At 35.9% G+C, this 72089-nt stretch overlaps 6 protein-coding genes across 7 annotated transcripts in view; 2 read left to right on the top strand and 4 right to left on the bottom strand.

Annotated features, from left to right (window-relative positions):
• LOC118282283 (netrin receptor unc-5) overlaps positions 1-2228 on the top strand; it is a 16596-nt gene extending 14368 nt beyond the window's left edge. For both annotated transcript variants that reach the window (XM_035603278.2, XM_035603277.2), the window contains exon 10: positions 396-2228. In XM_035603278.2, the coding sequence (XP_035459171.1) occupies positions 396-559 (164 nt within the window). In that variant the 3' untranslated portion in view covers positions 560-2228. The remainder of the gene's footprint in view (positions 1-395) is intronic.
• A 17372-nt stretch (positions 2229-19600) lies between these two features.
• Positions 19601-26059, bottom strand: LOC118280587 (peroxidase-like). Its single transcript, XM_050701188.1, has 12 exons — positions 25736-26059; positions 25126-25265; positions 24521-24685; positions 24006-24193; positions 23680-23878; positions 23105-23293; positions 22882-23026; positions 22386-22542; positions 22126-22293; positions 21552-21750; positions 21135-21240; positions 19601-21045 (listed from the first exon to the last, which is right to left on the bottom strand). The coding sequence occupies exons 1-12, from the start codon at positions 25864-25866 to the stop codon at positions 20973-20975; spliced, it is 1860 nt and encodes a 619-aa protein (XP_050557145.1). The 5' UTR covers positions 25867-26059; the 3' UTR covers positions 19601-20972.
• A 507-nt stretch (positions 26060-26566) lies between these two features.
• Positions 26567-28600, bottom strand: LOC118280608 (peroxidase-like). The gene is made up of 5 exons (XM_050701177.1): positions 28442-28600; positions 27910-28077; positions 27515-27713; positions 27178-27283; positions 26567-26915 (listed from the first exon to the last, which is right to left on the bottom strand). Exons 1-5 carry the CDS (start codon positions 28508-28510, stop codon positions 26837-26839), a joined length of 621 nt encoding a protein of 206 aa, XP_050557134.1. The 5' UTR covers positions 28511-28600; the 3' UTR covers positions 26567-26836.
• Positions 28601-28998: 398 nt separating this feature from the next.
• On the bottom strand, positions 28999-33773 carry LOC118280603 (peroxidase-like). The gene is made up of 11 exons (XM_050701150.1): positions 33545-33773; positions 33029-33168; positions 32367-32531; positions 31807-31994; positions 31349-31547; positions 30896-31084; positions 30668-30809; positions 30415-30571; positions 29959-30126; positions 29678-29876; positions 28999-29330 (listed from the first exon to the last, which is right to left on the bottom strand). Exons 1-11 carry the CDS (start codon positions 33673-33675, stop codon positions 29221-29223), a joined length of 1788 nt encoding a protein of 595 aa, XP_050557107.1. The 5' UTR covers positions 33676-33773; the 3' UTR covers positions 28999-29220.
• Positions 33774-36877: 3104 nt separating this feature from the next.
• On the bottom strand, positions 36878-43418 carry LOC118262077 (peroxidase-like). The gene is made up of 12 exons (XM_050701157.1): positions 43250-43418; positions 42722-42873; positions 42308-42472; positions 41743-41930; positions 41272-41404; positions 40583-40777; positions 40318-40462; positions 39834-39993; positions 39133-39300; positions 38458-38656; positions 37879-37984; positions 36878-37401 (listed from the first exon to the last, which is right to left on the bottom strand). The coding sequence occupies exons 1-12, from the start codon at positions 43384-43386 to the stop codon at positions 37320-37322; spliced, it is 1830 nt and encodes a 609-aa protein (XP_050557114.1). The 5' UTR covers positions 43387-43418; the 3' UTR covers positions 36878-37319.
• An 8979-nt stretch (positions 43419-52397) lies between these two features.
• On the top strand, positions 52398-57169 carry LOC118261814 (C-type mannose receptor 2-like). Its single transcript, XM_035572780.2, has 6 exons — positions 52398-52529; positions 54467-54577; positions 54857-54994; positions 55319-55507; positions 55791-56042; positions 56223-57169. Exons 1-6 carry the CDS (start codon positions 52490-52492, stop codon positions 56420-56422), a joined length of 930 nt encoding a protein of 309 aa, XP_035428673.2. The 5' UTR covers positions 52398-52489; the 3' UTR covers positions 56423-57169.
• The last annotated feature ends 14920 nt before the right edge of the window (positions 57170-72089 follow it).

Genomic DNA, 72089 nt, shown 5'->3' with positions numbered 1-72089 from the left:
TTTTATCTCCACATCCACTTTAAACGGTTTTTAAAAACCCTTTTTTTGTAAGAAGCAATATTTACCTGCGTTTCTAAAAGGTGGTAATTTGATACTTCTTAATGCAGCTGCTTATTTGACGTCTCGAATATTAAAGATGTTTTTTTAATGCATTTGGGTTTTTGTTTGCTACTAGATTCGTTTTTAAAGTATTTTAGCCTTTATTTAGAGTATTTTAGACAGTTCCAACAATTTTTTATTCTTCGCAAATAAACTGAATAGAAAACATTTATCGTATATTGTAGCCGAAGCATTAATAAATGAATTATAAGTATCAAAATCAACCACCTTTACAGCCAAACTATTAATGACTATTGACTTATTCAACACTTTTCTTACTTTAATCTTTCTTGCAGCTAGGACAATGACGTCACGGTCTAGTGAATGTTCATCTCAGTTAGCAGAGCTCGTGACAGCATCACCTACCTCCATGTCAAAGGTGGATGTAGCGGTGACGTTACCTACAGGACACTTAGACACCAGCTATAGAGACAAAATTTGTTTGACTATTGTCAAGTAATTTCGGTTATGTTGTTTTGGGAACTGTATTACAGTCGTCAAAGGATTTTGAACCTTAAAAAATGTTCTGTTAAAATTGATTTTATAGATGATGTTCAATTGATTCTTGAATTTACCGCAGCTTGTTAACATTTCAATTTGTGTCTTTTATTAAAGATTTCTATTTGCTTCTCTACGGTTACCAGTTTACATAAAATTAAATTAATGAAGTCAGTTTCGTTTTCATCTATTTTTAAACGGTCTTGTATAACTGCCTTACCAGTCTAAAGGGCGACGTTTTCTGTCGTAACAGAACCAGAATTATGTAATGCTTGGTCTGTAATTATGTGCATCCGTACATCTATTAACATATCTAATTTAATCACGATGCAAATGTTACTAAGTACCTATACACGACCATAGATCAGGCTGTATTAACCAGTTTATAATGTTCTCACTTTCTATGATCTTTCCGCACATTCAGCGGTCAGATTATACTGGATTTGCATCCCTTGATGTGTAGCCTTCTTCAAATACATTTATGGGAGAAATTTTATATCTTTTAGCTCCAAAGGATGTACGAATGAACAGAACGGTAACAAACAACTCATGTTATTTATTTATTTCTTTTTATATGAATATTATTAGAAATTAAATTTGTATTTTATTCGTATTTATTCCAAATTTAACTTTATTTAGTTTACGAATTGGTACGGGTATTAAAATAGTTATTTGGATTGTGTTTTTGATCAATATTGAAAATTTTTTCGGCCTAACTTTGTCAATAGCAGATTTTGTGTTACAAGAACAATAATTTCATTTAAAAGACTGAATGGACTACAATGAAACAACTGCCAATTTGATACGCATTTACGATTATTGTTTTGTTATTAAGCTTTGTATTATATTCGACTAATTACGTATTCAATGAAAATATTCATTTTGTCCGTAGCGATAGGTACTGTGTAAAGTGCTACTTAGATAGTGATATTGGCTTTTGATATTTATAGTATAGGTGCCCATGTTTAGGAAACTATGCCATGATGTAAATTGTTTTCATAGACATTACTGAGTCTGAAATCGTGCCTAATAAGTACATAGGTTTATGGCAATCCGGAGCTGCGGGCTACCTAGCAGATTAACTGGGGCTCCGGCACAAAAAGCAAGAGTAGGAACGGAGTAGTTTTTATTCAGTAACAGTCTGATACTCTCGCCTTGCCCAAGGCGGGAGAAGTAATTGGATGATTATCTTCCATAAAAAAATAAAAACTCAAATCTGTCATTTGTCATAGTTATAACACATAGGTAACAAAGGCAACAAAAATGGGTGTTTTTGTCCAATAAACCTCTGCGAATCCTATTTCGGCATACAGGCGTGATTTTTCAAGCTCAGAGGGGATTCAAAAACCTAATGTTTTAAGAGCCTTTTGCTCTATTTTCATAGCGCGCCTTTTTACTTTTTGTTTTTTTTTTTTAATAGGGCGTCCAGGGAGCTTTGCTTGTGTATAGTGCCTAAATGGAAGCTTCTATCTTTTCGAAGCAAAATGTTAATAATAAAATAGTAGACGTCTGTAATATTTTCATTGAATACCTACATTAGTTTTTAGTTGTAAGTTAACATGTAGATACTAACTGAATGTAAATTTTGTATTTAAATCTGTGATATTAAATAAATTAATTTGTAACATTTCTTTTGTTGTTTTTTTTTTTATTTTATTATGTTTGAAACTACCTTGACTACCTTTGAAGACAGAGAAATAGAACAGTACCCTTAGTACGAGTTTGGTTTACGCTAAACGTAAACGAAACGAGAACGCGTTCGGTGATCTGATTGGTTAGTTCATCCGAGCCGGCCAATCAGAGCACCGAACGTGCTCTCGTTTCGTTTCGTTTTTGTTCAATGAAATAAAGTTACTGGACATGCGTCACACAGATTTTTTTTTATTTTATTTCAGCTCAAAAAATTTATTCAAATTTAAATTCACCCACTGTAACACACCGCTTTTAATATTATAAAAAGTATCGAATAAATTAGAGAATTTTTACAGTACACGATTATTATTCATACCGACTAGAAACTAGGTGACTATTCGATATCTTCCCAAAAGTATCGTATTACAATATGTGGCAGATTGCGTTATCTAGTGGCAATATGGTAATTACTGTAGTTATTTTTGGGTTGAGAAGCGTGATTGCTAAGCAAGCGCCTGTATTCTTAGTACGAGTTTGCTTTATGTTTAAAGTAATGGAATATAAGGTACTTATGACTACTATTCCTTACTATTAACTTTAAGTATCGAATCGAGAGGGCGTTTGGTGCTCTGATTGGTTGATTTAGGCGAGCCAGCCAATCAGAGTGCCGAACGTGAGTTTCGATTATATTAAACGAAAAGCAAACTCGCACTAATAGTACGGTACTGAATCGTGTAAAGAGTTACCTATTAGATTTTCTTAGTTGAACGAAACCCTTCAACATTAGAATGATAATGGTGACAAGCTTGCTCCCTATTTTGATTAAAGACGTATCATACAACTGGAGAAAATTATTAGGTATATTTACCACTTCTCTACTATAATATACTATCCTAGTATATTATGTCTAGATATCTTCCCAAGAATATCACATTACAATGACAAACGCTAGATACGTTATCAACCAACAGTACAGCAAGACTTATCATCATGATCTTTAGCCCTGCACTATGAGGCTTGCCATTAGCAACACTTTGACCGCATCCATTCAACGGACGCACTACATGGCACTAAGTACATACAGTAGCCTTAATGGCTGGATATTAATCGTACGTATCTAATTACTGCGGTGGAACTCAACGGGGTAGACTGGCCAGTGTATGGGGCTTGGCTGCGAAGGGTAAATGCAGAAGTATCATTGATTTTTAAATGAGAGATAATTTAAGTTTAAGTAAGTATAAAAATTGGCAATATGCTCCCTGTTATTTGGGACCAATAACTTAACTGGTGAGAAGTGGGTGATACATTGTACATGGACAGACATCTCTATGTACCTTTTCGTGGATTAGAAGTTCGCTATCGATCAAGTTTTAATGAAAGCGCATCTTACATAATTATTATCTGTTTTTATAATACACTAGCTACTCTGCTCGGCCCCTTTTGGACATAGCGTGATGTTTTATAACCTATAGTTTTTCTCGATAAATGCACTATCCAACACAAATCGGACCAGTAGTTGCGGAGATTAGCGCGTTCAAACAAGAAAACTCTTCAGCTCTACATATTAGTAGGTATAGATATATCAATACCTATTTTTAACCTAAATTATAGCACGTAATGTCCCTTCAGGTAGGCATTATTATTATTATATTATTTAGTATTGACTTCCATTGTCTTCAATTTGTGGATAAAATTCAAAATGGGTTTTCTGAACTTGCTGCCTGGTGTCCGCCTGCAGTATGATCGCATGTCCATATGCCTGTTACGTCAATAACCCCACCCAAGTGTTCGATCACCCAATAAAAATTAACCACTTAAAATTATGTTTAAAATGCTTTCGAATCATAGATAACAGATATTAATAAAATGGGACGCTATTTAGAGCTCACGACTTGAAGACACATGGCTGTGTAATAGGTTAGAAAGATTTAGTTTATTTCTTAGAGAACATAGACATTTTCAATATTTTTCTAGTTAAGGCTCTTGCGTCCTACTGGGTAAACTAGATATAAATACAGTTTTTTTTAAAGTTTCTGGTAATTTTTTTAGTGATTCTCCTATAAGCAACAAAATACCTACTTATTTAATCTTACAATTTTCTTTTGCATCGGCAAAATCTTGACACATAAACAATCCTACGATGAAAATAAATATCCTATCGTGTCGTTTCCGTCACGCGACGTGTAAAGTTACATCCTCTAAGCAACAAATCAAAGCTATTTTCGTATGAGTCCATTTGTCAAATTGTATGAGTAAAACAAGTTCAAAGTTACTGTAACTGCTCACATTTGTCACTTTAAACTCACTAATTGGGACACTTTAAGTACCACACTGTTATATACTGTTATAAACGGAGCTACAGATTTTTCACTTTTTAGACACCCCCTGTATTTATTAGCTTTTTGACTTATTTAATTGTTTGAGCCTTCTGAGAATTTTGCTGTTGTTGTAATTAGATGTTAATTTGTGTTTTAGTTTGTGGATTCTTTTTAATGTGAACATGAGTGTTATAAATATTTCGCTACATTACATCTTCGCTTTGCCGTTCTGGCAGAAAACGGGCCAAACGCTTACTAAATTAACGCTAAAGAAAAAAAATAATTAAATGAATTAAGGATTATTTTATATCCCATTCCAGAGAAATCATGTGATATTCGGATAACAATTTATATTTCAGCCATCCAGTCAAACCAGCATAAAAACAGTTCCTATGTTATACAAACAATAACAATACATGCATTGATAGACACCCAGCTAATCACATAAATATCACACAAGTCTGATTCACCCTACAATTAACACTCAGAAATAAGATTCTGTAAAACAATACAGTAACATGAAAATATATTCACTGGCCTTGGTACCAGGAGTTCATAACAAGTAGGAGGTTATGAGTAACCGACTACTAACTATGATTCTTAGGAACAATGACTAATGCGAACAAAAATATCGCTTAGATTCGTGTGACTAACCAATTTCTAAGAAAAACAGGAAGGGTTTGTGAAATTCTTTGTTTACAAAAATGGGGATAATATTGCTATGTTTTTCCTTGATTATCGAGGGTTTAATTTACTTATCTTTTCAAATATTTCTGCTACTGAATTTGATATCTTGATAGAATAGAATTCAATTTCGCGTAAATTACTGTTAGATTACTTTTTTTTCATTAGTTAATTAGACATTGTCGTAGTGGTCCGGAGGCTTAAAACGTTTATGTTGGGTACTTTCTGAGATTATTTAGACAACACTGACAAACGGTTAAGCAAAAATCGTTAGGAAACCCGGGCTTATAATTACTGATTATAAGTTTGAAATAGCCAACCTGTATTGAGCAAGCGTGGTGATTGATGCTCAAACATTCTCCATGTCAGAAGACGCCTTTGGTCAGTAGTAGCCACTTATTGGTTGTTTATGATGATGATTTATTAGACATTAATCCAGAGTCTAAGAAGGAGCTGCGGACAAAGTAACACCTTACCCAAGGCGGGAGAAGTCATTGGATGATTTTCTCCCCTAAAAAAAAGAGTGTAAGAAGGATTAGACAAACATACACTTTTGAAAATTGTCAGCCAAGCAAATGAAAAAAAGAAAAAAAAACGGAAAAGATTCATCGTTCGGTTAATTTCTTAATACATACTTCCTTCGAAAGTTCATAACGGGTGTCCCAAAATTAACGCAAGATTTGAATTTGCCCCCATTTGTGCAGTGAAGGGTTGGCAACCCTGAAAAAAAATGCAATTTGACTGCTAACAGTATAGGGTTATTAAAAATGGAGCGTTACACGATAGAACAACGTGTCTTCATTATTAAAAAATATTTTAAAGACATTTCCAGGTCGTGTACTCTCTCGTTTCGGTGATCAAAATTAGCCTCATAGATCGTGTGATTTAACACCATTAGACTTCTTTTTATGGGGTTATTTGAAATCACTCAACAATCAAGTATGTCAACAAGCCCACAACCACCCGTGCATTAAAGGAGGAGATTCAACGCTGCATCAACGAAATTCAGCCACATTTATACAGAATGGTCATGGCAAATTTCAACAAAGCCGTGGAGGCCATTTGTCCGATGTGTTATTCCATATATAACCCTATCCTATGTACTTTACGAGTCAATAAAAATATAACTATCAAAAGAATAAAAACGGCGTTTTCTATTTAATTCAAATCTTGCGTTAATTTTGGGACACCCTATATAGGTACATTGGTACAGTAACCATAGTATAGGTGGTGTAGGTACCAACATATGAGTCATCATGGCGGACATATCTAATGGAGACCACTAATTAGTCAATCAGACAATTATGTCGCATGTGCGTGATTGCTGCTCCTGACAGACATCGATTTATTGGTCACCCGGTTATATTCTGCTGTTGTACACATGTATTGTGTAAAGGACTTTGAAAATAATAAGGACTGGAGATGTTTCAGAGTAATGAAATTGCTTTGAGCTTAAGGATGTATTTCACAGTGTCTAATTAGCTTAACTGATACATTTCGTATAAAATAATATTATGTCAAATTATTTTAGTAGTATTAGTAGTATACTCAGAAATTATAAAATGATTAAATTGTAACATGCAGTTGTGTATTAAACTGTGTAACTAGAACTAAACTGTGTAGCGGGTTCGATTCCCGCACAGAACAACTTTTTATTCAATCTACAAATAGTTGTTTCGGGTCTTGGTGTCATGTGTATGTGATCTTGTATCTTTGTAAACGCACCCACGACACAGAAGAAAATCCTAGTGTAGGGCAACGTTTAAAAATAAACTTGTTCCACACACTTTTTATGTTCTATAACTTCTTTGCAGACCCTAAATTGAAGCTAAGATACCTCAAACACTCAATCATACTATTAATACACAATGAAAACTGCAAACTGCACAGTGGCTCCCTCTACCCTCGACGTCGAGACAGGCACCAACTGTTTGCACAAGTACCCGCATATTCATTAAGTTAATTGTTCTGTCAGTTCGGCGAAACTATTACCTTAATAACACTTTCCATGCGTCGCTGGTACGCACACACTGAGCTGTTTGCTTTTCCGATGCAGATTTTGGTAAAGGTACCTACGTTAAGGCATCTACGTCGGAAACTATACCTTTAGATTTCTTGGTAGGTACTTCGCTATTATTTTATGTATCTTAGTACCTCGACTCGATGTATGGAGTCTATTTTATCTTACGAATAATATTTTTAAATGTCTTTTTTTTCTAATTAAATGTTTAAAAATGTAATCAACAAATAAGGTAAATAAATAAATGAATGTTATGAATGCGTATGTTTGTGTGTATGATAGTTACTCATTTTCGTTAAAACGGCTAAAGTGATCGACGTGAAATTTTAAACACATAGATAATGGTTTGGTCTACACATAGCGTACTTTTCATCCCACTGGAACGCGGGAAAATCCATAGATAGAAGCTATTATACCTATGTGAAGAAAAAATGTAAGGCGGCAACTGATCGAGTCATGGTGCGTTACTTCTTTTATAAGAGTTATCTTTGCTATCAACTATTTACCATACCAGTAAGAATTAAAAACATTTTGCTTGACCTAAAAGATTTCAATAGTAAACCTAACTATTACTTAGAATTACCATATATCCAACACTCATAGAAACTACAACAGATGCAGTACCTACTATTTTACTAAACTTGTATATAATACCTCAAATTGCCTAATTAGTGGCTATCAGCTGCATAGCTACCACCATCTCGGTAACACAAGAATCTTTACACGGCATATCCAGAAATGATGCTCCATTCACAAGTATGTACCGACGCATTTCTCCTTGCAAGCTTCCTGATAAATGCCTTTACTCTACAAGCAATTCTATGCTCTATTTACCAGTTTCAGAGATCAATTTACCATGCAGTTATTGGAAGGCAGTTATCTGTTATTTGGTAGTATAAGCTACAGAATGTTCCAGAGATGTTCGATTGCAGCAGACTCGACGTGCCGACTGCGAGTTTAGGACTGGATGCCCTTAAAATGCTGCTTGAAGTAGTGAGTCGCCAATTTGATTTTTTTTGGCTGAGTAAAGACTGAGTTGTCGATACTTAGTTGCACCAGTTATCTAGACACACGGCAGTGTGTCCGCCAAGTTCGAGCAAAAAACCGACACACCGGCCGTGGGTTATATTACACGAACCATTTCGGGCCAAGTTCGACCCACCTATAACTCAAAATCTATTTTATCTACGCATATGAAATTACTAGTATCTATCGAGATCTACTTACTTATCTAAAATACAAAATTTCATTAATGTACCTATTGTAGGTCTTGAGATATTGACGTCAGAAAATCGCTATTTTTACTATACACTCACTGACTGACTCACTCACTCATCAAAAACCTAGACCACTTCCAATAGTCGTATTGACTTGAAATTTGGCATGGAGGTAGGTCTTTAGGTCAAAGTAAAGGAAAAAATCTGAAAATGGCCAAGTGTGAGTCGGTTTTAAAAATAATGAAGGTGTAAATTCATACCCCTAAGGAACTAAAACAAAAAAATTATCTATATCTTCCAATGGTCGTACCGACCTAAAATTCGTTACGAAGGTTTGTATTTAGTCAAAATAAAGTAAAATAAGAAGAAAAGAAAATAAACCTTACAAAAATAAATGAAATCCCACCCAAAACATAAATGTGAAAGGCTGCCAAGTTCGATAATATTGGAATGCTTCGCCTATAAAAGAAGTGAGATCTAAATAAGTACCAAGTTCCATACACAGACCTCAGTTAAAAATGATATAACTTGGCAAGTTTTAATAGAAAATTATATACTTGACTCATTGCGTTTAGTAGGTTTAAAACAAAGTGTGTGAAAACTTGCCAACTTGTTATATCATTTTTAACTGAGGTCTGTGTATGGAACTTGGTACTTATTTAGATCTCACTTCTTTTATAGGCGAAGCATTCCAATATTATCGAACTTGGCAGCCTTTCACATTTATGTTTTGGGTGGGATGTACTATCTACTGTATGATGCTAAATCATAAGATATGGTCTAATACTCTTAGAGGTATGGGAAAAATAAACTACGAATCCGGTAGGTCAAATATTAACAACATAAATATTGATGTTGGTACTTATTTCAATATAGCGAAGACTCTAAACTGTTTAAAAAGAGACTAGCTAGAAGAAAGTAAACTACATTTACCCTTATTTCCATACAATTTTAATTTACTAGGCTATTACACCATGTTACATACATTAGTAAGTTGTATTACAGTTGTACATTTTTCATTCAAAAGCCAGCGTCATTTTACACGCCTGCATATGTCGTGGTAGCGACAGACATTCACGTCGGATGTGTCTGCGACAAGCGCGCGACACGCGGTATGTGCGCGACTTGTCGCACCGCAACCCAAGATACAACCAAGAACTATTCTGGTGGCAGGTCTGTATCCAATAGTAATCAATTGACTGCACGGTTAGTGCGGTGGCTGCCGGCTGCCGCGCAACGGGTAGCGGGTTCGATTCCCGCACGGAGCAACTCTTTGTGTGGTCCACAAATTGTTGTTTCGGGTCTGGGTGTTATGTGCATGTGAACTTGTATGTTTGTAAACGCACCCACGACACAGGAGAAAATCCTAATGTGGGGCAACGTTAAAAAAAAAGGTTCTAGGTCACCCAGTGTGAGGTGAGATTGTCGAAATTTCAGTATCGGCGGTATTTCCGAATCGATGCGACCTTCAAACTTTCTTTTTTAAAAGGTCGGCGAGGCACCTGTGACTTCTCCGGTATTGCGGGTGTCCATGAGTGGCGTTGATCGCTTACCATCAGGTGACCCTTCTGCTCGTTTTCCTCTTATTCGATAATAAAAAATTAAATTAAAAATTTAAAAAACCCCCGACATAAAAACTTAATTTCCCTTTAAAAAGTAAGAAATAATAAAAGTAACTTAATCTTAAAGTACCTAAGAATGTACTAATAATTCTAAAAAAAATACGTCTCGTTGGGGGACCGCTCCTAATTATTATTTGCTTATCTACGGTTTGTTCATAAGTATCACATGCTTGGTGTTAACATTAAAGTAAAGCGCGGGCGGCGGTGTACAGTCCGTATGAATGCGGTCCCCCAACGAGACGTATTTTTTTTTAGAATTATTAGTACATTCTTAGGTACTTTAAGATTAAGTTACTTTTATTATTTCTTACTTTTTAAAGGGAAATTAAGTTTTTATGTCGGGGGTTTTTTAAATTTTTAATTTAATTTTTTATTTTATACTTTTTATAGGTAGGTTAGGTTAAGTTAGGCTTAGTATGTTACATATACTTACAATAATTTCGATTCTTGTTAAGGTAAAGATTACATCTAAGGTCAAACTCGTTCGCTTTTATTTATTTTTTTTGACTTATTAATTACTAGTTTTTGTTTCTATAAGTACGCTAAAGATTACATTGGTGCAAAAATTTTTATTTATTATAAGACGTTAAATTAAAAATTTTATATTTTTGTTATTAAATTTTAAATTTAATTTTAATTTTTTGTTTTTATTATTTATTTAATTTTTTATTTTTGTTAATACGAAAAAATTATATCTTTCAATATCTTCTTTCAGTGCGGTTTAATTTGAGACCCCATCCCAGTATATTTGCAGACCTTCGGCTAATCTCCCCACTTTCACCGCCCATAACTTTAAAACGGCTCAACCGATTTTCATCAAACATGTCTAAGAACACTCGCACATAAGTCCCCTTTCATACGAAAAAAACTAAATTGAAATCACTGCTTCCGTTCGGGAGTTATGATGCCACAGACAGACAGACAGACAGACAGACAGACAGACAGACAGACAGACAGACAGACAGACAGACAGACAGACACGTCAAACTTATAACACCCCTCTTTTTGCGTCGGGGGTTAAAAACAAAATCTAGGTAGCTAAAAATGCAATTAAGCGTAAAACTGTGTCTATTACAATAAAAGTTCTAATCTACAATCAGCGTAGCCTAAGTGCAATAGCATAGTCAAAACGATAATAAAGCTAAAGAGACACTAAAAAACGTGAGGTCTTCAAAACCAATGAAAGCAAGAAGAAAAGTATAGAGCTTTTAGTTCTCTCCAAATATTCACTAAGAGACATTGAAATCGATATTCTAGATAGCAAGCCTCATAAAAGAAACGTCACCATCAAATTGGTGATAGATCGGTTTTATCTCTCTGTTTGTGCTTCCAGTTTCAGAAGTAAATAGCTGTAATCGTTGCGTGGGCTTCGGTTAATAGCTTGCTATTATCAGATGAGTCATGGCGCACTCGAGATGAAGAAAACATTGCCATTGTCGTATTTTGTGACTCATCGATTCATTTCTTACTTTTGTTTGATCTCAGAGAGGAAAATTTGGAGACAAGGGAACTTTCCTACTCACCAAAATGATCCTGACTGGCTCGTTAGTCGAGCCACTCGACTCGACAAGGGGTGTCAGGTTCGATTCCCGGGTCGGGCAAAGTATTACTGGGGTTTTGTAGGAAAATTTGTCAATAATAGCACGGAGTCTGGAATTGTGCCCAGTATAAGGTAATAGGCTCACCCCCTATTACATGGGACTTATAACACAACTGGTGAAAAGTGAGTGTACATTGTATAGCGGCATTAGCCGTTATGTGCACCTCTGCTTACTCCTTCGGGGATAAAAGATTGTCCGTGTTTTGCATAAATTATTCTACCAGATAATTGGTCTATTATATCTTACAAGCCTTCACATTAACCCTTGTATTACATGTTATGTAACTACTTCACTATACTTACACAAATACAGCAAATTACTAAGACCAGTATCCTCCATACCAATTACATCGGAGGAAACAATATCTGCACAATTCTAAGAACATCCAATATTCAGATCTCCAATTAGATGATCAGCTAATATGCTATTTATGATCTCCAAGTCAAACGCAGGGTTCAATTACAGGGCTGGGACAGTAAACAGTGGCAGATGACGTCATCGCGGTACGGACACAATGTTTGTTGGACTCTTGTGGCAATGCAGTGTGCGTACAACCATGTTGCCCTCAAATTGTACTGGATGTTTGGTGATAGAGTCTCAAATCTTTGTATCTATAGTATGATCCCCTTCTAAATTCTTATTTAGAAGATGTAATAAGTGAGACTAAAAACAAATTTAGTTCTATATTTACTTTCAGTGTAAGTCATCATCATAATTTCACAACCAGGTGTATGACCAATCGAAATACGGTGATTGAAACTCTTGAGTATTCCCATTCATATTTGTCAAAATTCGTATGAACTGCCGGCTATACGACATTGACGCTCTTCAGAACTTTACCTTGTACATGTTACCAATCAAGCACCCTGTCAAAGCTGATTAAAAGGTTTCATATTGAATCATTCTCCCATTTCCAGCAAAATCCTCACGGTCTAATACCCAACACTGTACAGCCACTGCATTCGATGCCGATGCGCGCAATGATGCCTAATTAACTGCTGGTCATTACCCGCTATTGATATGACGTATTACCGTATGGGAGCGACGCCGAATTCAAATGATGAAGTGTTATTCTGCACGGTCGATTGGCGTTGAATGCACCATCCGTAACTAGTGTTTGTTTTGTTGCGTACGCTTCGCTTATTTGTCCTGTGTACTTGTGTAGTGTTTGGTCTCAATAGATAGGTTGAGTGATGAATTGATCAGGTTATTACGTTGTCTCTAATAAGGTATGTCCGTTTTCCTTGATAGGTCCTGTATATATGTAGTAAATATAGAGGAGCGATAAGGAATGGAGAAACCAAGCTTCCTCCATAGTCTAATAGTTGGTCTTAAAGCAAAGCTAGCATTTACCCCAAAATTGCACACAGCTAATGTTCATCACAGCAAACTATTTCAATTGAACAATCCTATCTAAAAGCCATCTAATATTCGGAACATCTCGATACAGTTCTAGTCGGAAACAATTCGATAATCGATTCGATATTCCTCCGCAATGCACTAGGGAATCGGAGTCGACCACGGTATTCGATTCAATCGGGACGATTACTGATTCAATATGAGAATTGTTCGGGCGTTGTACCTTGTACGAGTATGTTAGCCTAATGTTTCGGGGATGTACCCTTTAATATTATATCGGTCAGATTGTTTTTCTACTTACGTATCCGATTTCCATTACTGATTCATAGAAGATAAGCTTATTTTTCTCTTTTATGATCTTTTGTCTAAGTAATAGGATTTGGACCAAAATGTACCCTTGTGTTCCAAAATAAATACGTTTGTTATCAAATCTTAACCAACGACTAAGAATTTTATAAAGGGTTGAATGAGCATTCTCACTCTCTATGAGGACATGAACTTCAGGGCTAACCACCGCGTTGGTCACCGGTCACCCACGTTAGCGGAAGATTTGCGTTCAACAGTTTTCTGTCGGCAGTCAAAGCCTAAAGCTATCTTTAAACATGACTTCCTAAAAGAGAAGTAAAGCACGCATAACACATTTCTGAGTAACAGATCTTTCCGTCATTAATTTCTAAGGCATATTAACAGACAACGTCGCCACAAACGAAGATATTCGCGAAACGCCATCATAAAGTCGTCATAAAATGTTTAATTTACGAGAGCATTTAGTAACTTCGGATGAAGTTAGTCCTACTGACGTTTATGGAGTCGTAAACTGTTTATGGTGGTCAGTAGACTGTGATGTGCGTTTGTTATAATCGGTTTAATTAATACGTGGCTAAAGGGTGATAGAGATGTGACACAGATTGTCGCATGTGTTTCGTGATAATGATATGCTTTACTTTGTTTTACAATATTCAATATAACAACATTGAATCAGCAAGTAACACTGCAACAACCAATAACATACTTAACAAACCAAGACGTACCTAACTTCCCTCAGCACCCCTTCTTACATCGACTTTTAATTACCGCAATTACCCACAAAGGCAATCAAAGTTTACACGCCCATAGTAATAACATCTTCATTACAGGTTTACCCCACAAATTCAATCCCTTTAATCAATCCCCAGACGTGAATAAGGGGATGATCACTTCCCCTCAAAAACTTCAAAACTGCAATTATGGTGCTGCGATTTCCCATTGAAAGCACTAATTTTGTGCTTTGCAAAATAGCTTGGGGGGACTGTGTACTGTTATTACACTGCTTGTTTCCTGTGGTTATCAAGAATTATTTTTCTTTGATTTTTTGTCGTAGACTTGGGTTTTCTAATTTACTGTCTGGGGGTTGTTCAATGTCAACGTCTGCGGTGTAGGGTTGCATGGTAGTGTAACGGGTTTTATTAAATTTTCGTACATGCAGTGTTTTATTGTGAGGTACATTATAGAAAATCAAGAGAGGAAGCTTTATTTAATAGAGAAATTACATAACATATGGATTAAGGTACATTTTAAGATTGTTATGCAATGTCAACGTTACGCTTTTAACCTCGAAGATGTAGGCAGGGGCTATACAATGTACACTCACGTTTCACCATTTGTGTAATAGTCTCAGGTAAAAGGGAGTGATCCTATTACCATATATTGGACAAAATTGCAGACTGATAAATTTTCGAAAACCCAAAAAAATAGGCCAGTAATCCTTTGCCCGACTCAGGAATCGAACCCTCTCGACCACCTAGGCAGTCAGATTACAGTTAGGTATATTTAACTCTTTTATTAAATACAGATGTAACCGTTAAGCTCCACTGTCACACAAGACATCGCTGTCATAGCAGAGCAGGCAAGCATTTCAATAACTTAGGTCTTCTCCCTTGGGAAATATGGTGAAGATACAACATAGTACTGAAAAGTTCTCCTTACTGCTTTCAAACTTGCTTTCAAGTAGAAACATGAATAGTGGCTGTACTAATTTAATTATACGTATAACTGTACTTATTATACATGTAGGTAACTATAATCATTATTGTAGCAGTCTGTTGGTGAAAAAAAATGTTTACACTGAATTAAGTAAAAATTACGGTTTACTCACGTAAATTAATGCAGAAAAGGTCTACTAGTTCCGAGTCACAGAGGGACACTTCATCATGAGCAGCGTACGCAGACGCGGCAACGTCAAGCAGCCTACTATGATTTTAATATGAACAGTATTAGAATTGTTTCGACTTTACCAACAAGGTCTTACAACGTTATTTAAAATAAATTCTGTACCATCATATCACCCAAGAAATTACGATCCCAAAATCAACAAATATTTTTTTAAAAGAACACAACTCACAGTGAAAAGTAACGAAGGCTCCTCAGATTAATAATTACCTCGGACGAGAAGAAAGCAAACTGCCCCTGGCGTACCCTCGAATCGATTAAAAAATAAGCACCCGGCTCCGCGACTCGGAATTCAATCAAAACGGACAAATAAATAAATAAATAAAAAAACACTTAAATGAAAAAAAAGAATCAGAATGTTTAGCAACAGGAAATCTTGGTGCTCAACTTAAATCACATTAAGTCGACAAGGCTTTTTAACCTTCCCTCGTCGCGGGGGTAAATAACACCGCGACAGCCGACGGAGACGTGGTCGCCAATAAAACACTAATTTTTCCCTGTCAGGGCAACAATGTACTTAAAGCGAGGATAAAGCAATATAATTATTGATTGAGATGTTTATTAAGAGTTACTACATTTGATTAAGAAAAAAGAATAACATAGAACTACAGGTTTAATTACATTTCCATCTCATTAACTTATATTTTTCAATGCCACAGATCATGTAGAGACAATAGTACTTAAGTGTTACACTCATTACTTACTATAAATAACACCAGTCACTCAGCGATAGATAAAGAAATACGTTCAGAGAGTTTTTTTATGACTTTGCAAATACAAGCTATAATTTAAATTATAGCGTCTCTTACACAGGACAAGGCCCGAATCCTTGTAGATTGGACGAAACAGGAAATTAACTTTCGCCCTCTCGCGTGACAAGTTTATTAAGAACAATTTCTCTGTTTATTCGTTTTACTTTTTTTGTTTCATTAAACACGGAGACGCCGGTTTGGGCGGTGCTTGCATTTTTTAATTAACCAATTTTCCCTTGAACGTTTACGGGTACATTTGATCCAGGTGGTAGGTAAAGGGTTAAGGTTTAAAATCCCAGTGATGTCTTTATGTTTACAAGGATTTTTTTAATTTATGGAAATTAGAGAAATGTAGTACAGAAGTAAATTAATTATGGTTTGTTTTATGGGTCAAGGTTTATGTTGTGCAAGCAATTAGTAAAAAAAGAAAATTAACAAAAAATACTGTTATTCTATCAAATAAATTTAATATTCATCGAGAGACTACTCAAAATTTTACCTCCAAATTGCAATTTTAAATTCAATTTGAAAGTAACAATAATTTATGCTATCACTATTCCACTCAAGAACAGACTATGTATCTACGGCCTCTCTAATAGTACCAAAGTGCTCAAAAATTTAAAACGTGGCCGTTTCCAGTAGGTTTGTGAAGAAGACGTTAAACTGATTTACGACGCGGAAGCGGGCTATTCTCACAATTCTGCAAAGTACCGCCAAAGAACACATAGCATATGATTGAAGATGCGATGCTAATATGAAAATTGAGATGACTCGGAGGAATGTGGTTAACGGTTGCGCGATGCTTGCATATAGATACATCAGGTAACCAATATGTTGTAGAAAAACGATGAAAATTTGTTGTTTTTTGTTGCTGATGAATTGTAATTTGATATAGTGGTTTTTGAGTTAGTGGTCGCACGTGCAAGCTGCTGATGTGTTTCGATGCTGTTATAGCGTCAGTGTGAGTGGGAATGTAATCTATGTCTTGACTATTTTGTTGAGTTGTTGCATGTTTTATTGCATGTTATATTTAAGCATGATCACTATTGGAAGTGATATCTTCCAAAAAATTAACTATAGGTACACTACACTTCCTATTGGTGATATCGAGAATACTCCGGACTCCGTGTTATTATTGAGGCAAACCAAAAAATGTTTTGACCTATACTTTTGCTTAACAGTCACACTTCCCAACGTACAAGGCAAGAAAAGGCCCAAAATTAAGTATAAGAAAGAATAATATAGGACAACCATGTTTCTACCTACTAAAACATCTGACGATATAAAACATCTATCTACGATCGCCAGTTCTACTAGGAAAGGAAAGCTTATAGTCGGCAAAGTTCTGTAGTCGGAATCACACTGAGAAACATAGTTGCAATGTTGTGAATATTTGCTTTATGGCTGCAACTATTGGTTCTGTACCCGAATGACCTATTCAGTTACTTTGTTAGTTAATCGCGTTATTATGTAAGTACAAAGATTGGCAGAATATTGTAAGGTATTTTTGTTTGTAGTAGTACTATACTAGCAATGTATTTATTATTGTATATTAGACTGTCTTGCTGATTTGATTGAGTGATTACAAGTGCGACTATACTCAGTAAGGTCTCCAAGTTTTCCAATTCTTTACTTGTTTATTAAACGTTACCCCACTCTGCGTGGGTGCGTTTACAAACATGCAAGTTCACATACATATCATACTCACAAAGAGTTGTTCCGTGCGGGAATCGAACCCGCTACACGTTGCTTTACCTCGCCAACCGTGCAGTAAATTATAATTATATATTTTTTCACTGTAGCTATCAATCCTGTTACCGAGAATTTAAGAGGATAATAAATACATCTTATTTAAAAAATTAAATATAACAAATGTTAAGAATCAAAGCAACGAAAATAGTGGCTATCTCTCATTCTTACAGATGTAAGCTATTTTTACACTTCAAACCAAAAACACAAACAAATTGTCCAGAAAAAATGTTGCCCCAGTTAAGCAGTTTCCAGATTTTTCCGGCTGCCACACCGAGCGAGACAAAGTGGTGCCATCTGTCCTTATTAGGGGGAAACTCACCGATATTAATTTTGGTATTACATCGACTTTGTTTTATCGTGGACATGTATCAAAAAGTTTGTTTATTTATTTTAGTAAATAATTTAAATTAATGTTGGGGCAGAAATAAATTGTTATAAAAATAGTAGTTTCGACAATTTTGATTTTATTCAGTGAATACACAGTGTCTAAAAATTATGTGCTTTTGAAATTATCATTTCTCTAGAAATAAAATGCATCACACAATTTTTATTGATGATAGGCCAAAGACTAACGACCGATGTTTGGTCACCATCTCACCTGGTGACAAGCGATGATTCAGTCAACTATGTCGCATGCTTGCGCATATGCAACCTATTCATATGTAGTTAGTACTAGGCATATGTATACACACTCAACATACTTTCTGCAAATATCCTCCTATGTTCTAGTACACCCTTACCTATACCGATCACATTAATGAATATGATAATCCTTCAAGTTTCGTCCCTGGCAGGTAAAGTTTCAAGTGTATTCCACATTAGCATGCTGCTCACTTGAGCTCCAATGTGCAACACTATCGATCGAGATGGACCAAGACTATTGGAAACTCTCTTGAGAGTCGTCCAGGTATTGAAATGTAAGTGAGGAATTGGATAACTTATACCGTCAGGAGAGAAAGTCATGGATAGTGGTCTGTGGATATAAAGTTCCTCAGAGTACTTTTTTAAGACTCATGTCTGGATCGTATAGAGATTTTTAATATGGTTTTTTATTTAAATGAAATGATATAAGTATATTGTCGTAGTGGTCTGAATGTTAAAGACACTTCCCGTGCATGAGGGTGAAGGTTCGAAACCTACAAGGGAAAGAAGTTATATCACTCGGAAAGTCACATTGGTACTTGCCCAAAGTACATATACGTATGTACTTTCTAATATCATTTAGACACCGCCGACAAACGATAAATGAAAACATCGTGAGGAAACCTAAGTTTCTATTTTATAATTATAAGTTAAAAATCGCCAACTCGCATTGAATTTGCTCAATGACAACCATCATTGCTCGAACATGCATGCTCAAACCTCCGTGCGAAAAGAGGCCTTTGGACACTTATAGGCTGTTAATATGATGAAATAATAAAAGCAATGCTCGATCCGCGAATTTTCGGTTCTCTTATTAATAACCTCATCAAAGATAATATGTTTGACTACTATTCAATAGCAGTTAATATCATAATCCACACAATAAATGAACATGATCACAAATCTGCTGAACTGGTGGACGAGCGACCCCTGCCTCCAGCCTCCACGTAATTAATATTGCATAAGTAATGAAATTAAATATTTGATGAACATAGGCATAAACTTGTAGTACACAGTCCGTCAGCTATGCGTTAACAATATTACTGTTTACATATCCTTCAGACAGAAACAACTACATAGACTTGGAACTTGGGAACAAAATTCAACACGAAAACTTTTTGGTCATAATTATTATAATGGTGTATCGTTCTATTAAAGTTTGATTTTATAGTGTTCAGTGATTAATAAAAATTAAGTTAATATTCATAAAAATGTGTAATAATCATCACATTACACGTTTACAAGGTTATTAAGATAACTTTTACATTCTTGACGTTACTACAATAATATTGGATTCATCTGTTGTTACACCTATTTTTAGATATTAGCTTTTAATTAGATTTTAACTTCACGATTCGTTTTTATTCTATAAATTTCACAATTGACTGCATTATCAGCATAGATACTATAATTTTCTACAGTGACAGTTATTTAATTAAAAGCCAGAAATAAAATACTGACCAAAAACAATAAGACATCTTTCACTCTTCAATTCAGCCCACCTGGCGAAAAGCTATGACTCCCACAAGATAAATTACCTTACAATTTTTGACTTCCAAATTTAAAGCACCAGGTGGTAGCTTCAGTAATCAAACCCGTAGCTTACTAGAGCTGGGGTAAATTGGTAAATTACCCGCAGTGAGCCCCCACTGTTTGCCCAGCGATCCCCTTGCCCTTTTTGAAGCTACCTTGCATTTTAGTTCAAACAGTATTGATTGACGGCATTCAACTTTGATGGAGTATTGTTATGAATCGATTTTTTAAGTAGCGAGGGGATAGTCGAGAGCCATTGATAAGTTTCGTTTTTATGTTAATTCGTTGAAAGTTTTGTGGAAAACTTTTCATTGGACTGTTATCAAAATTGTGTTTCATCGTTACCTTGAGACTTAGGTTACTCTATATATGTTGGTATCTTTGTAGAAAATATGTGGCAAGCGTGATGATGAAGATGACGAAGCTTATACAAAAAAAAGAACAATGTTATGCTTACAATCAACGTAGGACCCAAAACGTTACATTGGGGAATCCCATTAAAATGTAAACACATACTTAACAATTCAGTTAAAAGTAAAAATAAAACAAGTACAATACTTTTAGTAGATATCTTAATCAATTACAAAGAAGTATAAAAAATGGGTAGCTGATAATGTCAATTAATTCATTTGGTAGGTAATTGTTTAAAATTAACAAATTAGAACCACCGATAATAATGGTTAATTAACTCAACACTTGCAGTAATATAAAATTTTGATGGGTTTTTTTAACACTAAAATATGTACATTATAATGTGTACATATCAACAGCAGTTTACAAAAAGTGTCTAGTTTTATTTAATGCAATTTTATTTTACAAGAATTTAGTAAGCGCACACTATTAACCTTAAAAAAATATCTATACATATAGCACTTTATCAACTTAATTGACAGCAGAATATAATAAAAACTATGTAAACGAAAATTACCTTGTTATCATTTAATTCGTTTAACCAAGAATTACTCATCTTAATGAGAGAAGACTGTATTTTTCTCAAATAATTGGAAAATTTTATCTGGTTAAGTTATATGCTGTCTAGTTACATTCTTTCCATGGAGTCAGGTCCAATTTTCCTATTCTAGATGAACTGCATTTCGTTAAAGGATTACTGTAAAGTAAAATAAAAATAGTAATATTAAAAGGAATCTAGTTTTTCATATTTTTTCCTCATGTGATGTTTGTGAAAAGATAACTCACCTAGGAGATATACCAAAAAATGCATGTGGTTGTATTTCTGTCACGAAGTCACCAATGGCACACAACATGCCAGCTATTGTGACTTTACGGATCGCTTTTAATTGCTCTGAGAACAGACATAGATATCTTTATTATAGTACTAGCTACTTCCGCGCGGTTTCACCCGCTCTGCTCGGTTCCTATTGATCGTAGCGTGATGATTTATAGCCTATAACCTTCCTCGATAAATGCGCTATCCAACACAAAAAGAATTATTCAAATCGGACCAGTAGTTCTGGAGATTAGCGCGTTCAAACAAACAAACAAACAATCAAACAAACTCTTTAGCTTTATAATATTAGTATAGATAGGTAGGCACGTAGTGACGCACTTTTGTCAGTATAAATATTTTTTGAAAAATACATGTTAAAATCTTACCTTCAGTAAAGGCATGGGGTCTATTAGGTCGTTCATACCAATGCCTATCAGACTTAATACTCCGTCTATACTGCTCCGTCAACAAGCAGTACAGAGTTTCTGGAATTCTACCACCTTTGACGGGTTTCTCAAGCCACATGGCTGCCATCAGTTCAATATCCTTAGGGTCTTTGTAAGCTTCCATTAGACGATAAAGTCCCTGGAGATGAAAGTACTCATTAGAGCTATGGCAGTATTAAAATCAATGGGTTTCAATGCACATATACATGTATACAGTGTTTCCCGTAAGTCGACGTCCAAATGGCCACAGTCGATCAGCAAGGTTCCAACTGTTGTTATCAGAAATATATAAAAAAATCTAAGTCTTATAGTTTTTAAATTACAGTGACTTATGTGTTATTCACGAAAAAGTACACCTGTGCCAGTTTTTTGACTGGTAAGCAAAAATACAGACGAAAAAATAAAGATTTGTAGCAACAAGAGCCAAACCAACCTAGCCAATCATCTGCTGCTATCTGTATAGACATTAATATACAACGTAAGAAATAATAGAAACAATATCAAATAGATTTACCTCTTCACTAAAACTGTCTTTTAAATCAGCAAAGCTCGTATATTTCCTGTTGGTGCAAAACTCTTTATAGTTAACATACGACTGCATTCCAAAATACCTTCCCTTCTTTATATCACTGGTCGTTGCATCCGAAGAAAACAATATACCACCAAGAAGTCGGTCAGCCATCTGGAATAATTAAACTCTTGTCTTGTAACCATTGGGAAGTTTGAATAAGACCAGAAAATTTTCAAATAGAAAATATAATAAGTGGTACTTGCATCATAATCAACAGTCCAATCAAATGTGCCCCCTAGTTGTCTGAAACTGCCTTGTATAATGTGTTGCATGTTGTTGTCGACAGCAAAAAATCCTGTTCGAGCAGTAACGTTAGCCATAGGATATGTTTTAATGTAATACCCGTCTTTGTCGTACAATCTGGAAATCAATAATAAGTTGTAACTACGAGTACTTTGCTAAACAATAAAAGAAAGAATAAAGTGAAAATATTGTATACGCAGAAAAGGGTCGTTTACTAAGGAGTATGTACCCTTAGTACGAGTTTGCTTACGTTTAAAGTAATGGAAACGAGAGCGCGTTCAACGATTCGATTGGTTGGTCCATTTGCGCCGGCCAATCAAAGCGCTGAACGCGTTTTCGTTTCGTTTTCGATTAACGTAAAACAAACTCGTACTAAGGGTACAGGTTTAATCCACATCTATTTTAATACTTTTACATTGCAACCTTTAGACTTTTTACATTATTTAGTGAACTAACTTCATATTGGTCTTCTGTATCATGTGGAACCATCTCATCCCAAAAAAGTATTCGTCCGACATCCTCGGTTCAATAGTTTCGTCATACAAGTCCCTGAATCCTTCTCCGCGACCGATAAGACCATCCCTGATCATATTCCTTTTACCTAGAAATTCGACATACTACTATAAGCAATGATACAGTTGATTGTAAAAACATTGTGCTAATAAAAAAGTCGACTTACCAAATATAATAGGCAGTAGTTCATAGAAGTATATCTGCACTGATATAGCCATGTTGATGTCTCTCGCAGTGTAGAACAGTCGCTCGTCGTCCCAGCTCGGGTTGAGTCTGTACAGCTCCCGGGCTATCTGGTTGTGATGTCTGTACAGTAAGATGATCCATAGATTTGATCCAAGCACATTGTTTACTTCTGAAAGTTCAAATAACTATTTTGGTTTAGTATACTTTTTGTCGCTCTTTATCCTAAATGTAATCACAATCTTCAGATTAGGTTTGTTCTTCTTAAATATCAAAACGTAATTATTCGTTCATATTTATATTTTCTTCCTTACACACTTCCTTTTCAAACATTTAGGTTTAAATCCAGTTTTGCTTTGGCTCTAGCAATATTTAAATCTCTAACACTTTCATAGTAAGAGAAACGATTATCTTTAAACTTATCAATTTCACAAAATAAACATGTAGGCTTTAGCATTTATTAACTTCGTCAGCAAAATTGTGTCTTATCTTTTTGTAGGTAAGGAATAAAATCCCAACTTTATTGGAGCATAGCCAGAGTATAATAGAGATACTGACGGTACATATGACAGCGTGTTTCTTTAGGACGTTGGTTCTGGTAGCAGTAGTTAGAGTTCGGGTCGGTTGGAGGAAACAATTCTCCATCTTCTTCCTCAATTTTCATTAAGCCATTCTCAAAGGTCCTAAGTCTATTGATGAATCCTGGTCGGTACTCGTATATATGGGACAGATCAAACAGTGGAGTCTGAAAAACAATCTGGAAGAAAAATTGGATACCAATTTTTTTAATGTTAGTGGAAATCAATGTGTTAATTTATAAGGTCCAGTCTTTACATGCTTTGATTTGTAAAGGGAAAATCAATTTCTCCTCTAAAAAAACCTACCCTTGCGAAAGTAGTTCCATTGTCCAGACACTTAAATGTCTGGAATGATTGGGGTCTGGTGAGGTTCAAGCAACGGACCCCCGAGAATCTGTGCACTGGATCGTCTACAGGAACCTTTATTGGGATACAGTTATAGTTATTCTGGCCTTCTGGAGTACAGCATGTAGTTATATTTTGAAGATAATTTACTGAAATAGAAAGAAAAATGTTTAAAGACTCATTGAGTTTTTCAAAACCAGATCACTATTCACTACTATGTAGGTACTATGCCTACCACTACTATCTATTTCACTAAAGCATAATTTCGTTATTCTTATTTATCTAATGAAAGTAAGATGCCTCGTAATATATTATACACGGCTTCACATCGAGCTACACAAAACCATTTTATCATGGTCTCGCTTTGTATGATCTTTCCGCACATTTGACGGTCAGCTTATACTAGTTTTAATAGCTTGTTGTATATTCAACTCTCTGATTAATTTATTAAAAAAAGAAATTAATTTTATACTTACTGATGTCATGAGAGGATAGTACGTCAGAGATCATGAACAACACGTAGTAAGAAAACAGTTGTGTTAGCTTCATGTCTGTAGTTCGGCCCACTAGTAAGAGTTGCGTCCTCAACCTTCTAGGTAACGGTAGGGATTCGCCACTGACTGCTTTTCTAGGTTCATAATCTGAGAAAGAAAATGTGGATTAAATGGTAAAGTATGAAATTGCTTCATGAGGCTCTCTCTTGTGTCTTTATACCAACAGTACTTCAGATGTTTGTGTAAAAACTAAATTAATCAAAGTATCTGAGAGGACTTTTACTAGTTTCAAGTCACAAGGGGATTTTTCTTATTGAGCAGCATACATGCTAAAACTAAAAGAGTTTTCTTCGTAATAGTTTACATAGGTAACCCGTAATTCATTCATTCAAATTAAACAGTTTTAATTCAAATTTTAATGAATTTTGGACTTTAACGCAATAAAAATATGTCTATAATTCTAACTGCATACTTTTAGTCCTCTTATATGGGATCTACATAATAAATATCGGTAAAAATAAACTCCTTTGTCAGAAAAGGCGTCAATAAATGCTAAGATTTAAAACTAAAGCCCAAGGTCAACTTACCATGGCTAAACACTGGAGGTAGTACCCTGTGTGAAGGCGTACGCTGAGTTCCTCGAGATGGGTACTTCAAGTTGTTACACGACCCGTCTACTCGTCTCCACTCGGTAGGGTCACATGGCTTTATCTCCACCGTGCAGTTTCTTTATAAAAACAGATTCTATTAAATCAATATAATAGGGAACGAACGCTCCTAAAAACCTGGTGGACGCAACGCGATGTGGACCCCAATAACATTGAGAAAAGATACCGGACTACGTCATAAGTTCACCGTGGTCAAGAGGTTAAATTGCCTGATACTCGAGCATGGGGGCAATCATTTGGATCTTGGCAGATACCTAAGTGACTGTATTAAAGTTATGGTAGGCGTGGTGATTTAATTGGTCATAATCTTTTCCGTGTGCCTCTGTTCAGTAGGCGGCACTTATAGGCTGATATAGTAATGATTTATACTAGTTATGAAGACGTTTCACAGACTGTTTTCCTCTTATAAAACCGAGCAAAACATGAAAGCAAGAACAGGCAAGTATCCTTTGCTTTGATGCATTTTTTATGCGTTAATGCAAAATAGTGTCCATATAAAAACCTCTGATTTTCTATTAAAAATACTCACGCAACGGCATCCCTTTCTTGATAGATCCTCAACAACGTCCTATTGACAGGCTCCCCAGTGAAACAGTCGTAAAGTATCGCATTGGAAGTACCCACATACATATACGTGAATAGAAGCAGAATTTTCAACATTTTTGGTCACTAAGATAGAACCAAACTTTGACATATAAATAAGTAATTGCTTATTGTAAATATTATGTATAAAAAAAGTTTAAGTACAGTACAGTAAGTAATAAACTGGTAATATTAAAAAAAAACTACTTAACTCTACGTTAAATTGAAACCATCTTCTTTACATGTTTGTGAACACACTAAGCGCAACATAAAAGTAAAACGCATTTAAATAGGAACTAACATGTGTGTGTAAAATAAAAAGAATATGTCATTATCTTGCTATGTAAATCATCGTAATTGTCTTTTCCAAAAAAATAAATGAAAAAAAGGACACACTATATTAATTTCTTGATCGAATACAATTCTGAACCAATTTAAATTGAAATTTTGACAACTGATAATAGTGTAGGTAATTCATTAATGCGGTACAAAATAAAATTAGACACAAAACAATTCAAGTTATCTACAGCTGATTAAATTATTAGTAACATTTAAATACTAATTACTAATTTAAAATAAAAAAGAAATTCATTGCTCAGTTTTATTTTAAATGCCTTACAATAATAAAATTTAATTATAGATAAATGAAACATAATACATGTGACAATACTATTTTGGTACAAATTGTATATAATATAAAGTTTAACACACTTTCATACTATTGTAGCTAGTATAAAAAGTAATATTAGTTTTTAGTTTTCAGCTATGCTCGTTCCATTACAGGGCCCTCCTTCCACTCCACTATGTGTTAAGCTTTTTGCAGTTTATAAGTATTGGCCATCCTTTTCATTGATGTCGAGTTCGTCCCGCCATCAAGAAATAAATAATATGCCGAAATAAAAGAATTATGTTCCTTAATACGAATGAATGAATGAATTACTTCTCCTGCCTTGGGTGGAAACGAGGAGGAGTGTTGGACTCTTACTGTTTAAAATGCAGGTTAAAATTATAATTATGATAACAAAAACTTTTAATTTAATGCCGTTGTCTACTCGCACGAGTCCTCTTTCCACGCGGTCAAATCTAATTTTCCTATTTTCGAAGAACTGCATTTCGTCAAAGGATTACTGAAAAAAAGAGGTATTACATTAATTTTTTAGCACATTTTAACATGTCTGTATTTTATGGTGACAAACAAATTGAAAAACTCAATAGGTTTTAGTGTCTAAAAATTTATGGAAACTACTTTTTCAAGACCATAAGTTGATTTCTGAAAGATTTCTAATACTCCAAACATTTGTCATGAATGTTTCTGTTATTAACGAGCTGAAATCAACAACTCTCGTTTGTTGCGAAAATTGAAATAACCTTAAAGTCTAATTTACTTACTCTGAAGATATGGAATAGAACGCATGCGGCTGTATCTCCGACACAAGGTCACCAATGGAGCACAACACGCCTGCTATTGTGACTTTCCTAATCGCTTTTAATTGTGCTGTGGAAAGAAAAACATAACATTTTATAAATAAATAATCTTCTGATATTGAAAAATCTTCTGATTTTTTTACAATAATCAATTTTACAATATTAAATTTAAAAAAGGTGAATAGAACCTTTCGATCCTACAGCAAATCTGTTTTTTAGTTATAATGCATAAAATCCCATAGAAAAGCAATTAACTATATGGTTGTTCCGGGTTACTTTTTAGTTAAATGATGTATCTTACCTTTAGTAAAAGCATGAGGTCTGTTAGGTCTCTCGTACCAATGTCTATCAGACTTAAGAGTTCGCGTCAACTGGTCCGCAAATAAACAGTACAGAGTTGCTGGTATTTTGCCACCTTTGATGTGTTTCTCGCCCCACAAAGCTGCCATCAGATCAATGTCCTTAGGATCTTTGTACACCTCCATCAAACGGTCCAGTCTCTGCGGATAAAAATAACGTTGTAAAAATATCATCATCATCATCTGCCGAGAGACGTTCATTGTTGAACAAAGGCCTCTCTCTTAGTCCTCCACGTAGAATGACAAGCCACTGGCTCCTCGCGATTCTGACAATATTGTCGTTATAAAAATATGGATCACCTTTACTGCGTGTAATAAGAACGGCAAAAATGATCACCTCAAAACTGAAACTGTCTTTTAAATCTTCAAATGTCCTATATTTTTTGTTGGTACAGAATTCTTTATAGTTCACATACGGCTGCAGCCCGAAGTATCTTCCTTTCTTTAAGTCGCTCGCTGCTACGTCGGCGGAGAAGAATATACTGCCTAAGATCCTATCAGCCATCTGAAACCAATAAGATGATTATTATAAAGAATCCGTAAAAGATTGAACAGGTAAAGTATGATAGTTTCCTACTATCGTTTTCTTTTTCTTCTCCTCTAATAACATCTTCTGATTTGCTTCGTTGCGGGATCCAAGACAGTCATTCATTTCCCTGAAACACGTCGGACTTCAGTGTTCCGGTGTTTTCATGGTTGTATCTACTATAGATCCTGGCTTACAGGACTTGCAGCGGTATGGGAAGCAGTGGCGGGCTTGTCCCATTAAAAGAAAAGGTAAAGTATGATGATGATAAGATGTAATTTAAACTACTAGGTCTACTATGATCTGTGCAGTACTAGGTATTTCTGTAAAGGTTTGTACTCACATCATAATCAATGGCCTGATCAAACCTCCCACCCAGCTGTCTGAAACTGCCTTGAATAAAATGCTGCATGTTGTTGTCAACGGCGAAGAATCCTGTTCGAGTAGTCCCGTTGACTATAGGAAATGATCTGACGTAATGGCCATTCTTGTCATATAGTCTAAAAGAAAAGAATAGGTAAGAAGTGTATTTTGCTATTAAAACTAAACAATTTAAAACTAACTTTTAAAGTTGCCAAAAATGTAGAATTAATGATGAGGTGACAAATGGAGTTTGAATGTAATTCAAAATTTGTAAATGAATACTTAAAATAAAATATTTCCATTTATACGAACTTCAAATCGGTCTTCTGTATCAAATGGAACCGTAATCAGTAGGAAACTATCATACTTTACCTGTTCAATCTTTTACGGATTCTTTATAATAATCATCTTATTGGTTTCAGATGGCTGATAGGATCTTAGGCAGTATATTCTTCTCCGCCGACGTAGCAGCGAGCGACTTAAAGAAAGGAAGATACTTCGGGCTGCAGCCGTATGTGAGGATTGTTGTAGGAATCGGGGATTGGCAAGATTGGGAAGGACCCTCATTCCTCCGGTTTTTTAATTAATTGGGCCTCCAGTAACCTCAATCAAACAACGCAAGCGTTGTTTCACGCGTCGTCACTTCGTATCATCAGCGTGGTATCTCCAGTCAAGCCGGCTCATTTGTACCAAAGCATGGCTCTCCCACACTTAACATAGATAATCTTCTTTGCCGAAAAACCATTTAACATGATTTACTTACTCATTAGATATAGCATAAAATGCACGTGGTTGTATTTCTGTCACAAAGTCACCAATGTAGCATAACGTGCCAGCTATTGTGACTTGTCGGATCGCTTTTAATTGCTCTGAGGATAGAAAACCAAGCATACATTATACATTTAGCACACAATAGTTTCTGACGTTTAACGATTTTAAAATTGGGTAAAAAAACAAAATTTTATATCATTATCTATCTATCTGTCCAAAGAACAAGCAGAAAGTTTTACTGTACATTTTTATGCGGCGAAGTCGTGCAACCTACCACGTAGCTTGCGCGATGTCGATGTCGTCGTCGATTGTAGTCAAGCTAAGTTTATATCGAATAAAAAAAACAACTGGTTTCTTTTTGGAGATTTTCTACATTAATTTAAGTGATTTTTAGTTATTTTTACTATGTTGATTAAATAAAATATATTTGTAAATAAAGTATTACCCTCAGTAAAGGCACGGGGCCTGTTATGTCTCTCATACCAGTGCCTATCAGACTGGACAGTTCGTTTTAGCTGTTCAACAAGCAAACAGTATAGTGTTTCTGGAATTTTGCCACCCTTGACGTATTTCTCACCCCACAAACCCGCGATCAGATCAATGTCCCTAGGATCTTTGTAAACCTTCATTAATCTATTCAGACTCTGTAAATGAAATTATTTATATAAAAATAATAATCGCTATAATTGCAAATGAAAGTTGACAATCAAATGCAAAAATGGTTACCTCAAAACTAAAACTGTCTTCTAAGTCAGCAAAGCTCCTATATTTCTTTTTGGTGCAGAACTCTTTATAATTGACATAAGGCTGCAGACCATAGTACCTTCCTTTTTCTATGTCGCTAGCAGTGACGTCAGAAGAATGTAATATACCGCCTAATATTCGATCAGCCATCTGGAATGAAAATTATTTCGGTTTTGAAGTAATTTCTCCGTTATAGTCCTTAATCTATTTCTATCCACTATTGGATATACAAGCCTTTTGTTGTAGTATGCTCTGTTATATGTATTAACTAAGTTTAATTTTCCAATCTTTGGTTAATTGTATCTTTCATTGTCAACCAGTTTATTCCTACATAAATACATGTAGATACAATGGAAAGCCAGTTGCTGCGATTCTTACACACCTCTTTCGCTTCATCTTAAGTACTTTTACAGGTACTTTTAGTTTATTTCTACTTACATCATAATCAATAGTCTGATCAAACTTTCCACCCAGCTGTCTGAAACTGCCTTGAATAATGTGCTGCATGTTGTTGTCAATGGCTAAGAATCCTGTTCGAGTAGTCCCGTTGACTAAAGGAAATGATCTGACGTAGTGGCCATTTTTGTCATGCAATCTGAAAGTAAAGAAGAGGTAGACGTATTTAATATTACGTTTCAAATCCGTTCCTTTTCTGTATATGTTTTGATATGTGTTTTCAAAATATACAAACTTTAAGTCGGTCTCCTGTATCAAATGGAACCATCTAAGTCCGTAAACATACTCATCAGACATCCTCGGTTCAACACTTTCATCGTACAAGTCCCTGAATCCTCCATCACCGATAATGCCATCTCTGATCATATTCTTTTTTCCTATAACATTATAATTTCAACTTTTACCAGTAAATATCTGAAGGTTGATCATAGTAAGAATCATGCAAATAAAAAAATCAATCAACCCATTATAATTGGTAGTAGTTCATAGAAGAATATCTGCACTGATATAGCCATGTTGATGTCTCTCGCAGTGTAGAACAGTCGCTCGTCATCCCAGCTCGGGTTGAGTCTGTACAGCTCCCGGGCTATCTGGTTGTGTTGTCTATAGAACAATATGTTCATCAAATTCGAACTCATCACATTGTTGATATCTGTAAATGAAAAATATCAATTAATTTAATAGAAAGAGGGCATTTAACATCTTTATAGCTCCACAAATTATTTTCTGATATGTAAGTGAATAAGTATATTAGTATGTAAATGAACCCACGATACAGGAGAAAATCCTAGCGTTAATAAACTAGAAATATTTTTTTTTATAAAAGTATGGACGTTTTAAGGTAGAAATTTTAAATCCCTATTTTCAGTTAACCGTGGTTAAATGTCATAACGAAAATACGAATGAATATACTAACGATACTTAAAACAGCGGTTTTCCCTTGGAGGTTGATTCAATAGACACATGTGAGAGTCTGGATCAGTAGGTGGAAACAATTGGCCATCCTCTTCTTCTTCTATCATTAGTCCATTTTTGTAAGTCCTAATATGATCAATGACCCCCGGAGTTGGGTTATATGTCTGTGATAAATCATAAAGTGGTGTCTGGATCACCATCTGGAATATATCGGAGTCATCTGCATGTTTCATATTCAAATATCGATAAAACGGTTTACATTAATCGATTGCTTGAATATAATTTAGTTTTTTTTTTAATGTTAAATGGGCCGACGTTTGGCCGCTATCTCGCCTGATGGTAAATGATGATGCGGCCTACGATAGAGCACGTCTGCCCATAAGCAACCTATTCTAAAAGTCTAAGAAAATACAAGAAACAGAACTACAGAAAAGAAACACATGTGTTTATTCTTCTTACTCTCTCAAAAGTGGTTCCATTGTCCAGACACCCGTATGTCTGGTAGCTCAGAGGTCTGGTGAGGTTCATGCAACGGACCCCAGAATACCTGTGCACTGGATCATCAACTGGGATCTTTAGTGGGATACATCTGTTGTCATACTGACCTTCTGGTATGCAACAGGTCTCTATATTTATTATGTAATTGGCTGAAATGGCAGACATCTTGAATTTTATTACTAGTACTCCAGAAGCAACCTTCTTAAGACAGTAAGTAAAAACAAGCGTGTGTAATAGAACTTGGGCAAAAACAAAAACTAAGTGGATATATGCAATCTCAATTCTTAATTGTTGATTTTGTTGTGTGCCAATTGAAATTGAAAAAAATTGGTAAATGACCTGACTAATCACCCGATGGCCACTAAAAACACCAGAAGCGTTACAAGTGCATTGCTGGCCTTTTGGGGCTAGAAATTTAAATATTTTTGGGTGTTTAGGGATTTAAAAAATTGGGGACGGGTGTAAATTTACTTTGCCTATGTAAATAAGTTTTTATTTAATCTAATTTTGTAGTTACTAACCAACTTCGTGGATGGCCGATAGGTCAGTGAACATAAATATCATGTAGTATGAAGCCAACTGAGTTATTGATCGCTCCGAAGCTTTTCCCATTGACAGAAGTTCAGTTCTTAATTTTCTTGCTAATGGCAAAGGACCTCCATTTACTGCTTTTCTTGGTTCATAGTCTGAAAAAATAATTATTATAATCAACGCACACGATTATATTTTATCAGTCGTCACAAAATTGGAATACTTTCTCGGAAAAAATATTCAATAATTCTTTTATTTAGTCTTTCTTTTTTAAAAAGCGGGTGCATTAACAAACCTAAACGTTCACACATAACACCCAAAACAACAATTTATGGATCACACAAAGAGCTGTTGTGTGTGGAAATCGAACCCGCTACACGTTGTGCGGGAGCCGGTTACCCAGCCACAACGCCAACCATGCAGTCATAAGTACTTATCATTTGGTGTTGTCATAGACATAAATATTTTTTCATGTAGTTTTGTTTGGATAGGCAACTATGAGAGTCAATTAACCATGAGAGACGTCCTAGAAAGAGTCTTTTGTTCAGCAGTAGACGCCATACACTGTACAGTGTACAGTGTATGGCGTGTACAGCCCGACAGAAGACAATAGTTTGATACAAATAAATTTATATGAGATTAAGACACTTACCACTACTAAAAACTGGTGCTAGAACTCTATGGGAAGGAGTACGATGTGTTCCTCTTGATGGGTACTTCGGGTTGGTACATGATCCGTCTACACGCCTCCATTGATTGGGTTCGCAAGGCTTTATCTCTATCGTACAGATTCTTTAACATATAAATAGAAATGTTCGTGCGTACTTTCGTAAAGTGCGTAAAGCATGGCTTTGACTTGGCAAGTCTTTTCAATGGATTTTTTATTTTATTTTATTTTGTATGGTATAAGTTGGTAAAGGACCAGACGGATCACCTGATGGTAAGTCATCGCCGCCGCCCAAAACAGCGGAAGTGTTACAAGTGCGTTGTCCGCTTTTTAGGAGTAAGGAATTTTATGGTTATATTGGGGAATGAGGGATTGGGAAGTAGAGGTAATTGGGCCTCCGGTAACTTCACTCACAAACAACGCAAGCGTTGTTTTATGTCAGTTTTCTGTGAGGCCGTGGTGCTCTATCTCCCACCTTATACAATAGATTTGAATACTCACTCAATATTTTTCCTCGTTTCGTAGATCTTTAACAACGTTTTGTTAACAGGTTTTCCAGTGAAACTGTCATAAAGTATTGCATTAGATGCAATCACATAAAAACACGAGATTATTAGTGGTATTTTTAACATTTTCTCAAACTTGTTACAATATAATGACAAAATAAATTCAATCGTATTCTTATAACATAAATATGTAGTGTAAAATCAGAAACACGCTTAGTGAAGCATTTTTGTAAACAGACTGAATTTGAACGAATATTTGAAAATAATTTAAATAAGAAATGATTAATAAATATTTATTGCTAGTCAACTTTTTTTTTAGTTCAACATAAATCTTACGAATAAATCTAATCACTATGCAAATAAAGTGAAGTATTATTTTTAATTTTTATGATCTTTTCCCGACTGCGTTAGGGTTAACACCGAACCTTAGCCAAATCCACTATTTAATGTGGTGCAACTATCGTCATTTAGTTACAAATGCATAATTACCATCAACGATTACATCACTACTTACCATCAGGTGGGATTGTAGTCAAGCATTAGTTTTCTATACTTATAATAAATCTGTAGAGAGGTCAATTCTGTACATGAAATATATTTCCAAAATAACTATCAGCGGGTGATTAGTGATCGATACTGACGCCAAAAATGCAATCAGAAAAATTTTTGTCTGTCTGTCTGTCTGTCTGTCTGTCTGTCTGTCTGTCTGTATGTTCTTTATAGAAACAAAAACTACTCGACAGATTTCAACGAAACTTGGTACAATTGTTCTTTATTCTCCTGGGCAGGTTATAGTATACTTTTCATCACGCTACGATCAATAGGAGCAGAGCAGTGAAGGGAAATGTTGGGAAAACAGGAGAACTTACTCCATTTTTAAGCTTCCGTCGCGTGTGCAGCCTTAATGGTTAAAGCTACACAGAAATAATGTATGACGGAAATGTTCTCCTTAAAATTGTTTAAAAAATATTCTACGACAGCAAATGTCTATCTTCTATGGTTGACTCACAATAACACGTATAACTCCCGATAGCTTAGCAGTTCGGAGCTTTCTGATTAGATTTGTCTACACTTACGTTTATAACACTCATTCATTCATTCATATATTATAATAAATCTGTAGAAGGGTCAATTCTGTGCATCGAAAATATAGAAAAACCGGCCAAGTGCGAGTCGGACTGGCCCATGAAGGGTTCCGTAACAGCAAATAGATGACATAATATAAAAGTTATAAAATAACTTGGTTTTACATAGTGTTTGTATGAACGACAAAGTTATATTTGCGGTTTTTAAAAATGTTTTATTTCTTAAAAACTAATAATGATATGTGGTTCAAACCAATTTTCGTTGTTAGTTTCTATTGAAATCTACAACATATATTTTTTTTAGTTTTCTCACTCACTTATTTTAAAAGTTAGAGGGGGGGGACACTCATTTTTCCACTTTGGAAGCGTCTAACTTTTAAACAGTTGATTTTATCGAAAAATGATTTTAGGAACCTTAATGCCTTTTTTAAAGACCTATCCATAGACATGCATCACGGATATGTTAGACAAAAAAAAAATTTTTTTGAATGAGTTCCATGTATGGAGTGCCCCCTTTAATTTTTAAATGTATTAATTGTTATTCAAAATTCGAATAGCGGTTACCAAAATACACCAACCTACAAAGTTTCAACTATGTAGGCCCAACAGTTTCGGAAATAAATGGCTATGACATACGGACGGACGGACGGACGGACGGACGGACGGACGGACAGACAGACAGACAGACAGACATGACGAATCTATAAGGGTTCCGTTTTTTGCCATTTGGCTACGGAACCCTAAAAATAATATAATAGTAACACCCAGGGGATGTGGATCGATACCAAACCCAAATATGTAATAAATATTTTTTTTGTCTGTCTGTCTGTCTGTATGTTCGGGCATCACGTGAAAACTAACGGATCGATTTCGATGAAACTTGGTATAATTATACCTTATTATCCTGGGCATAAAATAGGATACATATTATCCTGAAAAAATACGTAAAAAAAAACAGTTTTATTCTACAGAACGCGAGCTCAACAGCAGTAGCTCAATAGAGGGATCTCCTTAATTATTATGGGCCTCGCCGTATTGGGGTCCAATAGATATTTATAAGATGTCATTGTCAGAGTTACTCAAAATGGAGAAATAAAACTTCCACGCGAAGACCGACATCAACGCGGACGGAGTCGCGGGCGGAAGCTAGTTGTCGAATAAAAAAAAAAAGAATAAAAAATTTACTATTATGTCGTCCGGAGGTTTAAGTCGCCCGCTTCGCATGCATGAGGGTGCGGGTTCGAAACCTACCAACAGCAATGTACCAAAGTAACATTTTCCATGTTGTACGTCCTTTCTAAGATTATTTAGACACCATTGACTAATGGTGTAGAGAAATATCGCAAGAAAACCTGGGTTTATAATTTCTAAGTATAAGTTCGAAATCGGCAACCCGCATTGAGCAAGCGTTTTTTTTTAATGCTCAATGCCAAAGAAAGTATTAATGCTCACACGAAGAAGGCATTGAGGCAGGCATTGCCTTCTTCTCACACGAAGAAGGCATTGAGGCAGGCATTGCCTTCTTCTCACACGAAGAAGGCATTGAGGCAGGCATTGCCTTCTTCTCACACGAAGAAGGCATTGAGGCAGGCATTGCCTTCTTCTCACACGAAGAAGGCATTGAGGCAGGCATTGCCTTCTTCTCACACGAAGAAGGCATTGAGGCAGGCATTGCCTTCTTCTCACACGAAGAAGGCATTGAGCATCAATGCCTTTGATCAGTAATGACAACTTATAGGCATGTGTTGCGTGCATATCTCATACAAAGATATTTGAACCTAACATTCCTTCAAACTCCGATTTTGGGAAATATATGAGTGACCAGACACCGGCAATAGTGCCAAACTCAGTGTAAGCCACTATAAACTTACCAATTTAATTCCCCAAAAACGAAGTGCCATAATTTTTTTATAATTAAATTAAAGCTAATAATAATTATTTTGAATGTATCGTCACGCTTTTTATTCCCAAAGGTTAGGTAGAAGATATTACGACATGTACTGCCACTGTGCAATGTACACACACTTTTGACTATTTGTGTTATAAGTCCCATGTAATAAGGGGTGAGCCTATTGCTATATACTGGACATAATTCCCGACCCAATGCTTCCACTGAGAATTTTTTTGACTGACAGTCGCACCACTTGACCAACGAGGCAGTTATTTCGAATGTATTCTGTGTTATTATAACACGATTAATTAGTGTGACAGTCAAAAATAAAGGATTTAAATAAAAGAACATATTTATTTGTAACAGTTTTACTTATGACAATATAAAAATGTGAAAATGTCTATGAATAGGCAGAGGATTCATATTTTTTTTAATTAATAATCAATCAAAATTCATTTCATTAAATAATTCATTTTATATAATATATCTAATTGCATTGCAAACAACTTCAAAATCAAAAATATGCAAACGAAATTTTAACGCCCGAATACTCAAACACTATTCAATTTTAAGTTGTACTTAAATATCGTGCTATCTCTGTCATTTTATAAAGAATTGATAGTGACAGAACTACATTTGAGAGCGTCTTAAAATTGAGTAGCGTTTGAGTATTCGGGCATAAGAATCATAAAATTTAATATGTCGAGTTTACGAGGCTTTATTTAACTTTTCTTGTTTAAAAATGTCCTTCTCAAGAATTACATTAAATCTTGTGTTAGAATATTCTTCTATGCTTATGTAGTGCAGGTGAGCGAATAGTCCTTCCAGTATGAGTAGTCTAAGTTGGGAATTTGATTACAACTGACGATCTCGTTACTGAAAAAAGAAAAATAACAATTAAACAATAACAATATAAAAAAGTAGGTACTTATGATTGTGAATTTTCATATATATATTTTTTTTATATTTAACAGTTCGACGTATGCTAACTCGCCTGATGGTAAGCGATAATGCAACCTACTAGGAGAACATCTGCCCATAACTAACTGTATCTTGTGTTTGCGCCTGTGTTCGAGGCTTTCACAAAGCCTCCACAAGCGCATCATCATTGATGAGCTACTTAGCATTTAGCAGAGCCGTCCCAAATATGAGAACAGTACTCCATACAGGACCGAACCTGTGCTTGGTACAGGCTCATCAATTGAAAAGAATAAATACAATATTTTCATCACGATTTAACAAAATCTTCATAATTTAAATAGGTCTTCAAAAATTTTTATATAGCTATAATCTTTTCTAAATATCAATATATTTCTATTGAGTAGTTGTGGAGTCAAACAAGTAGATACATACCCAGTAGTAGGCAACTCGTATGCTCTAGGCTGGATCTCAGTAACACCAGGTCCGATATCACACAGCATACGCGCCAAACTCACTTTACGGATTTGCGCTAATTGATCTAAAGCAAAAAATATAAACATGAGATTACAATTTTCAAAGAATTGTTTAATAGGAAAAGCCATACAGATGAAAAAGAGATGATGAAAAAGATAATACTGAGAAAAAAACGAATAGAAGATTATAATGGTGACTATAATTTGTACTGTTAATACTTTGTAAGCAGGCAGAATTCTATAACTTTTACGCAATAAAATCTTCTTTTGTAAAATATGTATTTCTTGCAAACAAAACAAAAAAATGAATTTGAATCGTTTGAAAAAGTGAATTTATGTCATGGTAAAGTGGTCAAGGAAAATGAGAGACAATCAGTGATGAAAACAAGACTATAAATCACTTGTGTGAGACTTGACCAACATTATGACTATGATTTATTTCTCAATCACTGTAATTCAGTTCTTATTTTATTTAGAATTCTTCTTCTTGCCCATGTTTTTTTAAGAAGATTTATAAAAATGAATATAAAGTTCTTACCAGCAGTGAAAGCATTTGGCCTTGTGTCTCTTTCGTACCAGTGTCTGTCTGAGACCATTGACCTCTCCAGCTGTTCTTTCACCAGGCAGTAGAAGGTGGGAGGTACGTGAGAGTTCTCCTTCTTCCTCTCTACCCATATACCGGCCAACAGATCGATGTCAGTCACGTCTTTGTACAACTGTTTCAGCTGTGTTATCCTCTGTAATCGGGATTATAACGGAGTATAAAAATAAAATCTATTTAGTCCGTCAGTTAGGTAATGAAAATATAGTAAAAAAGTCTTTTTTATTTTGTTATGTCAGATAACAATACTTAGATAAAAAGAATCAAAGGAGTGGGAGCAAATGCGTTAAATCTACGTATAAAATGTACCTAGAAGTAACGTCACGCGATATTTCAAATCACTATAATATCTTTGAAAGTATTTCTTACCGTAAAAAAGACGGACATTAAAATAAAATGTAGTCATCTACCCTGTTACAAAATGGTATTTTTTTATATTGCCATTTTTAATTTATCAACATCTACAGTTATAGGTGCTTCTTATACCTTAGACATCTCCCAAAAAATGCATAAATCACTGACTCTGCTGATTTATTATTATTTATCACGAATCAATGCTAATTATATTAAAATTTATTAAAAGAAAATCATGAAATTACAACTTTTACTCACCTCAACATCAATGATGTCAGTTAAGTCATCGAAGCTGGTGATGGAATCACCGAAACAGTGGTTCCTGTAGTCAGTATATCCCTTGAAACCGAAGTAACGGTTCTTGGCCAAGTCATTTGTCATGATGTCATTAGACCTCTGCAGACGACCGAGACCTCGTTGAACAATCTGAAATTATTATTTAGACAATTGATTTACGTTACATATCTTTGGTGTACTTGACGTACATTTGGCGTATATGGTGGGGGTGCATTTTAACGTGGTTAACGCAAAGCATCATTAATTTGCGTCATAACAATTTTATGACATCAAATTGCTTTTTTTATGGAACACGCTGGTAAACGAACATACGTATCATCTGATGGTAAGCAATCGCCGCCGCCCATGGACACTTGCAACACCAGAGGCGTTACAAGTGTGCTGTCGGCCTTTTGGGGGTTAGGAATTTAAGGGTTGTTGGGGAATCGGAGTTCGGGAAGGGGGAAATTGGGCCTCCGGTAACCTCACTCACACAACGTTAAGCAAAAGCGTTATTTTACAACGGTTTTCGGTGAGGCCATGGTATCACTTCGGTCGAGCCGGCCCATTCGTGCCGAAGCATGGCTCTCCCACACTAAAATACTTGATATCAATGGGTAAACAATTTTTTACTGATTTTTTTTAGATACGGAAACCTAATAAAGTAAATGAATGGTCTTTACATCAGGGTCCACAACGTAGTCATTGGAATTGGCTGTAGGCTGTCTGAAGAACCCTTGAGTCACGTAGTCCATGGTGTCGTCCACCTTCAGAAAGTCAGTGTTCGAGGTCAGGTCCACTATGGGGAAGGTGGATTTGTATGTTCCGTTTGCGTAGTACATTCTAGAAAAGAACATTACGTTACATTATTATAACAATGGAATGAACACACCGGGATGAAATGTAAGAATAACACACACTTTTCGTAGTGTTGTTCTCATTTAAGTGACTTACATAATTAAGTATGTCTTTACTGAACATTCCGAAATTGAAAAAAAAAGTCGTAATTCGACTTACTGCCGCACTCAGAGTCATTTAATGATTACTTAAACTATTCTTTAGTAATGATTTTGTTCCGAAAACAATTACTAATGATTGAGTTAAGTAACCATTAAATGGGTCTGAGTACGGCAATTAGTACTATATTTAAAAAAAATACATAATCACCTCAAGTCACCGTCTTGTAGAGAATGCATCCATCTCAACACTACTGGGTACTCCAACGCAATTTGTGGCAGTTTGGTTTCGTCATATAGATCCCTGAAGCCTTCGTTTTCAGATAAAATACCGTCGGCGATCAGGTTGTCCTTGCCTGTAACAAATAGTAAAATATTATTAAGAACATAAATTAAATCATCATAAGAAAAAGAAATCATTTCAGAATAAAATTATTACTAGAGTTTATTGTAGATGACGAGGATGTTATACTAACCCATCAAAGTAGCCATAAGTTCATAGTAGAACATTTGAACTCCATAAGCGATGTTGATTTCCCTAGCAGTGTTAAAAAGCTGGTCATCAGTCCAGCAGGGGTTGACCGCAGCAAGCTGGTCGGCGATGAAGTTGTGGTTGTTCCAGAAGAGAATAATACCCACAAAGTTGATTCCAAGAAGAAGATTGAGGGTTGCTGCAATAATTTACTCGTTAATGTTTATTTGAATTTGGTAGTTTTGCCTATTACTAGGTTTTTTTCGGATTTTCGAAAAATTTCTCGGTAGTAGCACAGAGTCTGAAATTATGTCCAGGATATGGCAATAGGCTCACCCCCTATTACATGGAACTTATAACACAAATGGTGAAAAGTGGGTGTAGATCGTATAGCGGCATTACGTGCCGTAATGTGCACCTCTGCCTACCCCTTCGGGGATAAAAGGCTCGACGTTGTGAGTGTGTGGTACTTTTGCGTGTAATTTGTAGCTTGTGTTTAATAAAATATAAATATCCTTAAATCTATTAACGTAAAGGATGAAACATGATTAATATTATTTTTAAAACTTAATTTTGCGTGGACAAGATCAGAAGAAATGACGTTCATCAGTGCGAGAAAGACTAAAAAAGGAGTTTCAGTCTGTGGACAAAAACAGATAAAATAAATTACTATAAAACTGTTCAGCCACTTACATGTGTCTGGGAAATTAATTCTGTTATTAACTGTCACGGTGACAAGTCTTCCACCGGAGTTCGTGCGTCTTGCCTTCTCAATAGTGTTACCGTAAATAGGAGACAGGTCTACCAGGGGAGTAGCGTCTACAATCTGTAAAGTAATAATACCTTAAATGTCGTAACTGATGGTTTCTTGATTTCATTTGATTGACTTTTATCTATAATATAAAAATAAGTCGGGTTTTCCTTCCTGACGCTATAACTCCAGAACGCACGAACCGATTTCCACAGTTTCGCATTCATTGGAAAAGTCTCGGGCTCCGTGAGTAAGTTTATAGCAAAGAAAATACATACAAAAATGTTCAAGAGAAAAGCAGAAAAATGGAAAAATCATAGGGCGAAACGGAGTTTGCCGGGTTTGCTAATACTTAATAATAAATAATCGAGTAATTTACAAAACCAATTTAAAAATGGACACAAATGTCTTACTCTCAATGGTGTAGTAGTATTAGGAGCACATCCAGAAGTCTGGAATGTCAGTGGTCTGGTCATGTTCAAGCACCTGATTCCAGAGAAGCGGTGCACGAAGTCATCTTTTGGCACGTGGTTGGGGGTGCAAGCGTAGTCAGTTTTACCTTCAGCCTTGCAGCAGTATGGTCGCCAAGATACGTAGTTTGCTAGACAGGGGTTAAAAATAAAAAAAAGTATTTTACATTGATTTTCAAAAGTCGGAGAAAGCCTGCCAACCATTAGGGGAAGCTTTTGTTCAGCAATGAAGGCACTTTTGAACATAAACAAAATATTAGAAATATATGTGTCAGTCAGTCCTCTAATTAAGCTATTTGTTCGTTCTAAAGTGTAGATTCCTATGGAGAACGAGCAAGAAACTCCGAAGGTTACCTTTTTAAATCAGGTTCAGATAGTTCATAATACAATTTCTTGGTTACATTGCTTCGTTAGTCCAATTATGTGATAATGTCTTATGACTAATTACTTATAATAGCATTAGCATCAGTAAATATGATGGTAGATATATTTAGAAAACTATTCTTACTAGTGTCACGAGTGTTAGTGATGTCAGTTGCGAAGAACACAGCCATGTGGTTTATAACACTGGTGAGGACTTCATCGTCCACTCGCCCTTCAGCCCAGATTGAAGTTCTGACTTTCCTTGTAAGGTTTAGTTCTGTTCCTGACGACGAGAGCCTGGGCTCAAATTCTGTGAATAATAAAACGTATTTAGGACTTGAATAGCATCTATATGTAAACGTAAAATGGTATTGTATTAAAGCTATCAAATTTATTATTTATAGAGTAAAGTAATTGTTTCTTTTATGAAAAAAACATGCATCTAGTTTATGTGCATTTAATTTTGTTAAAATGAATAATGATCGTGTACAAAAAGAAACCGCTACTTTTCTTGTCTGGTCTTTCTATTTTTTTTTAAATATTTGTTGACAACGATTACCTGAACTCGACTTCTTATGGTAAGAAGCATCGAGGATTCTGTAGTATGGAGTGCGAGTAGCACCGTATGATGGGTATTTCAGATTGTTGCATGTACCATCAATACGCCTAGGTTCGGTTTCATCGCAAGCCTCCACTGCAACTGTACAGTTTCTGCAAATTAACTATAATAAGAAATCGCCTAAGGGAGGGAGGAAAATCATCCAATGAGTTCTCCCGTCTTGGGTGAGAGGTGGGAGGGAGTGTCAGACTCTTACTGACTAAAATCTACTCCCTTCCTTCTCCTGCTTTGAGCCCCGGTAACCTTTTACGTTGTCCGCAGCTCCGGAAAGATACTAACTATCTAGAACTTGTTTTATGTCAGCCTTTAGAAGTCTTACTGCACTTGTTGAACGAATTGAAATATGTAGTTATTATAATAGTGATCGACTAGTCTAACCCGGTATTTAAAATGAGCCAGAAGTAAAATAGAAATATTAAAATCAACAAATACGATGTAAAAAAACTAGAAATAACTGAAGTAACTCACGCAGCGGTGCCATTGGATGTGTATGCAGCAACTTGAGTAGAGGTTAAAGGCAACCCATAGTAGGAACTATAGTATGTTGAATCCCCCAAAACGGAATAAATAAATATAAACTGGATTAAAATTGCTAACTTCTCCATCTTGACGGAGACGAGGATTGACGCTCAATCCAAAGTTTGGGCCTTTATATTCGGTAGTATTTGTCGAATGATTTTATAAATGATCTCTTTGTTTTGTGGTTCTGTAGTATTTTTATATTGATAATGGTGATTTTTACATAAATACCTAAGATGTAATATGCCACTAGTTAAACGGTCTATTGTTACCGGGTTAAAGTCATAAATATGTACTAGGACAACAATTGCTATGTAAATACAATAAGTTTTTAGATTAATCCTTAAGTAGGGAATTACATATTATTATTTTTGGAGAGTTTAATAATTATGGACTTCTTCTTGTTAAATTGTATCTATAGTTGAATTAAAGCTATCTGACTGAAGCTGAAAAACGTTTTACCAATAAGACGATAAGGTCGAATCTGCAGGAAAAGTACCTTAACCAAAATGTCGAGTTTGAATTCCTTTCCGAACCCTAATAAAACTATTTTATTTACTTAGCTACAAAATAAAGATCTTATTGTAAGGACTGTGTACATACAATTTTACTTTTAAATTTTAATTATGCTTGACACAAGTGTTTTACAGTTCGGCCATCAATTACCTATTATAGGTACCAATATCAGTTTTCATAGTTTTCCTCAAATGGAGACAAAACTATTTTTGAGTCACTTTGTATAATTATGCATATAAGAGCACGTAAGAGCGTAATACACGTCTTAAGTATGGGAGAACCACGCTTCGGCACGAATGGGCCGGCTCGATCGGAGTGATACTTCGGCCTCACTGAAAACCAAAGTGAAACAACGCTTGCGTTGTGTTTCCATGTTTATTATGGTATTACTCCGGTACAACTGGCCCTTTCGTGACGAAGCACGGCTCTCCCACACTTATTTTATTGTAATAGGTAACAAATTATTTCAACATTAATAATTCCATCACATTTACGTACATATTTGAAACAATTGTGCGATTATTTAATTATGAATTATTAATTAAGTAAACATAGAGTCATATTGAAAATGGACGGTGTCGAAACGACCTTCGAATTTTGCAGACCATAGACGCAAATATTACATTAACATTGACGCACAATACACCATGTGTGTGAATGAGACGAGCCCCTATTTTAGGAAAATTTGCAGAGATACCTTTTAATATGTTATAGAATACAATAACGACCAGATGGATCAGCTGTTTGTAAGCAATCAGCGTCATGAATACCAGAAGCGTTATAAATGCATTGCCTACTGTTTTGAGGGAAGGGACACGGCCTCCGGTACTCTCAATTGCGCAATGAAACACAATGCAAGCGTTTTGCTTTTAAAACTATGGACCCTGCAATGTCCGCAGCAATATTAGAATCATCCCCTCTCAATTGGAACTTCCTACTTAAGGCCATCCAACAGTAAAACCCATGGTACCAACAAATTAGTTCTATTAATATCGTAAGTCAACAAATTAATTGTACCTCTTTAACATTTATGATTGTGTAAAGAAAAACTGGTGTCACGTCCACCTGAAAAAACAATGTGATCGAAAATACATCACACCTCTTTCTAGGAATACCTACATAATGAGGCTTTACTGTTGCTTTCCAGCTTAAGTAGGTATTTTATTTAGATAGCATATAAGTCTGCGAACATTGCATGATCGAAATAAGAGAATCATTGTAATAGTGCAATAAGTAAGGCGTATTATTGCGATTCTATTTATTAATAAAAAACGGGTTGTCAGTGAAGTAAATTTACACGTAGAAAAATAAAACATAGAGAGTAGTCTGAAGTAAAGTCGTTCATAATTAGTGTTTTATAACAAAACAAGTTATGTATATAAAGGGATTCATACATAAATACCCAAGTATTATATCTCCCCTTATTATACAAAAATCCGTCATAGCACTTAGTTTGAACATGAAAACATAATCAATGGCTTAGAAGTCGGCTTATATCACATAATCTGGGAAACCGGAGACTATTGTTTACGAGGAGGACGGAGGAAAAATAAACAAAACGTTATTCAATCTACCCTCGTACTGTAAGCAATCACTTGATGCTATGGAAGACGACGGACATGTGGGCCATGGAGACGGCGACACAGCGTTCAAATTCAGCTTTGAGGAATAGGGTGATGTTGTGATGTTCCAAAATTCAACAAAGAATTTCTTTAAAGTGTGGGAGATTTTTTTTTTAAGTGTAGGAGAGCCATGCTTCGGCACGAATGGGCCGGCTCGATCGGAGTGATACCACGGCCTCACAGAAAACCGACGTGAAACAACGCTTGCGTTGTGTTTCGTTGTGTGAGTGAGGTTACCGGAGGCCCAATTCCCCCCTTCCCAATCTTCCCCATCCCCATTCCCCAACAACAACCCTTAAATTCCTAACTCCCAAAAAGCCGGTAACACACTTGTAAAGCCTCTGGTGTTTCAAGTGTCCATGGGCGGCGGCGATTGCTTACCATCAGGTAATACGTCTGCTCGATTACCGGCATGTTTCATAATAAAAAACAAAGGGAAGGCCAGCATCAGAAAGACCGCGGCACTCAGAGTCATTTAATGGTTACTTAAGTCTTTGACTGCCAATAGAAAATTGTTGAGGGCAAATCCTCCGCTAACGTCGATCACCGGTGACCACCACGGCGTCCAATATCTTAATCCAGTTCTTAGCAATTGTTTTCGAAGTTCTTAGGAATTGTTTGAGTAATCATTAAATATCTCTGCTAATGGCAGTATGAGAACTTCCCAAGCAATCTAATAAATAATACAAAGTTGTTTTTCACGGGTATTTTTATCCGTCCTAATTCACGTGTAACCTTTGCTTGCGTAATATACGAGTATTTTCTTGACACATCAGTCTTGATATCAAAATTGTGTTAAGCATTCTCTGTTGCATAATTCTTCAACTTGTCTTTGATTTTAGTTGCTGTGTCACTGTTACTATTATATTGGGTATAAGAGGTTCACTCTGGTTTCTGTTTATCTCTAAGATCATCATACTTACTTACATATTTTGTTAGACCTTATCATTTTAATATATTTTGGTGTTATAAAACTCGCTCATTTCGTAGCCCATATCTCCCCAGCACTCTGCCACATGACGTGACAAGCAACCGCGACTGACATATCCGAAATCGCTGCGACATTCTTCCTAAACGTCTTCCCAAACAATGCAACGAGGGTCCACTGACGTACCATTAATCATTTACTACTTCATTGCACCTTATCCTCCAAACAAGAAAGACTAAATTCCCTTGCTTTATAAACTTAATTAAATTGGTAAACTGACCAATTATGATTACAGGTTTATTGTATTTTATTGTAATACGCATAAGGATGACTTTTGCTTGTTGCTGTATAGTTATAAAGTTGTGTGAAACGCAGGGGTGTGACGCAGAGTATTTGAGAAAGTTTTAGATTTGCAATGAGGTGATGGATTCGATTTTAAATGTTTGTTGTTAGAGGGAATCTTGTTAGGGGAGGCGGATTCCAGACGTTTATCTACCTTTATAAGATATACTTATTTATCTGTTATTTTGATACCATTTGCTCTAAAAAGTAAACTTAATAATTAAAAGCTACAGGTTTAATATATATCGAGTACAACTTGGCATAATTATTCTACTTATAGATAAATACTATACTTTTAGTAATGTGGTAATGTCATAAAGGTCTTGAAATACAATTTTATTCCTTTTACAGTAAATCGTTATTTCTTTCTCCTCACTGAATCAACCAACTATCTTTAGCAGCAACGACACTCATCCATAGTTTACTATTAATATCTCAACTTAGAAACATTATCAAAAACAAAATAGTTAAAACAAAAAAAAACCTAATCAACAATAAAAAAAAAAACCATAAAACAAATTTCAAGCACATCAAACAATATTCATTTGTATTAAAATATTCTACTCCATATCGGTCCACTAGAGCACAAATACTTACATACTTACCAAAGGCGAGAGCATGCGATTGCTCGCATCGCATATTGAATGCAGCGAAATGCATACAAATACCTTGTTTACTGTCCGCCCCCTGATAGATGGCCCCGCTAACTTTTTGTACACATCCTCTTACAGCTATGAATTTCCCAATTCTGTCTTTATTCATGGCTACATGGGGGTTTGGAGATACTCTTCTGAATTTTAACGGACCTGTAAGCTAAGTGTCTTCGCCAATCTATAAGGCGAAAATCATCCAATGACTTCTCCCGCTTTGGGTGAGGTGAGAGGGAGTGTCAGACTCTTACTGACTAAAAAAACCACTCCGTTCCTACTCCTGCTTTTCGAGTTGAGTCCCGGTAAACCCTAAGCTAGCCTAACTGCTAGGTAGTCCGCAGCTCCGGATCAGACATCAGCCCTACTGGGCCCCATCTGTGATAGTCTGATGGCTCTTTGAGGTGCGTGCTCTGGTTCTGGTCGGGCGACATGCTACTCTTGCTCGCCGTCCGCAGGCTTGCACTTGCGGCAGCCAAAACAGTACAAGAAAGGGGTTAGTTTAGGTGCTACGTCCCGCTAAGTAATTTTTAGTTAACTTTAAGTTTAGTGTAAGTTGGAACACGGCCATCTATTCCGCTTTTAAAGAATCTGCGCTAAAAATAATAGTTATGTGAGTCTATGTAAGGTATTATGTAGGCATAATTAAGTACCTAGTTTACTGCAAATTATTTTAAGAGATTTTTCTAATAACATAAAACAATATCACATCCTTTAAACCCTATACAAAAGCAGTATGCGAAGGTGAATACATCTAATGCAACACAATTTGATACTTAAAGTATTATTTTCATGTTATACCGGGTGAGCCACGACACAAAAATGTAGATGCTGTGCTACGTGTGAGAAAGCCTAATAATATTATACCCATGACTTCTAATTTGCAAAGGAGATGGCTAAATGACTGACCCAGGCATAATAACAAGAATACGAATTTCACGCTAACCCGTATCATTTAAATATTCACTTATGAATTATTTTGTGTTTAACTAATTCTTATAACTTGGTAAACAAAAATTAACAAAAAATAAGTTTCATAATTGATTTTTTTCTATTGTGGTTTGACATGACAACACGGAAGTAGGTACTGCAAGCTATTATTAGGACATTAGTTTCCCCGAAAATCAAATCGAAATAATTAAACGAACATCAATTTTTAATAACGGTAATATAATGACTTTTTTCTGAAACCAAATAATTGTAAATGTTTTGATCGACACAAAATATATATTTTGTATAAGATTGCACAATCTTACTATATATTTTGTGTCTGTCCTTGGTTACTTTGTGTTCATTATCTAGTATAAGCAGAATTGTTTTCCTATCTACCTCATATATAAATAACTTTCGGCTCAGAACATCAAAACGCCTTGGTAAAAGTTCATAGCAATGTTATAGATTGAAGTTTTTGTAACGTTGTTTGACGTAGGAACGCTACTTTATTTTCAGGATTGCGCAGATATGCCAAGTAACTGGACCTTCTTAATTACAAAATATCAATTTTTAATTATGCGGCTTTATTTATTGCTAGGTACCATATTTATACAATATTTATTTGTACGGGTTACGACGTCCATACTTTGGTTAGAATTATTTACATAACAGTTACATGAAAACCATACCTATATCCAATCAGAATACAACTACAAACTCTAATAAAAAAGAGTAAATCAATGTAAAATCCAAGTAGATTTACAAGACAAATTGTAACGCCACAAACTACATAATTGACATAACAGCCGTAGACTGATCAGGCCTCTTCATTGGAACACTGAGTCAGTCAGTCAATTTGAAGACCGCAAATTGCCGCCTCCTGCTAATTAACGTTTGCCGTACACCAGTCTGCAAGCGGCTATGAAAGGAGCGATTTGCTTTGCAAATATTTGATTGATTTGGGTAACGAGTTTGGATGGTAGTGGTCGTCGTCTAAATGTTATGAAGTCAATCAAACTCAATGACGTCATAAGTTAGATGTTTGTTCTGTTTTTATTTTGTAACAATAAAATTATCGCTGCTCAAATATTTGTCGCCATAAATATGCCAGCCATATTCAGCACTCCATTTGGACGAGGATATATTAGAAATTCTAAGGTTGTCAGAAAATGAAGTTTATTACAGCAATTTGCCTTTACTTATTGTATAAAGTAGGTAATAGTACACGTTAAAGCATACCTAAGAGGTATTATGAATAACTTCGCCCTTGTTAAAAATAGCCTATGTTTTATTCTACACTATTACTTATCTCTATAATAAACATACATAATCACAAACTTTCAATAATTAGTAAGATTCGCCAGATTCAAAGCCCCGTCTACCGCAGTGCAACGATAATTGATAGTTTCCAGTCACCGCTACATTCCTACTCACCCGCTGTTATTTAGTAGCGACATGTTGACAGTAATAACAGTAGCCGACCTGTGTTTATTTACATAAAATTGACACCGCATTGGTGTGATAAGTACCACAATCGACAATTTTCCGCAGCTATTATTATTCTATTTGATTGACTGGCAAATGTAGCCCGCTGGTGATACGGCTTGGTATAATTTTCTCAAACCCTTATCTATATATACCTTTATATTATAGAAGGACAGGCCTCTAGGTTATAGGCAGTAATTCCAATTTATTTTTCTGTAATTGAAGAAAATAATGTCTGAAACATAGAATTTTAAGTTAACAAAACATATAACTAAAACTGCACCAACTGAAAATGGATCCCAATGAATCGATAGAACCTAATGAGCATTAGCACACTACACGTAAATTGTAATCGATACTCGAGCGACAACAAACAGCGATTTAAATCGTTCATCGGATTGTATCGAAACAAGAGGTCGTGTTGCATCAATTAAAGGATTACCGTCTGCTGTTAATTCGCTACTATTGTTTTGTGACCAGGGTTCGTCTGTGTTTGTTTTCATTACATGAATCACAGTATCGTCACACTTAGTAATGTGAACACATTTTGTTGGTTCAATCGCTTTTATCTTTACTTAATCCTTTTGTAGTAGAGATCGCTTTTAACATTTAGGTTCTAGTGCACATTACTGAAATATGTTAATGTTTTGTAACATAGTTTTTTTTATTAAAATCTGCACGCACCCTAGAATGAATAATATGAATAATAGGGATGATGACGGGTATGACAATTAAAAATCTATTTAGTCAGTCAGGTTATGAAAAAATATTAATATTAGACATGTATTTTTTAATTTTGTCAAATTTAGGAGTGGGGGTAAATACGTTATTTCTACGTATAAGACGTACCTAGAAGTGACGTCACGCGATATTTCAAATCAACGTAAGAAAATAAAAATTACGTGTCTTATGTTTTAAAATAATCTAAAAGACGGACATTAAAATAAAAATAAGTCATCTACCCTTTTCTTTAAATAAAAAAATATTGCTCAAATTGTGGAAAAAAAGCATGATACTGTTGCATTATCGAGAAATATTGTATTACAGTAAACTTTGGACGGTGAAATCCTTTCATCTTGCGTAATCCTGCGGTCATTGCTGCCAGATCAGCATGACTATGCGACTACCATCATGGTAACAATTAAAGGATTAACGAGATCGTGCTCTCTACTGATTGACCGGTTGCAGTGTCCGTCAGTTGTTTAAATCTTTATGCTTCGACACAAATGGGCCGGCTCGACCGGAGTGATACCACGGCCTCACCGAAAACCGACGTGAAACAACGCGTGCGTTATATTTCGTTGTGTAAGTGAGGTTACCGGGGGCCCGATTCCACCCTTCCCAGTCCCCGATTCCCCAACAACCCTTAAATTCCTAACTCCCAAAATGCCGGCAACGCACTTGTAACGCCTCTGGTGTTTCAAATGTCCATGGGCGGTAATATGTCGGCTCGTGTACTGTAAAAAAAAACTTCCCATCAATTTAATTTTTTCACGCCATTCTGCTTCAACAGTTTTGATGATAGCTAATTCTATTTTGGTTAGTTTAACAGTTCGGATTATCAATACTTATATTGCAAATGTAAAAAGGTGTGTGCATGTGTCCCATACACGTCTTTCATGACAAAACGGAGTAACGAATTGATGTATTTTTTTTTTATGAAGGTAGTTGAAGGGATGCGAAGTGAATTAGATAATAAATCTTTAATATCTTGATAAGGAGGCTATCATTATGTTGATTGTTGTGTCGGCCACTGGACTCATAGTCAAAAGGTTCAATAACTATCTTAGGCATTCCGTGATATGAAGCATTCATACAGAAGGCTTCATATCACGGCTCACTCCGTGAGAAGGTTTTTGTCTCTGGAGTTCTATCAACCAGCATTTTGGTGATCGGTAGCGGAGAGAGCCAAGCTCTTTCCCCCTACTTTACCGACTTCGAAAAACTAAAATATTCAAAATTGTTTAAATACTATATTTTATGCTATGTGCGAAGTATTTAAAAAAAATCATTCATATTATCGCCCCTATCAAGGGCGAGTAATTAAAGACGAGTAATAAGTGGGTTTTTTTCAGTTCAAAGATTACTGACCTTTTAAAGATAAATGTTGTCACTATTGTAATCCTAATAAAATATACAAATAACTGCTGCTCTGGACTGCCTCATTGGTCGAGAGATCACAAGTGCGGCTGCCGGACAAGAGGTCTCGGGTTCGATTCCCGGGTCGGGCAAAGTTTTACTGGGCTTTTTTCGGTATTTAGAAAATTTCTCAGTAGTAGCACAGACAGAGTCTGGATTGTGCCCAGTATATGCAATAGGCTCACCCCCTATTACATGGGACTTATAATACAAATATAGTGAAAAGTGGGTGTACACTGAAAAGCGGCATTACATGTCGTAATGTACACCGCTGCCTACCCTTTCGGGGATAAAAGGCGACGTTGTATATATGTTTATTGTATATACTGATAAGTTTTTTATAACACACTATATTTTGACAGTTGAAGGTTAATAAATAATAGTTAGTAGATAACTTTAGGTCACACTGTCTCTGTTCGGTTTTCCCAATTTTGTTTTTATATATTAATTATTATATTATCGGCTTACTCACGTATTGTTTTGTTTAGATATATAATAATGATACACACCTATATAGTATATAATGAACCAATGCTAGTGATCTTGATCAGTCCATTACGTAGTGACTTGCGTTAAAATGCTGAAGTTGCAAATTATTCTCACTCTCGTGTGGGCGGGTAAGTTTTTGTTTTATTCTTATAATAAGCTTCTGCCCGCGGCTTCGTATGCCGTATCCCGTTTCTGTAGGGCTTGCGAGATCACATGTCTGTCTCGTGATACTCATTTTCAGCTAAATGGATTTAGCCATTCTTGAGTTATAATTTTATTAGTGTTTTTACTAACTGCACATTCGGCGTATTCAATTCCGTCATACTCGAGGGAACCACGCCGGCAGCATGGCAACGGAGTGTGGTGGTCCTGGTCTTTAAAAAAGGCGCCAACTGTCTGCTGAAGAACTACAGACCTATCTCACTTCTGAGCCACGTGTATGAGCTGTTTTCGAGGGTCATCACAAACCGTCTTGAACGCAGGCTTGATGACTTCCAGCCTCCCGAACAAGCCGGATTCCGAAAAGGCTTCAGTACCATAGACCACAGTCATACGCTGCGGCAGGTTATACAGAAGACCGAGGAGTGTAACTTACCACTATGCTTGGCGTTTGTGGACTATGAGAAAGCCTTCGATTCAATCGAAACCTGGGCGGTGCTGTAGTCTCTCCAGCGGTGCCACATTGACTATAGATATATCGAGGTTTTGAAGTGTTTGTATAACAGCGCCATAGCTGCGGACAACGTAAAAGGTTACCGGGGCTCCGGCTCAAAGCAGGAGAAGGAACGGGGTGGTTTTTAGTCAGTAAGAGTCTGACACTCCCTCCCGCCTCACCCAAGGCGGGAGAAGTCATTGGATGATTTTCCCCCCTCAAAAAAAAAAAAAAAAAAAACCATGCGCATCCGACTCCAGGAAGAGACTACAAGGCCAATCCAGTTGCGGAAGGGCGTGAGACAGGGAGACTGTTCACGAACGCACTGGAAGATGTTTTTAAGCTCTTGGACTGGAGCGGACGCGGCATCCACATTAATGGCGAATACATCACTCATCTCCGTTTCGCCGATGACATAGTCGTAATGGCAGAGTCGCTGGAAGATCTGAACACCATGCTCAGCGACCTCAATACCGTTTCCCAACAGGTGGGCCTTAAAATGAACATGGACAAGACGAAAATCATGTCAAATGTCCATGTTGCACCTGAACCGGTTATCGTTGGGAACGATATACTCGAAGCTGTAGACCACTACACATACCTGGGTCAGATCATCCAGCTAGGTAGGTCCAACTTCGAGAAAGAGGTCGCCCGAAGAATCCAACTCGGATGGGCAGCGTTTGGGAAGTTACATGAAGTCTTCTCGTCAAAAATCCCGCAGTGTCTGAAGACAAGGATGTACAACCAGTGTGTGTTGCCAGTGATGACATACGGTACCGAGACATGGTCCCTAACTGCTGGCCCAGCGCGCGACGGAGAGAGCTATGCCCGGAATATCTTTGCGCGACAAAATCCGAAATATGGAAATTCGCCAAAGAACAAGAGTTACAGACATAGCTTCAAAATATGCAGGCTAAAGTGGCAATGGGCAGGCCACGTCGCTTGGAGGACTGATGGCCGCTGGGCCAGGAAGGTGACTGAGTGGGGACCGCGGACCGGAAGACGCAGCGTGGGCAGACCTCCCACTAGGTGGACCGACGACATCGTCAGAGAGGCGGGGAGCCAGTGGATGCAGGTGGCGGCTTGTCGTTCTACGTGGAGGACCAAGGGGAGGCCTTTGTTCAGCAGTGGACGTCTCTCAGCTGATGATGATGATGATGACATTCGGCGTGGTGGCTGGGCTACTGCCTGGCGCGCAACGTGTATCGGATTCGATTTCTGCACCGAGCAACTTTTTGTGTGATCCACAAATTGTTGATTCGAGTCTGGGTGTCATATGTATGTGAAGTTGTCTGTTTGTAAACGTACCCACGACACAGGAGAAAATCCTAAGGTTGGGCAACGTTTTTTTTTAAATAAAAACTAAACGGACACGGCAGATATTCATATTAATGTTCCTTAATACGTCCCCAGGTTTGGCGTTGTGCAAACAGTACAAGTACAATGCTGACGTCGATGGTTGGTTGAAAGTTCACAAGGCTCCTCTAACGTGGTTGGAAGCTTTCATGAAGTGTCACTTGGAAGGTAAACACACTCCTAAACAACTTCTTATGCTCTACACCTTAAACGATCTTCTTAGTAATATTTTGCCCTGGCTACTGTTCCTAGATTATAGGATTATCCATATGGAAGTGCCGTAACAGGCGTTGCACCATGGGGCTCCGGGGTTGGTCTACTAAGAGGACCCGGTGCCTCCTTTAGCCGCACCTTAGGCCACCTTAGGCGTCTAATTTTTTCCCCAGAAAGCTAGACGTCTTTTGAAAAAAAGATCTAAATATTCACTAAGATGTGTATACACTACAGATGCAGTTTTAGCGTCACCCTCAACTGCCGAACTACGTACAGCTATGTTGAATGCGGTGGAGGAATCAGGAATCGATTTTCCTATTTACATAGGAATTAAAGAATTGTTCGTTTATGGACATTACACATCTATCGAAGGTAAGTAACGTTACGTGAGTGACAGTCTGAGCAGATTTACGTTCAAATCACACAAAAGTACACAGTACGAATAAACGAAGGGCAAATATTTTACCACGTATCAACAAAAGCGTCAACTCCTTAAATTTTATTGGTTAGGAATCCAGAAACTCTCCATCAGTAAATGTAAAAGAAAAGGAAACAAGTACATAATACATAAAAATAATGGTAATGTTGCTAACAGACCACGGGCAAATCTCATACAAAAAGGTACATTGCTATGTTTCTCATTACGTGAGCGAATCCGCCGTCACAGCTAGTAAAATAATATTTTTTAAATTGCAGGGGTTCAATTAGAAGACATGCCTGTTAAGTTTCCTTCTACCAATGGCACAAAACCTAAAGAGTGTATGAGTATGACAAGAGATAGAGCAGTCACATTTAATAGCTGCGACCAATGGTGGCCATACATTTGCTATAAGAAAAACTCTACTCAACTGAAGTACAACTTCGATTGTGGAACTTTTGACCCAGGTAATTCCATGACTAGCTCAAACCTTCAACTATGTTTGTTGAATGACTTTTGCTCTCTCTCTCTCTCTCTCTCTTTCTCTTATAATAACTTTTCCCGACTCGAGGCTTCTTGCTCAGCATTAACAGTAATAAAAACTCATACCTAACGTCATATGAATATAGCTACTTTTAAAATAAAAAATATTAGACTACATTTCATTGTATTCGTAGTTTATTGTTGGGTGTATTGGGGTGTATTTCATTGTATTCGTAGTGACAATTGACTATAATATTTTTGTCTCAGCGTACCACTACAATTCTGTGACGGGTAGCTGCTACAAGTTGCACAAGCAAGCAAGGACTTGGAAAGGAGCAAATAAGGTGTGCGTTGCCGAGGGAGGCCACCTCGTTATCATCAACGATCAAAAGGAGGCTGACGTCGTGGTGAATTTATTGAAAGAAAAATTACCACAAAAGAATGATTCTTTTGATCTACTATCCCACACTGGATTTTATAACTGGAACAGCGATTTATTAACCTTCCTTACTATTCATGGTTCGTAACAGTTACTTAATTTTGTAAGATAGATAGATGTTCATCATAAACGTTGTACAGCAAAACTTTTTAAGTTATGGCATTATCAAGTTTATGGTGGTTATATAATAATTAATCGCAAAAAATAATTATAAAAGTGTACCTCGTAGCAATCTCTCATTCTATGCTTCACGGTTTCAGGAGAGAAAATGGATACTGTTTACAATAACTGGTACAACAATAAAAATTACATCAAAGGTGTGCATGCATTTGGAGGAATCTTAGGTAGCGGTAGACTGGATATAGGAACGACCGCTCGAGAAGCTTACTTTGTTTGTGAAAAGGATCCAAACATTCAACTTTTTGACCAGCAAGAAAGAATATTAAGGAAGATTTATTGAATGTAAATGAAGATTCGATTCTGAGCCAAAATCTGATTTCTTAATTGTAAAACATTAGCAAGTTATTCAATGTATGTAAATTGTAACGTCTAAACTAGCTAAGAATATTCTAATATGGTAACAAATTTAGATTATTATATTACATTATAGTTATTACTTTTTTTTATGAAACACGCCGGTAATCGAGCAGGCGTATTACCTGATGGTAAGCAATCGCTGCCGCCCATGGACACTTGAAACACCAGAGGCGTTACAAGGGCGTTGCTTTTTGGGAGTTAGGAATTTAAAGGTTGTTGAGGAATCGGGGATTGGGAAGATTGGGAAGGGGGGAATTGAGCCTCTGGTAACCGCACTCACACAACGAAACACAACGTAAGCGTTGTTTCACGTTGGTTTTCTGTAAGACCGTGGTATCACTCCGGTCGAGCCGGCCCAACTTTATTGCGCATCAATGTAAATGGGTGGGTCTTTATTTGAAATTCATTATTTGTTACCAGTTTAACTGCGTGTTCCCGATTAAAGTTAATCCTATAATAGGAGTAACTTTAAAAGAAGCACAATGACTTGCGATTCTAGAACGGTAAAAGTACACATAATCCTTATCCATGCTAATATTATGAATATGAAACTATGTGTCTGTTTATTTGTCCGTCTTTCGCGGCAAAATAGACCCACGGATTGACATGATTTTTTTTTCATTTGAAAGAAGGTGTCGAAAAACAATAAAATATATTCAGTTAACTTAAATTCGTATTTCTTTTTATCCCTGATTCCTGAGGCATCTAATCAAAAGTAATTCGACGTTCTGTACGTTTCTTCTCATTTTAAAATAACTAAAACGCATAATTGTCGTAAAAACGAAACTTATCCTTAAAATCCCGAAATAAATCCTTTAAACCATTGGACCTAATTTGAGTAGAATTTGGTATAACGGTAGTTAGACACAAAAAAACTTACCTAGCATTATATATTTTTAAAATACTCTATTTAATCAAATGATTGGATTTGGTATAACAATGATTTGCAACCCGCAAAAGGACATACAAATTTCACAACAGATTATAACCTAGGTACTGAATCGATTCTGAGTTCATTTGTTACTACCGTTACAGCCGCCAAAAGACTAAATTCTCCCAAAAGTCATTATTCTACTCGGACGAAGTCGCGGGCGACAACTAGTAATGATAGTTGTGATAGTTTAGAATTCAAATAGATTTTTTGTTTGTCAAATGTCATTCGCATTGGAAATATCTTACGATAAATTTATTGCAAAGTTCTATTTTTACATACATAATGTATACATATCGTCACGCCTTTAATCCCCGAAGGAGTAGGCAGAGGTGCACATTATGACACGTAATGCCACTGTGTACACCCACTTTTCACAATTTATGTAATAAGTCCCATGTAATAGGTGGTGAGCCTATTGCCATATACCGGGCACATTTCCAGACTCCGTGCTACTACTGAGAAATTTTCAAAAAACCTAAAAAAGTCCAGTAATACTTCGCCCGACCCGGGAATCGAACCCGAGACCCCTTGCTCGGCAGTCGCACTTGCAACCACTAGGCCACCGAGGCAGTCTAGTTTTAATAATTGAATACTATGTATTTTTATTTAATTTTGTTTCGGCCACTATCATACGGAGATGAGTTATAGATACGTTGAGACGGCAGCGGGCTTGAAGTATTTATTGCGCACTACAAGATAACGGAAACTGCACAGAAAATATCAAGAGATAGATATTTTAATATTGAGAAGATAGTACATTACTTACAGACAAAATAGTCAAATTTTTACTACTTTTTTGGCTTAAACTTGGAAATTTGTTAGCAAATAATTAAGAATGTTTAAATAAAATTAGTAAAATAATTACATTACCTAATCTCAATGTGTCAATTGTTATTTATCTAGATTTAGAGTTACCTAGTATATTATTATAACTTCAAAAAATAGTTAAACCTCTAAAGAGAATGCCTTAAGGCATTAAATCCACCATTCACTATTATTTTGTATAAAGAAGATTAAAATAAATAAATAAATAAACCTCTATTGAGGTTACGTGAGAATATTTTCAAACATCTGTGATATAAAGAAATCGCTGTATATTTTTAGTTCACCTTTTATCTACACTCAATTTAGAGATGTCACTACACGACATTTCCATCGATTAGCAGCATCATTAAAATCCTTTTCCAGCTATGATATAAACTTGGTATTTAATGATAAGATTTAAAAAGTGGATCATCCGATAAACTAGACACTGAATGTGTAGGATCCTCAACAATGTATAAAAGACGATCGCAATACAACGTGTTGTCTCGACGCGCGATTTATTCTCATAACAAGACGCTTTCGTACAAAAATAGTCAACTTTAACACCGTTCTGTTTTGCTGTAGTAGTTTGTAGGGTGTTGTGTTGCTCAATTTAGTTTGGCTCGGTTTTTATCTAATTTAGCCAATAGTAAGACGTTATTGTCTATAATTGTACATTGTTTTACAGTGTTCATGCATGAGCCTTGGGTTTCAATAGCGATAGATGAACGAGAAAGATTTTTTTGCTTTTTAATTTTGTTAGACAAGGTACTAAAACCCAATTAACTAAGGATTCCAAGTCAAGCACTTCGCAGAAACAAGAGATATCATAAAACACATAACATAAAAACGTCATCGATTCCAACTAAATAAAAATTCAATTGCAGAAAAATATTCTTTCCCATAATAAAAATATCTTTGCTGACCAGTGCAAAAGACATTCAACTTAACTTTTAGAGGGAGAGAGTTGAAATTCGTTCAGAAATATTTAGAAAAAATACTTGGACAATACCTGTTACCATGGAAACGGCACGAACTGCGTACCAAATTGATTTTGCATTTATAGAAACTAATACGCCGTTGTAGGAAGTATCAAAATCGTTTGAGGGGGGTGTATAAAGTAACTTGGTTACCAAGTAACAATGTCGAGTGAAGTGGACAATGGAGTAAAACTGTTTGCCTCACTCTTAAGGGCTATTAGAAATGTCTACGAGTTCGGTAAGGGTGTATACTCGTACGATTTTGTCCGCGGAGCTATTGTTGCGAGGACACTGAGGTGTTTGCGCAATGTTTTACGATTGTTTGGACTGAAAGTTGGAGCTTATCTGGTTCAGATCGTCATTGGAACAGTCCAGCGTCCAAGAGAATGGAAGACAATATATTGACCGAGCAAATAATAGACGTTTCGAAGACAGATGGTGTTTTACACTGTGTTTGCTGCAAGTAGTCTAGTCTGGACTCAAAGGAGTGGAGTACACTCTCATGAAGCAATGCATTTACGTATATAATTTCTACAGAAATGTGAGAAAAGATTTTTTATGGTATAAACCGGTAAACATACAGGCGAATCACCTGATGGTAAGCAATCGCCGCCGACCATAGACACCCAGAACACCAGAGGATTTGCCGGCCTTTTAGGGATTTGTAATTTTAGGGTTGTAGGGGAATCGGGAATTGGGAAGATTGGGAAGGATCGTAACAGGGCCTCCGGTAACCTCACTGACACAAAGAAATACAACGCAAGCGTTGTTTCACGTCGGTTTTTTGTGGGGCCGCAATATCATTTCGGAAGCATGGCTCTCCCACATTCGTTAAAACCGTAATCCATCATAATTAAGTCTTCTTATATTGTCACTAAGTTACTTTTTCAATCGACTAAAAGTGATGGATTCATTATAAACGATTTTGTAGTCATCTTATTTGGTTTATGTTTTGGAGTCACCTTAATGAATGAGCGTTCTCCCCATAATCTGTTAGATGTTGCTATCAATGATTGCATTAGAGCATAAGCTGTGGATTGTTTACCGGCCTGCCATCTCCATAGCAACCGAGCCCCTCATTGACTCCAATGTCTCCAAGTAAATGGGAATCAATTAATCAATACTTGAAAACTTTGAACAGAAGGAAATACTCGTATACGCTATATGTATGTCTGACTTTTTTAACAGATCATATTATAGCTATGAAGAATATGTAAATCGTATGCGACTGCTCATCTGTTATTTCAGTTGCTTTTTTATTATGAAAACGGCGATTTGTATTTACTTGACAATTATTTTTACTTAGAAAAGTAATCTCCAAAAATAGTTTAGAAGTCAGGGCCACAAGTAATAAAAAAATATCATGCCGGCCAAATTTAGAACCTTCTCCTTTTTGGGAAGTCGGTTAATAACATAGCAGGTTTTGTAATGAAATGTATAGCACCGAATGCAAAAATATATAGCAAAGAGTCACAATAACTTGCAAAAAGTCAACAAGTCTGCATTGGTCACCCCACAGCAAGCCAACAGAAGAATGCGAAATCTCCAAACTCACTTTTAATTAGTAAAAAAGAAATCGAAGGAAAAAGTTTCGGACAAAACTCCCCCCAACGACGAACTGAATAATACGATTTTAATTGAACTTAATTAGAAAAATATCACAGAGCAGTATTTTTTTTACTTCCTGAGAAGAATCGCAAATAATTGGAGCAGATTCACTGGACTTGTATCAATTTGCTTGACTATCAAACGTTTTATGTTATAGAATAATCAAGTTTTGAATGTTTTATTTCTGTTTCCTTATAGAAAATCAGAAATGTGTATCTTTTGAACTAAAAACAAACCACACTTATTATTGTGCGTTGTCAATATTCCTTAACACTTTAAACGCCACGGGGGTTACCGGTGACCGACGTTAGCGAAAGATTTGCCTTCAACAGTTTTCTATTGGCAGTCAAAGACTTAATATTATGATTTCGGTAATAGATTCGAAAATTACACTTTCTAGTTGATAAGACGCCTACAAGTACCGACATCAGCCGACAACGTGTTTGTTCATTCACTAAGTGCAGTAACAATTGATCTGAACTAGAAATCAATTAGTACCCACATTAGAACAAAAGGGGGCCGGTAGCTGAAACGTGATATCTTTGAAATTTGATAATTTGGTTTGGAACAAACGAACAAACACGCCCGTATGTTACTCTTTGTATTTAACTTTCAACTCTCTGTCTGTTAGCACAAAGTTTAATACCGCATAGCTTGTATTTTTATAGACATAGAGCTGCAAAGGCCCCTGTTAGCCTTTCCCACGTTGCTTCATTACATCAAACATTCTGCCACGCGTATTATGGTAATAGAAAAAAAATATATATCTTGGCTACTTTGCATAATCCGTGAATGACAGCGTGACATTAAGTTGTCTGTTTATTTCGCCAAGATTATGACCTCTGCTTTGTAGGAAAATGCGCTCTATTTCAAAGAGCGTAAGGTCTATGCTATATTTGTGTAAACGTTCGTAAGTTTGTCATGGGCAAAGTGATGTGACAGTGGTGTGAAGTGAACGATTTTGTTTATTTTCTTTTTTTTATTTTGTTTATGTTTAGTGTCGCGTTTTAGAGAGTCAAGTACTTATTTTAAAAATTATGTTGGCTACTCCGTTGGCTATTGTAAGAATCTACAACAAATATTGTAATACGTGTTGCTATAATTTATTATACCTAGCGAGATTTTTCAACACAGATTATTTAAAAAAAGGTCTGTAATTACTTACATCATATTTTCTCGTGCCGAGAAACTTCTGTGCAAGCGCCTACGAGGTAAAACAGACTTCTGTTTATCATATTGAGGTACTGGTATAATTAAATTGTCTTTAATATTTTAATTGTATTTTTGAATTTCTTAAGTTAACTCTGTTTTTTAAAGATTTAAAATAAAATAAAATGAACCCTTAAATATAATACTATAGTGTTATTATTTGTCGTCTTATCTAAACCAGATCAATTATCGTCTAAACCGACCTCGATTCAAAATTTTTACGTAGTAGAAAAATTGGTGTTTAGTAATTCATTGCTCTAGATTAAATGTTAGGTACTTAACGCAAGGAACATTCTATAAATCCGCATACCTAACAACCCCAAACAGAATTTTGATAACACATACTAGCCTATGGCATTTTTAAACCATTAACAATATTATGGCTCTAAGATCATACTACTGAAAATTAAATGAAACGCATACAATTGACTACCAACCTAATAAATATTTCCCCTGCATTGAACAACATCATATATAATGCAGTTGGTATAAGAAAGTGTACTGGATGCCCTTACGAGGGCACACACCAATTTCCTTAAGACAACAAGGGGTTGCATTGGATGGTGTTAATAATTAATTAAATCGAAAAGTTTCCTTGATTTCTGTTTTCCTATTCGAATGAAATACAAATTACTTCTCCTCATTGAAATAACTAACCGAGTATTAAAAAACTCCTTTAGTGGGTGATTCGTCAACTCGTCCCACATGCCTACGGTCATTTGGAACGACTTGCAGAAAATCAAAATAAATATTATTTTCATTCAGCCACTCGTCCCACGTTATTTTCAAATTGAGAAAGGTACAGTCAGTAGCAAGTCCTTTTAGTATGTAAGAGTAAAAAAAGAGTCTTTCCTCCACTCAGGTCTATACCTAAAAGCCTCTTTGGATATTTTTTTTTATTTTTTTTTTGACCCCAAGGTGGGAGATCCTCATGGAGCCCCGTCGACTGGGGAGGACGAAAGGGACTGTCAGACTCCTACTGACTAAAACCCACCCCGTTGTCCCGTCTCACACGTGGGTACGAGGGTGCGAGAAACGAAATTCTTCCGCAGCCCCCGAACTCGTGGCGGCCTGCCTTGCCAGGCCCCACCTCAAAATGCACAGAGAAGTGAGGTGTTAATCTCCTCCGTGCTACGTCTCGAAGGCGCGCGTGGACACAACACGCACCACCACCTCGGGTCCTTTATAACGGGGTGACGGGGACTTCCCCAAGTCCACCGTCTCCGGACCCATTTAGGGGGGTCGAAAGAGAGCAATTTCTGCTCTCCTTCGACGCCCGGTACGCCTGCTGCGGGAAGGTACAAAAGTGCCTCTTTGGATATAACTTAGATACAAATAAATCACTTTAGATAGTTATCAACAGATTAGCTAGCTGAAGTAGTAGGGGGCTGATCGTATGAGATTACAGCAATCAGCTATTGGTATCCAATTGTGAGTGCAACTGATCAGGTAAAAAATACACACTAGACACTTAGTTTCCGGAGCTGCGGACTACCTAGCGGGCTTACCGGAACTCCGGCTCGAAGCGCAGGAGTAGGAACGGAGTAGTTTTTAGACAGTAAGAGTTTGACGTTCCCTCTCGCCTCAGCCAAGGCGGGAGAAGTCATTTGATGAATTACCCTCCTTAAAAAAGGAACACAGTTGAATCTCTGTCATTGAATACAACAATAGTCCAGTCAAATAAGGTTAAATTAGGTAAGAATCTCGGAATGCGAGATACCCAGCTGTAATTTTGTATATACTTGTATATTGACCCCCTAAAACTTGTCTCAAAACCTACATATGGTAGGGTGTAAGCAACCCTTAAAATTCAGGGTCAAAGGGCCCAAAAATCGTTTTTTTGCGGTTTTTTCGAAATATCTCATTTCCTATGGGAAAATACTCTACAACTTTTGTATAAACTCTTTTTTTATACGGTGAATCGTTTTCGAGATAGAGGGCGGAGAGCGCGCGGTCACTGCATCTCTTCAAAAAATTTTTTTTCGTCTCACCTATCCGTGATGGTTGTCTATGGATAGGACATTAAAAAATACGTCATGGTTCCTAAAACCATTTTTCGTCAAAATCAATCGTTTGAAAGATAGACGCTTCCAAAGTGGAAAAATGAGGTATATAGAATGTGTCCTGCCCTCTAACTTTTAAAATAAGTGAGTAAGAAAACTAAAAAAAATATATGTTGTAGATTTTAATGGAAACTTTCAATGAAAATTGGTTTGAACGAGATATCATAATTAGTTTATAAGAATTGATTAAAAGAATTGAGAAAGTGGAAAATTAAGTGTGTTTTTATTAAAAATGTATCAATTCTTAAAAACTAATTATGATATCACGTTCAAACCAATTTTCGTTGAAAGTTTTCATTCAAATCTACAGCATATATTTTTTTTAGTTTTCTTACTAACTTATTTTAAAAGTTAGGGGACAGGACACATTCGATAGACCTCATTTTTCCACTTTGGAAGCGTCTATCTTTCAAACGATTGATTTTGACGAAAAATGGTTTTAGGAACCATGACGTATTTTTTTATGTCCTATACATAGACAACCATCACGGATAGGTTAGACGAAAAAAAATTTTTTTGAAGAGATGCAGTGACCGCGCTCTCTCCGCCCTCTATCTCGAAAACGGTTCATCGTATAAAAAAAAGTTTACGCAAAAGTTGTAGAGAATTTTGTATGCTACAATATTGCTATTGAATACAATTACCAAAAACACATAGGAAATGAGATATTTCGAAAAAACCGCAAAAAAACGATTTTTGGGCCCTTTGACCCTGAATTTTAAGGGTTGCTAGGGTTGCACACCCTACCATATGTAGGTTTTGAGACAAGTTTTAGGGGGTCAATATACAAGTATATACAAAATTACAGCTGGGTATCTCGCATTCCGAGGTGAATTCCTAAATTGACTGGACTACAAGAGTTTCAAATAAATCAAGCCAAAAATCCTAAACAAAACAGTATTGAACAAAAGCCTAACTCAGTACTGAAGTTTCTAATGACATGTGCACACGACATGAAATTGTAGGCAAGTCGTAACTCATTCACAATTAATCATTCCGGCTTTAGCTAATGTATTCAGGGGTTAAAACTATTTGCATACAGTTACATATCTCTGCGTTAACAAGCCTTACATGGTACACTTATGTATAGTTAATTTGTATTTACAAAATGATCCTACTGGAGTATACATTGGCTTATTTAATTTGGTACAAAAGATGGTCCTTATATACATTCGATTTGTTTTAAAACAATTTAGTGTAACTTCTATTTGTACAGATCTCTTTGTTCGTTCTTTTAATCTAAATAAGTTTGATTTATTTTGTATGTGGATTGTCGTGATTTATTTTATTTTTTGAATGTATTTTATTTTTTTTATTTAATCTTCAACACAAAAATGACAGTGAATGGTGGACTAATGCTTTAAGGTATTCCCTGACAATCAACCATAGGTTAGTGCAGAGAAATGAAGTTTACCTACACAGGCATTAAGAGCCATATACATACCTATGTTTAATGCATTTTATGTTAAGTATTAAAAAATAAAAGATATTTTAAATACTTAGTAGTATACAAACACAAACTTCTTAGAGACTGTCCAACTGTCCACCTGAGATTTTTTGTCACAGCTTCTATTTTGATCTAATGACATCAATTAATTTAGACAGGTATGACACTTTCGTATAAATGTAATTTAATATGCGAAGGTAATATCAAATTGAGGCTTGAGCTAATTAAGAGTAATACTTTGGTGGCCACATCGTTTGTAAGCTCGAAACGAGGTGAAGTGGCTTATCAATATAAAAAAAATCATAAAATCTTGAAATTTTTTTTGCAACAACACGCCTTTTATCCCCGATGGGGTAGGCAGAGGTGCACATTTCGGCACGTAATGCCGCTGTACAATGTACACCCACTTTATCACTATTTCTGTTACAAGTCCTATATAATAGGGGGAGAAGCCATTGCTATGTAACGGGCACAATTCCAGACTCCGTGCTACTACTGAGAAATTTTTGAAAAAAGACCAGTAAATACTTTGCCCGACTCGGGAATTGAACCCGAGACTCCTTATCCTTAGTCGCACTTGCGATCACTCGACCAATGAAGTAGTCTTAAGTTTCTTTTTATATTAGTCCTATACTGTAATGTATAAATGCTATCACTACCTCTTTACAATACGATACAGCAATATAAGTAACAAAAAAATTAGCGTTACTTACTTGCCAACATTAGTTTTATCAAATTTCTTTTACCAGTTATAAATTATTTACACTATACATGATATTAAATTATTAGTAGAAATTGTGTAAAGAAATTCCAATCGCTTGCTTCAAATAGATTTTATCTCACTCTATCAATATATATAAAGTAGTCTTAGAGTAAATTAAAATATCAAGGGAGCAATTAAAAGTAATTTATTATAGATTTATAATTATTATTACGACGTAGCCCTCCGGTGCCGTGGAATTTATTACAATCAACAAGTGCTCGATCGTACATATGAAATATTCGTTCACATCATTAATACAGGTATGAATGAATTAACTATGAGCCTAAAGCGGAGAGTGTACGACCAATGCGTCCTCCCCGTGATGACGTACGGTTGTGAAACATGGACCCTCACAGTGGAAGCCATGGAAAAACTTAAGGTGGCACAGCGAGCTATGGAACGAGCTATGTTAGGTGTATCACTGAGAGACAGGATCAGGAACACCGAGATCAGAAGGAGAACAAAACTCACCGACATAGCTCAAAGAGTAGCCTCGCTTAAGTGGAAATGGGCCGGGCACATAAGCCGTAGGGAGGACGGAAGATGGAGCCAAAAGGTGCTTGACTGGAGACCACACAGGAACCGAGGGAAACCGCTAGCTCGCTGGAGCGATGATATCGCGAAAGCCGCAGGTCCGATGTGGAGAAGGAAGGCAAAAGACCGAAGTGTATGGAGTGCATTGGAGGAGGCCTATATCCTGCAGTGGATGTAATGGGCTGTAGAAAGAAGAAGAAGAAGAAGAATGAATTAAAGGCAAGGTGAAAGAAGATTTTTTAATAATCATCAATGAAATCTCCATTGATCTCCACAATGAGTAAAAGTTTGTTACATTTTCTCTTATACGCTGCTAAATATATTTGAAGAAGTCCATTCAGACATTAGACTTCATGAAGCGGATGAAACATTATAAATACAGAGACTACTTTTGTCAGCGTTTTCATAAATATTAAGTTGGTCCCAAAATACACCCTAGTGGCATTCCAATATGAATGAACCGTTCAAGCTGAAATCAACTCTAGCTATATTTGACTAAAGACTTAAATGGACATTAAAAATCACACATAGCTTTGCTGAGAAGTCATAAAATACTTCCGTAAAAAGGGCCTCCTCTTAACTTCAGAATATCATACTCAAAGATGATATTTTATATGATATTTTTATGAGTCACATAAACATGAGATGGGCGGTGACGACTGTTCTGTTTACAACGTCGATCTGTATCTGAACATCAAGATTGTTATCCATAAATGTATGGACATGTATCTTAATAATGCTGACGCGATACGAATAATTAATATTATCTTCATGGCGTTTTGTTGTAATTATATTTTTGTGATAAAAAATAAATTATGTTTATGGTTATTATGAATGCTTTTTGCTTTTAATTGTTACTAGCTTTAAGCCGTTTGCTAGTATTAATAGTAATGGAGGAGATGACGTCAGAGTTGCTTAATGCTTGCAAAGTTTCAGCCCGAACGATTTAAATTGACAAATTTTGATACAAACTTTCATCCTCTATTAATTTTATCCTCTTGACAGTAGAATTAATCAAAATATTTTCATAAGGAATTCATAGTTATTCCTACGTCATAATATCTACCTACATGCCAAATTTTAGCCTAATCTGTCCAGTGATTTGGGCTGTGCATTGTCAGTCTTTCAAAGGTGACTCCTTTGAGTTTTATATATTTCTATAGAAGAAAGATATTTTTTTTCGTTTTCGAATGGAAATCAATCATCTAACTGAAGTATAAAAAAATCCGACAGTATCAACCAGGTTCACCATGATTTTACATTTTATGAGATACCTCATATCGTGGGTGTGCTTATTAACGCGAGTGTCATATGCGTAGTTCGTATAAATATTTGTTCTCAGACACAAACCTACGACAGGCCGCACGGCAGTTGATTGCTAAACGTCTATGTCAACAGTACCAGCTACTGTTTGTTTCAATTGCGTAACTAGTACTGATGACTTAAGTCTTATTAAAGTCAAAGCATTTAAGGCACTTTTGAAACGTCAAATTGAATTGTCCCTCAGTCTGTCTGTCAGTGAAGCTAAGTGCTTTAGTATATTGAAGCACTAGTTATAAAAGATGCCCTAGCAACAATGCAATGATATAGTATACTCATACTCATACTCTTGAATGGTAGTGAAGATAATATATTTTGTTATATTGCATGAAGAATAAATAAATACTTAATCTCTTCTCTATCTTGGTCTATTAATTAAACATATTATACTTGATCCCTGATTCCGTACTTTTGAAATACTCGATTGCATAAATTGTATGTACTCGTTTATCATGAATACACAAAAACTGACCTTGTTGAAAATTCGAAAATAAATACCCATCTCTTTGATATTATGAGACATCCTAATTAATGTAAGGAAGTTATGATTTGACAAAGTAGCGAAAATTAATCTCAGTAATTTGATTTCTGATTAATTGAAGATAATCAAGTTATTGGAGCTTTGCCAGTTATCTAAGCAAGACTTCACTTTTTAGATACATAATAGCTATTTGATAAATAAAAGGCGGCGACTGCTGCAGTGTTGTGAGTGCCCATATTCGGTGCTAATTTTTATGTTGGCTTAATTAGGATTTCGTTACAAGTTTTAGTTATTTTTACCTAATTGAATAGTTTCCAGCTAAATCCAACCCGGATGTGTTAGTTATTTCAACAATGTAATTTCAACATCTGATTGTCCTTTTGTACCCGGCTCAACATGAAAATGTAAGACAAATGTTAAAATTAATATTTCAACTTGTTATGAGAATTGCAACACATTAATCTCTCGCGAATGTCATACACCAAAAGGAATGAATGATTGCTATATTACTTGGAAAACTGGCAGCAGGGAGCGAATGACCAGTCAGGTAATTGGTCTTAGTTAACGAGGTAATTTCGACTTTAAATCTTCGTGATAAGGTTTCGATTAATTTTCTACCTCTAGTAATTGAAAAGGAATCTCACTTTGCAGTAGTCTGATGCCCCGCGGTGCTTCCTGCAATTTTTTGTACATAATTTATTTGATTAAAATTTCTTTGTCGCGAATAAAATTTATCAAGGTGCCGAAATACAATTTTGTTGGTAACCATACAAGGGCAAACGTTATTCATAATAATTAAGTAAAATTTTATTGCAAATAAAAACAACTATCAATTTTTATGTATCTCGTAACCATGGCTTAATGAAGTAAGCAAATAGTCTCATATGTATTGAAGTTGCACTACAAAGAAGACATCATATTTTAAGAACAAGATCACAACTATACTACGATAACAAAAATCTTATAGAAAACTTGATCAGCATCTTCTGCTAAGGTAAGTTCATCTAGCTCGTTAGTTGCTACTCTTATCTACCTTTAAGGCTAAATGAATTAGTATCCTTCATCGTTATCAGCCATACTTGTGTATCCACAGTTTAACATAGGCCTCATCCAACGAGTTTTAGATCAGCGGATTAATAGATACCTGCAGGAATGCTTATTATTTTTCTTAAACCTCTCGCACCTGAAGCGTTCATCACCATTTGAGTGGCATGCACATTGCACAATTGTCTTCGATGCAGTGCCGATGGCCTGCGACAGTCTTTTACCGGATTATGGACTTCTCTCTCCTAGGTAAATATTTAAGCAAATGTTAGGTATTACTGTAGTCAGTTAAAGATGTAACAATCCAATCCTTATAAAATTTTGGGTTATTCAATCGACTTAAAAAAAGGAAATTCTGAGTTTGACTTGTATGTGTTTATCTTGCGTTTGGCTGAACAGATTTGATGCAGTTTTCAGCATAATATTTTTTACAAATATTCCTGCATAAAAAAAATGGAGGCTATAAAAAAATTGAAGGCGCTTACCTATTTTTAAAGCTTTATTTCATAAGGTGTAAATGAAACATCAACCACGTTCAAGAACCATCTTGCTTTTAATACCAATAATATTAATTACACATGGACAGTCACATCTTATTCTTCTAGGATCATGGACCACACGTTTTAATTAGATAGTTACAATCATTCTAAGCGTGTACTATTTCCATCTTCCATTTAAATGAGTTATAACTGTTTCTGAGAAGCACTTTGTGTTGTTATGACATGTAATAAATTGTCAAATCTACTTATATGCCAACGGCTCCACATCGAGCCATACAAAACCAGTGTAAACTGACCTTCGAATGTACGGCCAGATAATATAAAGCAAGACCGTGATAAACTGGAATTGTGTAGCTGTGTGTTCCAGCTATTTTCAGATGTTGGATTTGTATGGGAATTCGTGTGTTTTATTTAGTGTGTTCCTCCAGTGACTTGGCATTTATGATGTGTCTTAAGTGAACAGTTATTGTTGGATTTAGAAAAGGGTTACTTTGTGTATGAGTAGCAAGTTTTATTTTCATTTCATTCTGTTTCTTTATGTATTTACTTAAATATTCTTATTGGTCATGGTTGTTTTAGTTAAAGCATTGGAAATCATATTGCATTAAGAATTAGATTTAAAATTGTGGAGTAATGGAAAGTATCTATTAGTTATAAACATCAATGATAAGCTTATAGTAAACAACTTATCTTCCATACAGACAAGGCTATAAATGGAGCTATAAAAACCAGTTTACAATGGTCTCGCTTTGTAAGATGTTTCAGCACATCCAGCGGTCAGTTTATGCTGTGTTTGCGTAGCTTGATGGGTATCTGTGTCTCCTACCCAATACTTCCTACCTAATTTCCTAAGTTCTATATCTATTCATAATCCACACAGTCCCCATACAATTCCAAGAGGGTCCAACGTATGAATACACACAATTTGTGAAGTTTGCAACAGTTTGCGGATGAATCGGCCGCAACGAGGTCTTAATCACCGATAAACATATTAAGCAAGCCCTACTGCTATTCCGAAACGAAATTTCGTTACCAAACGAATAGTCGATGGGAAAACGTATAGTAACCCGAACTCACCTGGTACTTAATTTTTTCGTTACATTCATGAAAATTTATTAGGAAATTAAATTATTCACAATATTTCCGAACCGTCAACGCACTTGTGACTTCTTTGGCGTTGCGAGTGTCCATGTGCGGTGCTGATCGCTCACCATCATGCATCATGTAGACCTCAATGTTTTCCTCTTATCCCAAGAAAAAATGCTAGTTATAATTTGAAATTAAGTTTAATTTCGGAGAATTGTAGTAGGTCCTGTCAATGGAATATTATAAGAGTCAGTTCGCAAGTTTTTACAAGGCCGCTTAACACTTGTTCAATTTTTACGCAGATTTGCCAATCGTTAATTCAGAGAAGCAATGTTCGACATTTAAAAACTGTCAATTTGAGACCAGTATGCGCGTCTATCATTATTTTTATTTCCAACAATAAAACAACAGAACGGTACTGTGTCGCTAACAGCCGTGCCGTTTCCATAGCAACCACCCCCCGACCTACCCCACACTAGAAAACCTAATAAAAATACAAGGGGGTTGCAAATTTACATTATGCTGGCCATTTCATCTTTAACGATATGAAAATAAAGTTTAAATTTGGATGAACTAAGGACAGGTATTTTGTTAATACTAAACGTATAAACAGTTGGTCCCTCGCTTATTTAGTAATGCAATACTTTTTGTATTTCAAAAGGGAAATGTGTGATGACACTTTTATTTTGTTTGATGTATTTTGCTTTAGTTTTCTCAAATACTGAACCAAGGGTCCTTGGATAATGGATGTGAAGCCTTTGGAATTACCTACAATACCTACATATTATTATGTAGTTTTTTTTAATTCTATTTTTCT

The sequence above is a fragment of the Spodoptera frugiperda genome, chromosome 20 (genome assembly GCF_023101765.2).
Source record: "Spodoptera frugiperda isolate SF20-4 chromosome 20, AGI-APGP_CSIRO_Sfru_2.0, whole genome shotgun sequence".
Lineage (NCBI taxonomy): Eukaryota > Metazoa > Arthropoda > Insecta > Lepidoptera > Noctuidae > Spodoptera > Spodoptera frugiperda.
The sequence above is the reverse complement of the archived record's forward strand: the minus strand, read 5'-3'. Positions and strand labels throughout refer to the sequence as shown.

Coding starts and splice junctions, on each gene's coding strand:
- LOC118280608 (XM_050701177.1), bottom strand. CDS start 28,510: ATGCAGCATTTTATTCAAGGCAGTTTCAGACAGCTGGGTGGGAGGTTT. Junction 27,714..27,909: donor AAGACAGTTTCAGTTTTGAG/GTGATCATTTTT, acceptor TTTTATCCGCAG/AGACTGGACCGTTTGATGGA. Junction 27,284..27,514: donor ACCTCATGCTTTTACTAAAG/GTAAGATACATC, acceptor TTCTTTCCACAG/CACAATTAAAAGCGATTAGG.
- LOC118261814 (XM_035572780.2), top strand. CDS start 52,490: ATGCTGAAGTTGCAAATTATTCTCACTCTCGTGTGGGCGG. Junction 54,995..55,318: donor ACATTACACATCTATCGAAG/GTAAGTAACGTT, acceptor TTTAAATTGCAG/GGGTTCAATTAGAAGACATG. Junction 55,508..55,790: donor TTGTGGAACTTTTGACCCAG/GTAATTCCATGA, acceptor TTTTTGTCTCAG/CGTACCACTACAATTCTGTG.
- LOC118280587 (XM_050701188.1), bottom strand. CDS start 25,866: ATGTTGAAAATTCTGCTTCTATTCACGTATATGTATGTGGGTACTTCC. Junction 25,266..25,735: donor CAAGAAAGGGATGCCGTTGC/GTGAGTATTTTT, acceptor GTTTTTATAAAG/AAACTGCACGGTGGAGATAA. Junction 23,027..23,104: donor ACTACTGCCTATTATATTTG/GTAAGTCGACTT, acceptor TCGAATTTCTAG/GTAAAAGGAATATGATCAGG.
- LOC118262077 (XM_050701157.1), bottom strand. CDS start 43,386: ATGGAGAAGTTAGCAATTTTAATCCAGTTTATATTTATTTATTCCGTT. Junction 41,405..41,742: donor ATACTACTACACCATTGAGA/GTAAGACATTTG, acceptor ATTACTTTACAG/ATTGTAGACGCTACTCCCCT. Junction 39,301..39,833: donor ACTACGTTGTGGACCCTGAT/GTAAAGACCATT, acceptor TAATAATTTCAG/ATTGTTCAACGAGGTCTCGG.
- LOC118280603 (XM_050701150.1), bottom strand. CDS start 33,675: ATGTTAAAAATACCACTAATAATCTCGTGTTTTTATGTGATTGCATCT. Junction 32,532..33,028: donor AGCACCAGTTTTTAGTAGTG/GTAAGTGTCTTA, acceptor TTATTTTTTCAG/ACTATGAACCAAGAAAAGCA. Junction 30,127..30,414: donor ATCAGACTATTGATTATGAT/GTAAGTAGAAAT, acceptor TTTTCATTCCAG/ATGGCTGATCGAATATTAGG.